The sequence below is a fragment of the Oncorhynchus gorbuscha genome, linkage group LG09 (assembly GCF_021184085.1).
Source record: "Oncorhynchus gorbuscha isolate QuinsamMale2020 ecotype Even-year linkage group LG09, OgorEven_v1.0, whole genome shotgun sequence".
NCBI classification, from domain to species: Eukaryota; Metazoa; Chordata; class Actinopteri; order Salmoniformes; family Salmonidae; genus Oncorhynchus; species Oncorhynchus gorbuscha.
In genome coordinates, this window is record NC_060181.1 from 34,819,624 (window position 1) to 34,891,712 (window position 72,089).

Sequence of the window (72,089 nt, forward strand, 5' to 3'; positions counted from 1 at the left end):
GTTCTTGAAATGAGCAGTTCATTCTTGAAAACCTTCAAATGTCACTAAGCTGCAGCAGCAAAATTCCTCTAAAGCGACGTGATAGACTGATTAACAACTACAGGAAGCGTTTTGTTGGAGTCATTCCAGATGAAGGAGGGGCACAACCAGTTATTGGAGTGTAAGGGGTCAATTACATTTTTACACAGGGGCGTTGGGTGTTGCATAACTTTATTTATGAAATAAATGAATTAAGTATGTAATTGTTGTGTTATTTTTTCCATCGGGTTCCCTTGATCTAATATTAGGTTTTGGTTGAAGATCTGATAACATTCAATATCAAAAATATGCATGGCACTGTACAGACAATCCTGGACAGTGAAAGCTTTGGGATGGCGCTATCCCTTGCATTCACCTGTCTAATCACGTTAGGATCATTGTGTATTATTACTATTCAGAGGGAGGTAAGAAAGGTATGCCGCTCTAAAGCACTCAAACCTAATATTCGAACTGGGCTGCCTGTGTAAACGCAAACATAGTGGCAGGTAATAGATTATTTACTCCAGATGTCACCGTTGATTTTGTGAGAACGTATATTCTGATGGAGAGTAACGTTGTTCCAATTGGTAGAAAGGTGCAGCCAATTGCAAATACTTCCTATATATACCTAGGAGAGACATCAGCTGTCATACCGTTTCAGCATTCGGCGAGGCATTGTATGAAACCATGACTTGGCAAAGGAGCGCACTGCTTTTTTCCCGGTTTGGCTTTGCTTTGCATTGCTTGCAGCGGGATGGGAGCGCGTTTCCGAAGAGGCAACCTTTGCCCACCACGACCTTGACACAGAGGAGAATTATACCAAAGACAAGGCTGTAGTGCAACTTGGAGACCCCGACAATGTCGATCTTAACGCCGACCGTGGATTCCAGGAGCAATTCGAGGAGGTATCAGATGCAAAACAGTGGGTATCCGTTACCGAAGCTGCCCCAGTCAGTTTAGCGGTTCTGTGCGGTGAGGATGAGTTTAAAGTAACACTGCCAGCTGGTCCAATGAGTGAAGTCAAGATTTTGGGTAAGTTATTTATACGTTTGAAGATCATCAAATGCAATTTGGCTACTTTGCTCACTTTTTAAATTTCCCTACAGGACCCAACAGTATGCTCTCTGTTCTTGACGCCCCGGAATCCTGTGGATACTCCTTAAATCGAGGACAATATCAGAACGCCTTAACTGTCCGCTTTTCAGGCTGCCTCATTAGTCGTCAGGTAGGTTTTTTGCCTTTCCAATTTTAAATGATACATTTAATGGTGTAAATGTGTCATTGGAATGATTGTCCATTTCTTGCCACTGACTCTGCAGGCTGGGCGGTACACCTTGATGGTGTTGTATGTCAATGAAGCTGGCATAATGGATGTTTCTACAGTGTCCTGTGCGGCTAGCCCCAAATCCTCGTTGTCCTCGACCGTCCACCTGCCCCTCTCTAATGGTCTTCGCAATGCCCATGGTGGGCCTCCTTCAAAGTGTCTTAATCCCACCCTTCGCAATCCCAGCGCTCAAAATACCACCAAATATCCTGGTGAGTCTCATGAAACGTTTATTCTATTTCTTTGGATAAGCATCAATATTTGCTGTTATTGTGGTCTGAGGCAGTCGGTAAAGGAGCATTTTGTGAAATGTTTAACAATGCTTCTAAGAACGTTCTAAAGATGAACTTGGTCTTGATATGCTTTTTGGAGACCTGGTCATTTTGACCATTTCAGAGGTACCATTGAAACTGGTATCTACTCCAGTGCTCAGATGGACTTCTATCCACTGGTCATTGAGTTTACAGCTATTAGTGAACAAACATAAATGCACCGACTTTACTGAGTTACAGTTCATATGGTGATCAGTCAATTGAAATTGATATACTTTAGGTCCTAGTCTATGGATTGCACGTGACTGGGCAGGGGCACAGCCAATGGGAGGGTATAGGCCCACTGGTTGGGCCTGGCTCTCCAGTGACTCTAAGGAAGGTTTTTCCCCACCAGGGCTTTATTACAAATACTCCTTACTTTCATCAGCTATCTGGGTGGCTGGTCTCATACGGTCCCACAGGTAAAGAAGACGGATGTGGAGGTCCTGGGCTGGCATGGTTAAACCTGGTCTGCGGTTGTGATGCTGGTTTGCACACTGCCTAATTCTTTTAAAATGGAGGTGGCTTATGATAGAGTAATGAACATTTCTGCAGTCAGCATGCCAATTGCATGCTCCCTGAACTTGAGACATCTGTGGCATTGTGTTGTGACAGAGCTGCAAATTTTATTGTACCCAGTACAAGGTGCACCTGTGTATTGATCATGCTATTTAATGAATCAAATGTATTTATATAGCCCTTTGTACATCATCTGAAAGTGCTGTACAGAAACCCAGCCTAAAACCCCAAGCAGCAAGCAATGCAGGTGTAGCAGCACAGTGGTTAGGAAAAACTCCCTAGACAGGCCAAAACCTAGAGGAACCAGGCTATGTGGGGTGGCTAGTCCTCTTCTGGCTGTGCCGGGTGGAGATTATAACAGAACATGGCCAAGATGTTCATAAATGACCAGCATGGTCAAATAATAATCACAGGCAGAACAGTTGCAACTGGAGCAGCAGCACGGCAAGGTGGACTGGGGACCGCAAGGAGTCATGTCAGGACTACCTGAGGCATGGTCCTAGGACTCAGGTCCTGAGAAAGAGAGCATACTTACATTCACACAGGACACCGGATAGGACAGGAGAAGTACTCCAGATATAGCAAACTGACCCTAGCCCCCGACACACACTACTGCAGCATAAATACTGGAGGCTGAGACCGGAGGGGTCAGGAGACGCTGGTCCCATCCGATGACACCCCCGGACAGGGCCAAACTGGAAGGATATAACCCTAGCCACTTTGCCAAAGCACAGTTCCCACACCACGAGGGATATCTTCAACCACCAACTTACCATCCTGAGACAAGGCCGAGTATAGGCCACAAAGATCTCTGCCACGGCACAACCCAATAAGCTTCTTGCTGTGCCTCAGGTGGATGAAATATCTTGGCAAAGGATAAATAATGACTAACAGGGATGTAAACACAATTGTGCACAGAAGTAGCTTTCTTCACAAATGGAACAATTGTGTGTGTGCTTTCAGCTCATGAAACATGGGACTGACACTACATGTAACTTTTTTTTTCTGAAGTATAATTCATTGGCTACTGATCCTCACTTCCAATGTTTTTTGTATTTCAGGCTGCAGTATTCCCCAGAACCAGCACTTGGCTTGTGGTTTCACTGGAATCTCGTCTTCCAAGTGTTTGGTGATGGGTTGCTGTGTGGATTCGGCAACTTCCGCCTGCTTCTACCCAATGGATGGTAAATACTCTTTCACGGGGCAAGATGATGTTTGGCTTTGAATAGTGAGGACTGATGTGTACCGCTCTCCCTCCCCAGAGTGCACTGCAGACCATCAGTTTATCTTTGCCGTTCACCATAACCTCACTACTTTCCCTGTGACTCCCACCAAACCTGTGGTAGCTGGGAAGTCTAGCTGTGGCCCAGTCATTGTCACTGATAAGTTTGTGGTCTTCAAGTTCTCAGTCACTGAATGTGGAACTCGCTCATATGTAAGTGGACAAGAATATTACGGCTTCTGGAATCCTCCTGGTTCTTGTTGATCCACACAATTACTTTATTGTTTTGATCTTAATTAGGAAATTGGCAATACCGTGATCTACACAGCAGAGGTACAGACGGCCGTTCGAACCCTTAACCTGAAGTATGGCATAATATCCAGAGACAACCCCCGCAGGTAATTCAGATGTCACATTTTGTTTGTTGCAAAATGTAACATTGCTTATTGGACAGGTTCTTCAGTTTGGTGTTTAATGAACATCTCAATGTCTACACCTTGTAGATTTCTGTCTTTGCTATATGCCTCTGTCCTAGTGTTCCTATATATTGAGCTGATTCACCAGTTAATTAGCTCTCAGTGTATAACTTCAAACATTGCTGTTGCAAATGCCACGAATACTTGGCACTTTCAGAATGTAATTTTAATCTCACTAATTGAGGAATCATTAAATGCACCTGCTGAGATTGACTAGTACCCCCCCCCCTATGTTCATCTCCAGAGTCATGGTTGAGTGCCGCTACCCTAAAATGCTGGGTACCGTGCCGTCAGTGGCGAGTGTGGGCTACATGGTGAAAAGCCCCAGTGTAACATTCCCTTCAAAGGTGACATCCAAGGGACTGTTTGGTGTCGAACTCAGGATTGCTGAAGGTATCTGGCTGACATGTAAACACGCAATGGCCGGAACATAATGTTTACTGTCCCATTGTTGCGGATACTTTACATTGCTGACAAGCCCAATGCTTAAATTGCTCTTTTACCTCCCCCACCAGACAAAACCTATACCAAGTACCTCAAACGGCACCATCAGCCCCTGCGTCTCTTCCTGGGTAAACTTGTGTATCTAGAAGTTCGTCTGACTTCTCCAAATCCAGAGGCGACACTTTTGGTCAACTACTGTCTGGCTTATCCCCGCTCTGCCAAGAATGTTCTGGTGCTCATTCACGAAGGGTAAGCACTGCAATGACTTGGTGTGACTGATTTGCCTAACGTACTGTAGATGACATATTGGTGGGCCACCTTGTTCTTGAACAGCCATTGGCTTTTATTAGAGGCTGAGATGGATGGACTCCAATGTTCTCTTAATTTTGGCAATGAGTCCCTTTATGTACTTACCCAGAGTCAGGTCAATTTGTGGCTCTGTTTGTCTGTATGCAGTTGAAGGAATTTTCTAACCAGCTTTGGCACAATGAAGACTAGGTATCTGCTAGCTTTGGCTAATGACACTACCAATCACTTCCTTCATATTGGCCATAGGGGCAGACAAATGGTATTTAAGTTCATCTCTATCAAAAGTAGATAAAGTGTCTCATTGCCAAAATCCTAAAGGATCCCTTTTTGTTTTAACTTTGCCCTTTCCGTAGCCAAAACATGACAGCCATTTTGTGACTCAACTCCTTATACCAAGGATATTCAACTCTTACCCTATGAGTTCCAGAGCCTTCTAGTTTGAGGGCCTTGCGCTGCCAAGAGGAAGTTGTCTTTGAGTTCTCTATCAATTTCTCACTTCTAGGTGTGCCAACCCTCAGGACCCCAATGTCTCCATCCTTAAATTCAGCAACCTGCCCCAGAACCGCCACCAGCGTCGCTTCATGGTCCAAGCATTCCAGTTCATGGATCAACAGACCAACAAGTATCTGGATGAGGAGGTGAGGAAGCAGAATATGGACTGGGATTCACACCTTGATTGTTGAATGAGGCTTTCAAAAAGCTCGTTCTATTGTGTGCAACTTTTATATTTTTGAGCTGCACAAAGTCAAACATGTTTAGTTGGTATTGAATCTCACTTCATTCCTCCTCAACAGATCTACTTCATGTGCTCTACTGAAGTGTGTATGCCCACAGAAAAAACTTGTGAAGAGCGCTGTTTTGATGGAATTAGGAGGTGAGGAAGACTGGGGACTTGCATCTTGATTCCCTGGATTGGTTTATTGTCACATGGTGACTGATGTACCAGAAGTGAACTGTAGTTGGCCTTCATTTCTTTACATTTTGTCACATTAATTGTTTAGTTAGTATTTAATCTCACTTAATTTCTCCCCACCAGATCTACTACATGTGCTCTAAATAAAATAACTGAGAAGAGTGCTGCTTTAAATAAAAGGTGAGTCTTGCATATCTTTTTGTTCCCAGATTTGAAAGTAACTTGCTTAAATAGGAGCACTTCTATCTTTCACACCTATTTTGTTTTTCCAGGTCTGACAATCTACAGGGTGACAAATCTGATGCTTGAACATGCTAAAGAAATGTGGTAATTTGACTAATGCATATTAAATATTTTTTTAAAATCTTGCCTATTTAACTGAGTTGTATTTATTGTAATGAGACTTAGGTCTGCTTTTTAACCTATTTTGTGAAATTGTATACTGGTTTGCTCTGCAGCGTACCTGACTTGGGCCACGTAACTAATTACTGTAGCCTCTACACCTTTGTAATTGTCAGCTTTGGTAAAATTGTGCGTATGGCAGGTGTCTTCACAACATCAATTTTTGTGGTGACTTGGCTGTTTGGTGACAGACTCATGTGTGCATTTTGATGCAGCCTAGAGGGATTTGTCTGTTTTCAAGGACATTATACCAAGGCACTGTCAACAATGCTAATCATTCCCGGTCTGGGTTTTCTGTGCTAAGTGACTCTCTAGATACGGTTTCCTAAAAGCGGCTTAAGACTAAATTCACATTAACCATAGGATACTAATACATTTAGCCTTAAGATGTTTTGGGGAAACAAGGACCTGTGCAAGGCAGTGCCTCCCGTCAGCTCATGTTCATTTAACTTCAGTAGCTTTTGACAGCCCTTCCTGGATTGGTGTAGTCATTATACAAAGACCTTAGCAAACAGTTGTTTAGCAACACACCATTTACTCAATGTATAACATTAGCAAATAACCATCTATTGGACATTCAGGGGTGTATTCACTTGGAGGGGCTAAACTTACTGTCGAATTGACAATTCTGGTTCTAACTTTCAGGTTGAGTAAACATTAGTTTTGGGATGCTATTGTCTCAAGGAAGACACCCCTCCCCATTTACCCCTGGTGACATTGCGTCACACCTGCACACAAACAATACTTCATATGGACCAAGAAGCTCACGATGAGTCCCAAACCAGACCCTACTAAATTGCTGTTGTCATGTGTTGCTGACAATTCCGAAGTTGACTTTCAGTTGCGCGGTGATCACTAAACGATGAACTTGGGAATACACTGACTTCAGTGATGCAATTTAACTTGTTTATAGCTTGGAAAACATCTCAAATTGGGAGAATTTGTGTGAAGTCTCAGACACGCATGTGTTGTCATTATGCACACCTTTCAATTATTTTGTATGAATATTGTCAAACTCTAAACATATTGGGATGAGTGTTGGGATAGTGCTTTGCTTGAGCCTGCAGCCTTGCTTGTTAATTGTGTCTAATTAGCCCCCTACATAAGTAATAACTTACACTCCCTCAGCATTGGGACATTTGTGCATATGGCAGAGGTGCTTGTGAACCTGCAAATGGGGTGATTTAGGTTACCTCGGTCACAAACCCTGCCCGTTTCTTCAAGCAACTTGATTTAACCACACTGCTAGCCTTAAATGAAGACTAAAGCACATTTTTATGAAATAGCCCATTTTGCCTGTGGAAATTGATTTTGTGTTTCAGCTTCGCATTTCCAAATCGTATCGACAGCTAAAGATGCCAGGGTGGCGTTTTTGAATTTTAATCAGTTTACAATCTAGTCTTTCCTCTCGTAACTATAACCCCTTAACTACCAACATATTTTAAATGTATACTACCATTCAGAAGTTTGGTCACTTAATTGTCCACGTTTTTAAAGCAACGCACTTGTCCGTTGAAATACAATGTAGACGTTGTAAATGACTGTTGCTGGAAACGGCTTTTTAAATTTATAGAAGAATATCTAGAGGCACGTTAGCGTTTTTATGCTAAACTTGGATCAGCTGCTTGATCATTAAACCCTTTCAGTTGTGCTAACAATTGCAAACTGTTCTGATTTAAAGATGCACTATAATTGCCTTTAGACTAGTTGAGCGTCAGCATTTGTGGGTTTGATTGAGCCTGTAATGTCGACCTTCTGAAACTCGTCAGTCTTCGTGTTCTGAGAAATGAAGGCTACTGCCTTAAAACAAGAGACTGTGTTTGTATGGGGCTTCAAACTCAATGTTTTAAATTTGCAAACTATGTGACATGTATTAATGCCAAAAACCGAAGCCTCGCATATCCTCAACTGGCAGCTTCATTAAATAGTACCTGCAAAACACCGGTCTGAACGTCGGTGGAGAGGTGACTGCGGGATGCTGGCCTTTTAGTCAGAGATGGCTCTCTTTGCAACTATCTAACTGGCCAATAAAGATTAAGATGGGCAAAAGAACACACACCGCACAAAATAACTCTGCCTTGAAGGCCAGCACCCGGAGTCGCCTCACTGTTGGCGTTCAGACTTTTGCAGGTAATATTGAATGAAGCTGCCAGTTGACTTGAGGTGTCTCTCTCAAACTAGACACACTAATGTACTTGTTGACCGGGGCCTCCCACTCTTTCTATTCTGGTTAGACAGTTTGCTGTTCTATGAAGGGAGTAGTACACAGCGTTGTAGGAGCTCTTCAGTTTCTTGGCAATTTCTCAGAACAAGAATAGACTGACGAGTTTCAGAAAAGCTCTTTGTCTCTGGACATTTTGAGGCTGTAATCGAACCCACAAATGCTGATGCTCCAGATCCTCAAAGAAGGCCAGTTTTATTGTTAAAAGAAGCATGTTTGTTTAATGCATGTCTACTAGGGTTGTTAGCCCACCTGTCTATTTGGCTGGGTTTTTTCTCCCTCTTCTCTCCCAAAAGCAACACTGGCCTAATAAGAGATGGTTACCTGTAAAGTAGTGAGTGACCATTTTAGAAAATCATCGGACAGTCTTTGGTTGCATGCTATTTTATGGCAATCATATTGCTGCAAAGCCTATAACTGATGCTTCGTGGTCTTACGCTGCCATCTATTGGAAATATTTAGCAAATAAGTTAATTCACATAAAGACAGTGAAGCAGCTGAGGAACTGATTTTCTTATTAATTCCTGAGATCAGTCTCAAACCTGCCCCACCTATCCCAGCCAATTGCTGGACTTTCACATAGGTTACTTGGTCACACCCAGTTTAAACCACATTTAAAAAATGTAAATGAAGCTTGTTTATCAGGTGTTCTGCCTTGCAATAATACATATAAAATAACTAAACATGGTAACCTATGCAATTATTTTTGATTAACCCCCATCATCAAAATGCTGTTGTAGTAAATACCATTATAGTAACATTACAACAGGTGTTCTAGGCTACCCTACCCACGAATTAGCGTTTGACCCACATCAAATTAACCAGCAGCTATTTACAAACATCAAATTGTCCAAAAAACAAACATCTCCTGGCAGTTTAAATCGGCAACATCTTGCAAAAGTACAGGGACATGCGTCTTGTTTAGGTTTACACCTTTTCTGAAAGTAAATATGGTTAACCTTGACCAGAAAATGTTAATGGCCATGAACCAGCCATCATTAGCACTATTGGTCATAATGTGTACCTAGGTGAATAGTGAGCGTGCTCACCAACTAGCTGTTACTTTGTTAATACGTTACTTGAGTTAAGCAAAAGAGTCTAACGAGGGCATATCTTATTACCAACAATAGCGAAGCGGGCATTGACAGAACAGTGGGCTGGGAATAGAACGTTGCTCAGAAGGCGAGTTGGTGCTCAGATGAACCAATAGGAGCTGGCAGGGTGAAAAATGCACTAAAATAAGGGCTGTTTTTTCACAACTCAAATTACGGCAAACATGAAACTGGGCTCCGCGGCAGATGCAATGAACTTGTTTGTATCAGGAAAAAAGCGTTAAATGTCATGTGTCCAGTTTACTCCTGATGCTGGCTGGAGCTGAGCTTCTAACGTTTGTTAAATTCATCTCCTTGTTTTGAATCCTCTTCGCTATATTCCGGTTGACACGTATGGTTGAATGTCACCATGTTGATAATAGCTGCTCCATCGAATTTGTGTTGATGAGAGAAACCACTTGAAACCATTGTCTGGCCAGTTCTTTCAGGTTTGCCCAAAGAATTGTTCTTCCATGAGGTTTAACAGTGGTTGGCATCCAATATGTTGCAATACAGCCTCCTTCTAGACTGGAGAACAACTAACTCCCTTATACTATGATTGAAAGAATAAATAAACAAATACACTACACTCACAAACTAAAAATAACACTACCCTACTCCACTATTTATTCCTACTTCATGCCAACAACCTGAAAGGATGGGACATCACCACTTAACACACCCTGTAACTCTTCTCCCACACCCAAATGTAGCTGCCACCACAACCTCAATTTTCTGCCACTTTTGTTCCATCTCAGATTCAGAAGGACTTGATCAAATCCTAGCCTGACATGCCTAGGCTAGTGCTTTCACTTCTCCAACCCTTCTAGGTCACAAGAGTAGCAAGAACTGACATGGTAGCTCAACCTAGTCTCAGAGCATTTGATGTTATTCTGTACATAAATCCAAGACTTCATATAGTATGATATGTTACGTTTTGTATGGTATGTATTAATTTGTGGATGTCCATCACCCATTTCGTATATATGTTACAAATTTGCTAAATGTATGTTTTACGAGTTTGCTAAACGTTTGATCTTTAATGAATTCTAGGCAGCTGGCTAATGTTAGTTAGGGTAAAGTTTTGGAGTTAGGTTAAAGGGTTGAGGTAAGGGGAAGGGTTAGCTGACAGGCCAAGTAGTTGCCAGGTTTCTAATTAGATAAAATGCTAAAGTTGTCTGTGATGAGATTTGAACTTGCAACCTTTGGGTTAATAGACGTTTTGCGTTATACATCCTCCCGACCAACCACCCTACTTTAGTTTTTGCCTTAACTATACCAAACGTAAGATATTAATTTGGGTGTCCCGGATATACGTTTTCTATGCTTCATCTGGTCTATTAGACCAGGCTGGGTACAAAAACACCAGCACATAAAATAGGACACCAGGGTATTTGGATTAGATTGAGTGCCTAAGACTTCACTTTCTTGCCACAATAACAGTCATGTGCTTGTGGGTTTTCCTATTAATACACTTGAAGAACAAGTATAGAGCAGGGACCTCACAATATATTATAACTATACTTAGGTGTCAATACGATATGTATTGTGATTCTCACGGTTCTATATGTATTGCTATTCGATACTGTGATTTATATTGGTATTTGACGTTCCAAGCATATTGCTCACCACATTATGTCTGTTGCAGAGGGACGAGCGAGCCATGAGAACTAGTTCTGATCTACTAACAACCATCATTGCACAGGCAAATTTTCTTCTACAAACCCTGCTGAAACATATACCATCATTTCCTCTACTGCTCCAGAAGTAAGAACAACCAAAGTTAGGGCCTCCACAAACTCTCACAACATATGTTCCTACAACATTGACAACAAGGCCAACATCTGGAAGTATAACAGCAGGGGACAACAAATACTCCTTCAACAAGATCAATATTTCAGAGTACAATTGGCAGTTCCACAGCCACACACAATACAGCTACTATCAGCACCACAACTGAAGTGTTGACATTGACATCAAATACTCCTCAAATCTTCACAAAACATGTCTCAACAACTTCATCCAATGCAAAGTTTACACTGGCAACTATAAGGCAAATTGAGAAATCTAATACTCTCTTACACTCCAACAACCTTCTCTCAAACAACTACAACAAACACCTGAGAGTTTATCTAAAACTTACAACAGCAAATGTCCATACCACCCCAACCTCTACAGCTTCAGCAAATCCAAAATTTACAGTTTCCACAACAGCTACACCGAGAGGGACAATTCCTTCCACAAATCTGAAAATTTCCCACACATTTTCCTACAAAAGTGACAACTAGGTCAACATCTGGAAGTACAACAGCAGAAGTAACTCAGCTCACAACAAATACTGCCTCAACTACAGTGAGCACCATAATTCATTGGACAGTGACCATGTTTTTTTGTTATTTTGGTTCTGTACTCTAGCACTTTGAGTTTGAAAGGATACAATGACAATGAGGGTGAAGTGCAGACTGTCAGATTTAATTTGAGGGTATTTTCATACATGTCGGATGAACCGTTTAGAAATTATAGAAGATTTTGTACATGGTCTCTCCCCCTCCATTTTCGGGAATCAAAAAACATTGGACAGTGACTGCTTGAAGTCTGCGATGAATCGACATCACCAGATGCTGGGTATCTTCCCTGGTGATGCTCTGCCAGGCCTGTACTGCAGCCATCTACAGTTCCTGCTTGTAGAACCCTTTGTTGCTCTAGCAGTATGTTTAGGGTTATTGTCTTGTTGCATGCTGAAGTGCTGTTCAATGAGTTTGGAGGCATTTGGTTTTATCTGAGCAGATAAAATATTTCTGTAGTGAGCCTGTTCCACTGGCAGCCATAAAGGCCCAAGTCATAACACCCCCTCCATCATGTTTCACGGATGAGGTGGTATGCTTTGGATCGTGGGTGGTATGCTTTGGATCGTGGGTGGTATGCTTTGGATCGTGGGTGGTATGCTTTGGATCGTGGGCATGTCTTTTTTTCCCACACTTTCCTCTTTCTGGTACATGTTAATCTTTGTCTCATCTGTCCACAATACTTTTTTCCATAGTTCTTGGGGCTCTTTTAGGTGCTTTGTAGGTGCTTTTTAGCAAACTGTAATCTCACCTTTCTGTTCTTCAGGCTTATCAGTGGTTTGTATCTTGTAGTCTACCCTCTGTGGTCCTGCTGGTGTAGTCTTCTACGTATGGTAGACTTTGACACATTTACACCTGCATCCAGCAGAGTGTTTTTGATCTGTTGGGGTGTTGTCAGCGGGGTTTTCTTCACCATAGAGAGTACTCTCCGGTCATCCACTACAGTGGTCTTCCTCAGTCTACTGGGTTCTTTGACATAATTGAGTTCACCGGTTGTTTTTTTTCTTTTTAATGATGAACCAAACTGTTGACTTGGGCATGCCCAGGGTTTTTGCAATGTTCCTGATTGATTGAGTTTCATTTCTGAGCCTTATGACGGACAGTTTATTTGCATCGACACCTGAAGACCTGCTGTCTTCCTCATGTTGTCACACCCCAACAACAACCTCTAAAGGCAATAGCAAAGTCTAGAATCAATACTGTTCATCAACAGCTCTCCTGCATTCACTAACGACACAAATGAATACACCTGCCTAACGACACACATCTGTGAAGCCAATTCAACAAATACTTGTAGTAGCTTAAAATGCGGGGACCATGAACAAAAGGTGCTGTCATTTCTTAACGGTTCCTCTGATATGTATAAAAATACTCTAAAATTAAAGCTGACAGTCTGCACTTCACCATCATTGTTATTGTATCCTTTCAAACTCAAAGTGCTAGAGTACAGAACCGAAATAACAATAAAAATGGTCACTCTTCAATGAATTATGGTGCTCACTGTATATCAACCTTTGAAAGATCAACAACCACATCAAATGCAACTACTTTCAGTACAGGAACTGAAGGGCCGACAACACCAAATGCTGCTTTAGTTCTCATAACTGGTTCAACAACTTCCTCCAGTGTATATAAAGTACTCTGACATCTACATTTTCTTATGTGACAACAGCAGCTCCAACAAAAACAATGTTTCCTATCACCACAACAAATATTACAACTGTTACAACAATAACAAAGTTTGTAACAGTTATCACACCATCACTGAACATGACAACCACAAGAACACATTCACTATCAAGTACTGGAGGTGTAACCTTCCGGACTGAAATTCCAACCTCAACTAAATCAGCTACGATGCCTACAACCATTACAAAATCTCCAACAACACTTTATGACAAAACCACTAACTGCAGAATCGCCTGTAACCACACTAGAGTCTGCAAGACCAGTCACTAGGTAAACAAGATGAAAACAATTATAAGCATGAATTCATATTAATAGGGTAGAGATGGTGAGCTGGTGAAGATGGATGATTTTCCTTGCTGTTCTGGTAGTTAAGGTTCTGGTGTTGGAAGGTTGTCATAAAATCATTGCAAATATATATATATTTTTTAACAATCTCAAATTGACGTCCTCCATTTTTTCGAAGATTTGGGACAGTGGTGGTTTACATTACACTGATGTTCCATCTCAAAACCCATGTCCCCACAGAGGATGTTGTCCTTAACACAATCAAGAGGCAACTCGTCACTCAATTAAGGACCCTAGGGATCATCAAAATGTATATACAGTGCATTCGGGAAATTATTCAGACTTCTTCCCTTTTTCCACATTTTGCTACATTACAGCCTTATTCTAAAATTGATCAAATAAAATTGTTCCTCATCAATCTACATACAATAGCCCATAATGACAAATCAAAAACCGCCAAAATTGAGAATGACACATTTATTTCCACAAAGTTTGCTGCTTCAGTGTCTTTAGATTTTTTTGACAGTGTAACGGTTTTCTTGCGGTGAAGGAGAGGCGGACCATAATGCAGCGTGGTTTCTATTCATGTTTAATTTATAAAGACACATGAACAAACTAACAAAACAAGAAATGTGAAAAACCAAAACAGCCCTATCTGGTGCAAACACAGAGACAGGAACAATCACCCACAAACCCCAACACCAAACAGGCTACCTAAATATGGTTCCCAATCAGAGACAATGACTAACACCTGCCTCTGATTGAGAACCCCCCCCCGCAAAACCTGAACCTATTGAGGAGGGTCTGTGTGGGCATCTGTCCACGGTGGCGGCTCTGGTGCTGGACGTGGCCCCCACTTCACCATAGTCTTAGTCCACCACCTTGTCCGCTTCTGTGGCCTCCTAACCACGGCGACCCTACTAAATGACCCCACTGGACAGAGGGGCGGCAGCTCGGGACAGAGGGGCGGCAGCTCGGGACATAGGGGCGGCAGCTCGGGACAGAGGGGTGGAAGCTCTGGCAGCTCGGTACAGAAGGGTGGGGGCCCTGGCAGCTCGGGACAGAGGGGCGGGGCATCCAGGCTGAGGGGCTCTGGCGGCTCCGGGCTGAGGGTCTCTGGCGCCTCTGCGCTGGCAGAAGACTCCGGCAGCGCTGGACAGGCGGGAGGCTCCGGCAGCGTTGGACAGGCGGGAGCTGGACAGGCGGGAGGCTCCGGCAGCGCTGGACAGGCGGGAGGCTCCGGCAGCGCTGGACAGGCGGGAGGCTCCGGCAGCGCTGGACAGGAGGGAGGCTCCGGCAGCGCTGGACAGGAGGGAGGCTCCGGCAGCGCTGGACAGGAGGGAGGCTCCGGCAGCGCTGGACAGGCGGGAGACTCCGGCTGCGCTGGAGAGGAGGAAGGCTCCGGCAGCACTGGACAGGCGGGGGGCACTGTAGGCCTGATGCGTGGTGCTGGCACTGGTGGTACTGGGCCGAGGACATGAACAGGAAGCCTGGTGCAGGGAGCTGTCACCGGAGGGCTGGTGCGTGGAGGTGGTACTGGATAGACCTGACCGTGCAGGCGCACTGGAGCTCTTGAGCACTGAGCCTGCCCAACCTTACCCGGTTGAATGCTCCCGGTCGCCCTGCCAGTGCGGCGAGGTGGAATAGCCCGCACTGGGCTATGCAGGCAAACCGGGGACACCGTGCGCAAGGCTGGTGCCATGTAAGCTGGCCCAAGGAGACGCACTGGAGACCAGATGCGTAGAGCCGGCTTCATGGCACTTGGCTCGATGCTCACTCTAGCCCGGCCGATACGTGGAGCTCCGCACCGGGCTATGCACCCGCACTGGGGACACCGTGCGCTCCACCGCATAACATGGTGCCTGCCCGGTCTCTCTCGCCCCCCGGTAAGCACAGGAAGTTGGCGCAGGTCTCCTACCTGGCTTCACCACACTTCCTGTGTGCCTCCCCAATACATTTTTGGGGCTGACTCTCGGGCTTCCTACTGCGCCGCCGTGCTTGTCTCTCCAACTCCATTCTCCAATACCCCTCTTCGCACTGCTCCAGCGAATCCCAGGCGGGCTCCGGCCCTCTTCCTGGGTCGACCGCCCACCTGTCTATTTCCTCCCAAGTCGTATAATCCAGGCTTTGTTGCTCCTGCTGCCGCTGCCTGTTACCACGCCGCTTGGTCCTGTTGTGGTGGGTGATTCTGTAACGGGTTTCTTGAGACTCATGAGAAGCCGGAGCAGAAACCTGTCCCTATCCGTCCCTCTCGCCGCCCTACACCTCTCTCTAACCTGGCCCACGTCAATACAAAATCCCCCTTACCAAACCTAACAACACCCGTGCCCTAGCCCATACTACTCCGGCAAAGGCACAGTCCCAAAAGACATGGCACACAGTCTCCTCCCTGCCACAAGAGGATCTTGGACAGGTGGGAGATTGCACCAAACTATACCGGTACATGATGGAACGTGCCGGCAAGCACTTATGGAGGCTCAACCAATTCAGGTCCTTGAGCCTGTTGTCCAGACCCCCGCCTGCACTCCCTCCCAGACCACTTCCGAGATGCCCACTACAGGCGCCGGACTCCCTTCCTTTCTGACCTCCTCGTACAGGTGCCTGTGATCTAAACCTACTCGGGCAACTTCAACCTCAGGGTGCGCACGCAGCCACTTGGCCGCATGACCAAAGTGCCACGGCAGCTGTTCCGCCCGAGGACCCGTGTTAGACCACACCATTACGCTTCTCGCCTGATACGAGAAGAACACCCGCAGGAGGTAACCGGACGGGTGTATCACTGGATGAGCAAGCTCCGTTAACAAGAAAGAAACAAAAATTGTGTCCAGCTTGAGGGGGAAAAGTGGTACCCCCCTACCTCCCTCCACAATGGGACAGATCATGCATGCCCTGGCGACCCAATCGCACCTGCCACTCCACATGAACTGAAACACAAGCCTCACTAGAGGCCTCCTCAGACAAGCCGGCAATGGGTAGATGTACGCCAAATACAAAAGAGACGGCAACACATCCAACTTTAGGACCAGGACTTTGCCCATAAAAGACAAATACCTAGCCTTCCACATTGCTAGCTTCCTCTGTACCACTGCGATATGCATGTTCCAGTTTAGCGTCGCTGAGCCGGAGGTCTCAAAATGGACCCCGAGAATCCTCAGGGAGAGATAACCCCCCCAGGCACATCCGTTCTACCGCGCCACCTTCCGAAAAACTTGACGGAAGACTTTGCATGGTTCAGAACTGCTCCCGACGCTCGGGTGAAATCCCCAAAGATGGCAAGGGACCTTGTCAGGCACGAGTCCTTGCAGAGCAGCAAGGAAGTGTCGTCGGTGTACTGCGTCATCTTAACATGCAGCCCACCACTTCCAGGGATCAACAAGCCTTCCACCCCTGTGTCTGCCCTAATGGCAGCCCCCAGAGGCTCCATGTACAGAACGAAGAGGAGAGCCGAGAGTGGGCACCCCTGCCTGACCCCAGACGAGAGGTCAAAAAGTGACTATTTACACTAACTCGGCACCCCGCTCCGACATATAATGTACGAATCCATCCTATGAACTTCTCCCCAAATCCTAATCGACCTAACACTCTGAATAAAAATGATCTATTCACGCGATCAAAGACTTTCGCCTGATCTAGCGCTGCTACCATTAAAGGCAGTCCTCTATCTTCAACCCAAGCGATTGAGTCCCTGATTAACTGTAGGTTCCATCTAATAGAGCGGCCCTCTACCCCGCACGTCTGATCCTCATGGACGACGTAGGGGAGGGCTGTGCGCAACCGATCTGCTAAAACCTTTGCAAGTCGCTTGTAATCTACACACAGCATGGTCAACGGCCGCCAGTTGCCAAGGTCTGTTACTTCCCCCTTCTTAAATAAAAGTGACAGCACACCAACAACCATTGATCCCCCCCCTGGTCACGGGACCCCGTCTCAAGGATGGCCTTCAAGACTTCGAGGACCACTGGTCCAAGTATACCCCAAAACTTGAGATAAAAACTCAACCGGCAGCCCATCCATCTCAGGCACCCTTCCCTTTTCCCATCCTCCTCATTCCCAAACTCTTCTAGTGAAATTTTTTGGGCCTCCATCACTTCTCTAATGTCCTCCGGCAACCATTTGGACAAGTGTTCTAAAAACACATTTCCCTGCTCTATGTCATCTGGCATGACACAGGACTGATAGTAGCACTCATCTTGTCTTCTGTGGGCAATTGACTTCTTAATTTTTCTTGATGATCCGATAAATGGTTGATTTAGGTGCAATCTTTCTGGCAGCAACATCCTTGCCCGTGAAGAACTTTTGTGCAAAGCAATGATGACGGCACGTGTTTCCTTGCAGGTAACCATGATTAACAGAGGAAGAACATTGATTCCAAGCACCGCCCTCCTTTTGAAGCTTCCGGTCTGTTATTCGAACTCAATAAGCATGACAGAGTGATCTCCAGCCTTGTCCTCGTCAACACTCACACCTGTGTTAACGAGAGAATCGCTGGCATGATGTCAGCTGGTCCTTTGGCGGCAGGGCTGAAATGCATTGGAAATGTTTTTGGGGGACTCAGTTAATTTGCATGGCAAAGAGGGACTTTGCAATTAATTGCAATTCATCTGATCACTCTTCATAACATTCTGGAGTATATGCAAACTGCCATCATACAAACTGCGGCAACAGATTTTGTGAAAATGTATGTTTGTGTCATTCTCAACTTTTGGTCACGACTGTATAAAATAAAAATCACATTTGCATAAGTATTCAGACCCTTTGCTTTGAGACTCAATTGAGTTCAGGTGCATCCTGTTTCCATTGATCATCCTTGAAATGTTTCTACAACTTGATTGGAGACAACCTGTGGGAAATGCAATTGATTGGACAAGATTTGGAAAGGCACACATACCTGTCTATATAAGGTTCCACAGTTTACAATGCAAAAACTAAACCATGAGGTCGAAGGAATTCTCCTTAGCGCTCTTAGACAGGATTGTGTCGGGGGACAGATCTGGGGAAGGGTACTATAACATCTATGCAGCATTGAAGGTCCCCAAGAACACAGTGGCTCTATCATTCTTAAATTGAAGAAGTTTGGAACCACCAAAAATCTCTTCCTAGAGCTGGCCGCTCAGCCAAACAGCAATCGGGGTGAAGGGCCTTGGTCAGGGAGGTGACCAAGAACCCGATGGTCACTCTGACAGAGCTCTAGAGTTCCTCTGTGGAGATGGTAGAACCTTCCAGAAGGACAAGCATCTCTACAGCATTCCACCAATCAGGCCTTTATGTTAGCGAGGCCAGACAGAAGCCACACCGCAGTAAAAGGCACATGACAGCACGCTTGGAGTTTGCCAAAAGGCACCAAAAGACTTTCAGACCATGAGAAACAAGATTCTCTGGCAACATCGTTACAGTGAAGCATGGTGGTGGCAGCATCATTCTGTGGGGATATTCATCAGCAGTAGAGACCGGGAGACTAGTCAGGATTGAGGCAAAGATGAACGGAGCAAAGTGCAGATAGATCCTTGATGAAAACCTGCTTCAGAGCTCTCAGGACCTCAGACTGGGGTCAAGGTTCACAACGACCATAAGCACACAGCTAATACAACTCAGGAGTGGATTTGTGACATGTCTGAATGTCCTTGAGTGGCCCAGCCAGAGACCGGACTTGAACCTGATTGAACATCTCTGGAGAGACCTGAAAATTTGTGCAGCAACGCTTCCCATCCAACCTGACAGCGCTTGAGAGGATCTGCAGAGAAGAATAGGAGAAACTCCCCAATACAGGTGTGCCAAGCTTTTAGCGTCATATCTAAGAAAACGTGACTGTAATTGCTGCCAAAGGTGCTTTGTGAAAGTACTTTGTAAATGGTCTGAATACTTGTGTAAATGTTTCTAAAATTCTGTTTTTGCTTTGTCATTGTGGGGTAATTTGTGTAGAATGATGATAAAAACTGTAACCTAACAGAATGTTGAAAAAGTCAAGGGATCTGAATACTTTCCGAAGGCAGTGTACATTATATGTGGTGAAAACCAAACACTGCATTCTACAGTAAGAACCTCATACCAACAGTCAAGCATGGTGGTGGTATGGTGGTGGTGTGATTGTTTAGGGATGCTTTGCTGCCTTAGGACCGAGACGACTAGCCTTAATAGAAGGAACCATGAATTCTGCTCTGTATCATTCTGCTGGAGAATGTCAGGCCATCTGTCTGTGAGCTGAAACTGAAGCGCAGCTGGGTCATGCAAGGAAGGCCATTCTCCGAAACACACAATCAAATCTAAATGAAAATGGCTAAAAAGCAACAAATTTGAATATTGGAATGGCCGAGTACAAGTTCAGACCTTTTCCCAATTGAAATATTGTGCCAGTTCTTGAAATGAGCAGTTCATTCTTGAAAACCTTCAAATGTCACTAAGCTGCAGCAGCAAAATTCCTCTAAAGCGACGTGATAGACTGATTAACAACTACAGGAAGCGTTTTGTTGGAGTCATTCCAGATGAAGGAGGGGCACAACCAGTTATTGAGTGTAAGGGGTCAATTACATTTTTACACAGGGGCGTTGGGTGTTGCATAACTTTGTTTATGAAATAAATGAATTAAGTATGTAATTGTTGTGTTATTTTTTCCATCGGGTTCCCTTGATCTAATATTAGGTTTTGGTTGAAGATCTGATAACATTCAATATCAAAAATATGCATGGCACTGTACAGACAATCCCGGACAGTGAAAGCTTTGGGATGGCGCTATCCCTTGCATTCACCTGTCTAATCACGTTAGGATCATTGTGTATTATTACTATTCAGAGGGAGGTAAGAAAGGTATGCCGCTCTAAAGCACTCAAACCTAATATTCGAACTGGGCTGCCTGTGTAAACGCAAACATAGTGGCAGGTAATAGATTATTTACTCCAGATGTCACGGTTGATTTTGTGAGAACGTATATTCTGATGGAGAGTAACGTTGTTCCAATTGGTAGAAAGGTGCAGCCAATTGCAAATACTTCCTATATATACCTAGGAGAGACATCAGCTGTCATACCGTTTCAGCATTCGGCGAGGCATTGTATGAAACCATGACTTGGCAAAGGAGCGCACTGCTTTTTTCCCCGGTTTGGCTTTGCTTTGCATTGCTTGCAGCAGGATGGGAGCGCGTTTCCGAAGAGGCAACCTTTGCCCACCACGACCTTGACACAGAGGAGAATTATACCAAAGACAAGGCTGTAGTGCAACTTGGAGACCCCGACAATGTCGATCTTAACGCCGACCGTGGATTCCAGGAGCAATTCGAGGAGGTATCAGATGCAAAACAGTGGGTATCCGTTACCGAAGCTGCCCCAGTCAGTTTAGCGGTTCTGTGCGGTGAGGATGAGTTTAAAGTAACACTGCCAGCTGGTCCAATGAGTGAAGTCAAGATTTTGGGTAAGTTATTTATACGTTTGAAGATCATCAAATGCAATTTGGCTACTTTGCTCACTTTTTAAATTTCCCTACAGGACCCAACAGTATGCTCTCTGTTCTTGACGCCCCAGAATCCTGTGGATACTCCTTAAATCGAGGACAATATCAGAACGCCTTAACTGTCCGCTTTTCAGGCTGCCTCATTAGTCGTCAGGTAGGTTTTTTGCCTTTCCAATTTTAAATGATACATTTAATGGTGTAAATGTGTCATTGGAATGATTGTCCATTTCTTGCCACACTGACTCTGCAGGCTGGGCGGTACACCTTGATGGTGTTGTATGTCAATGAAGCTGGCATAATGGATGTTTCTACAGTGTCCTGTGCGGCTAGCCCCAAATCCTCGTTGTCCTCGACCGTCCACCTGCCCCTCTCTAATGGTCTTCGCAATGCCCATGGTGGGCCTCCTTCAAAGTGTCCTAATCCCACCCCTCGCAATCCCAGCGCTCAAAATCACACCAAATATCCTGGTGAGTCTCATGAAACGTTTATTCTATTTCTTTGGATAAGCATCAATATTTGCTGTTATTGTGGTCTGAGGCAGTCGGTAAAGGAGCATTTTGGGACATTTTTAACAATGCTCCTAAGAACATTCTAACTTGTTCTTGATATGCTTTTTGGTCATTTTGACCAGATCAGAGGTGCTATTGAAACTGGTATCTACTCCAGTGCTCAGATGGACTTCTATCCACTGGTCATTGAGTTTACAGCTATTAGTGAACAAACATAAATGCATTGACTTTACTGAGTTGCAGTTCATATGGAAATCAGTCAATTGAAATTAATTTAATTTAGGTCCTAGTCTATGGCTTACACGTGACTGGGCAGGGGCACAGCCAATGGAGGGTATAGGCCCACTGGCTGGGCCTGGCTCTCAAGTGAATCTGGGGAAGGCTTTCCCCACCAGGGATTTATTTCAAATACTCCTTAGTTTCATCAGCTGTCTGGGTGGCTGGTCTCATACGGTCCCACAGGTAAAGAAGCCGGATGTGGAGGTCCTGGGCTGGCATGGTTAAACCTGGTCTGCGGTTGTGATGCTGGTTTGCACACTCCTCAATTCTTTAAAATGGAGGTGTCTTATGGTAGAGTAATGAACATTTCTGCAGTCAGCATGCCAATTGCATGCTCCCTGAACTTGAGACATCTGTGGCATTGTGTTGTGACAGAACTGCAAATTTTATTGTACCCAGTACAAGGTGCACCTGTGTATTGATCATGCTATTTAATGAATCAAATGTATTTATATAGCCCTTTGTACATCATCTGAAAGTGCTGTACAGAAACTCGGCCTAAAACCCCAAGCAGCAAGCAATGCAGGTGTAGCAGCACAGTGGTTAGGAAAAACTCCCTAGAAAGGCCAAAACCTAGAGGAACCAGGCTATGTGTGGTGGCTAGTCCTCTTCTGGCTGTGCCGGGTGGAGATTATAACAGAACATGGCCAAGATGTTCATAAATGACCAGCATGGTCAAATAATAATCACAGGCAGAACAGTTGCAACTGGAGCAGCAGCACGGCAAGGTGGACTGGGGACAGCAAGGAGTCATGTCAGGACTACCTGAGGCATGGTCCTAGGACTCAGGTCCTGAGAAAGAGAGCATACTTACATTCATACAGGACACCGGATAGGACAGGAGAAGTACTCCAGATATAGCAAACTGACCCTAGCCCCCGACACACACTACTGCAGCATAAATACTGGAGGCTGAGACACGAGGGGTCAGGAGACACTGGTCCCATCCGATGACACCCCCGGACAGGGCCAAACTGGAAGGATATAACCCTACCCACTTTGCCAAAGCACAGTCCCCACACCACGAGGGATATCTTCAACCACCAACTTACCATCCTGAGACAAGGCCCAGTATAGGCCACAAAGATCTCTGCCACGGCACAACCCAATAAGCTTCTTGCTGTGCCTCAGGTGGATGAAATATCTTGGCAAAGGATAAATAATGACTAACAGGGATGTAAACACAATTGTGCACAGAAGTAGCTTTCTTCACAAATGGAACAATTGTGTGTGTGCTTTCAGCTCATGAAACACGGGACTGACACTACATGTAACTTTTTTTCTGAAGTATAATTAATTGGCTACTGATCCTCACTTCCAATGTTTTTTTGTATTTCAGGCTGCAGTATTCCCCAGAACCAGCACTTGGCTTGTGGTTTCACTGGAATCTCGTCTTCCAAGTGTTTGGTGATGGGTTGCTGTGTGGATTCGGCAACTTCCGCCTGCTTCTACCCAATGGATGGTAAATACTCTTTCACGGGGCAAGATGATGTTTGGCTTTGAATAGTGAGGACTGATGTGTACCGCTCTCCCTCCCCAGAGTGCACTGCAGACCATCAGTTTATCTTTGCCGTTCACCATAACCTCACTACTTTCCCTGTGACTCCCACCAAACCTGTGGTTGCTGGGAAGTCTAGCTGTGGCCCAGTCATTGTCACTGATAAGTTTGTGGTCTTCAAGTTCTCAGTCACTGAATGTGGAACTCGCTCATATGTAAGTGGACAAGAATATTACGGCTTCTGGAATCCTCCTGGTGCGGTTCTTGTTGATCCACACAATTACTTTGTTTTGATCTTAATTAGGAAATTGGCAATACCGTGATCTACACAGCAGAGGTACAGACGGCCGTTCGAACCCTTAACCTGAAGTATGGCATAATATCCAGAGACAACCCCCGCAGGTAATTCAGATGTCACATTTTGTTTGTTGCAAAATGTAACATTGCTTATTGGACAGGTTCTTCAGTTTGGTGTTTAATGAACATCTCAATGTCTACACCTTCTAGATTTCTCTCTTTGCTATATGCCTCTGTCCTAGTGTTCCTATATATTGAGCTGATTCACCAGTTAAGTAGCTCTAAGTGTATAACTTCAAACATTGCTGTTGCAAATGCCACGAATACTTGGCACTTTCAGAATGTAATTTTAATCTCACTAATTGAGGAATCATTAAATGCACCTGCTGAGATTGACTAGTACCCCCCCCTATGTTCGTCTCCAGAGTCATGGTTGAGTGCCGCTACCCTAAAACGCTGGGTACCGTGCCGTCAGTGGCGAGTGTGGGCTACATGGTGAAAAGCCCCAGTGTAACATTCCCTTCAAAGGTGACATCCAAGGGACTGTTTGGTGTCGAACTCAGGATTGCTGAAGGTATCTGGCTGACATGTAAACACGCAATGGCCGGAACATAATGGTTACTGTCCCATTGTTGCGGATACTTTACATTGCTGACAAGCCCTATGCTTAAATTGCTCTTTTACCTCCACCACCAGACAAAACCTATACCAAGTACCTCAAACGGCACCATCAGCCCCTGCGTCTCTTCCTGGGTAAACTTGTGTATCTAGAAGTTCGTCTGACTTCTCCAAATCCAGAGGCTACACTTTTGGTCAACTACTGTCTGGCTTATCCCCGCTCTGCCAAGAATGTTCTGGTGCTCATTCACGAAGGGTAAGCACTGCAATGACTTGGTGTGACTGATTTGCCTAACGTACTGTAGATGACATATTGGTGGGCCACCTTGTTCTTGAACAGCCATTGGCTTTTATTAGAGGCTGAGATGGATGGACTCCAATGTTCTCTTAATTTTGGCAATGAGTCCCTTTATGTACTTACCCAGAGTCGGGTCAATTTGTGGCTCTGTTTGTCTGTATGCAGTTGAAGGAATTTTCTAACCAGCTTTGGCACAATGAAGACTAGGTATCTGCTAGCTTTTGCTAATGACACTACCAATCACTTCCTTCATATTGGCCATAGGGGCAGACAAATGGTATTTAAGTTCATCTCTATCAAAAGTAGATAAAGGGCCTCATTGCCAAAATCCTAAAGGATCCCTTTGTGTTTTAACTTTGCCCTTTCCGTAGCCAAAGCATGACAGCCATTTTGTGACAACTCCTTATACCAAGGATATTCAACTCTTACCCTATGAGTTCCAGAGCCTTCTAGTTTGAGGGCCTTGCGCTGCCAAGAGGAAGTTGTCATTGAGTTCTCTATCAATTTCTCACTTCTAGGTGTGCCAACCCTCAGGACCCCAATGTCTCCATCCTTAAATTCAGCAACCTGCCCCAGAACCGCCACCAGCGTCGCTTCATGGTCCAAGCATTCCAGTTCATGGATCAACAGACCAACAAGTATCTGGATGAGGAGGTGAGGAAGCAGAATAGAGACTGGGATTCACACCTTGATTGGTGAAAGAGGCTTTCAAAAAGCTTTCTATTGTGTGCAACTTTTATATTTTTGAGCTGCACAAAGTCAAACATGTTTAGTTGGTATTGAATCTCACTTCATTCCTCCTCAACAGATCTACTTCATGTGCTCTACTGAAGTGTGTATGCCCACAGAAAAAACTTGTGAAGAGCGCTGTTTTGATGGAATTAGGAGGTGAGGAAGACTGGGGACTTTCATCTCGATTCCCTGGATTGGTGTATTGTCACATGGTGACTGATGTACCAGAAAAGTGAACTGTAGTTGGCCTTCATTTCTTTACATTTTGTCACATTAATTGTGTAGTTAGTATTTAATCTCACTTAATTTCTCCCCACCAGATCTACTACATGTGCTCTAAATAAAATAACTGAGAAGAGTGCTGCTTTAAATAAAAGGTGAGTCTTTCATATCTTTTGTTCCCAGATTTGAAAGTAACTTGCTTAAATAGGAGCACTTCTAGCTTTCACGCCTATTTTGTTTTTCCAGGTCTGACAATCTACAGGGTGACACATCTGATGCTTGAACATGCTAAAGAAATGTGGTAATTTGACTAATGCATATTAAATATTTTTTTTTAAATCTTGTCTATTTAACTGAGTTGTATTTATTGTAATGAGACTTAGGTCTGCTTTTTAACTTTTGTGAAATTGTATACTAACAGTTTCTGGTATACTGGTTTGCTCTGCAGCGTACCTGACTTGGGCCACGTAACTAATTACTGTGGCCTCTACACCCTTGTAATTGTCAGCTTTGGTAAAATTGTGCATATGGCAGGTGTCTTCACAACATCAATTTTTGTGGTGACTTGGCTGTTTGGTGACAGACTCCTGTGTGCATTTTGATGCAGCCTAGAGGGATTTGTCTGTTTTCAAGGACATTATACCAAGGCACTGTCAACAATGCTAATCATTCCCGGTCTGGGTTTTCTGTGCTAAGTGACTCTCTAGATACGGTTTCCTAAAAGCGGCTTAAGACTAAATTCACATTAACCATAGGATACTAATACATTTAGCCTTAAGATGTTTTGGGGAAACAAGGACCTGTGCAAGGCAGTGCCTCCCGTCAGCTCATGTTCATTTAACTTCAGTAGCTTTTGACAGCCCTTCCTGGATTGGGGTGTAGTCATTATACAAAGACCTTAGCAAACAGTTGTTTAGCAACAAACCATTTACTCAATGTATAACATTAGCAAATAACCATCTATTGGACATTCAGGGGAGTATTCACTAGGAGGGGCTAAACTGACTGTCGAATTGACAATTCTGGTTCTAACTTTCAGGTTGAGTAAACATTAGTTTTGGGATGCTATTGTCTAAAGGAAGACACCCCTCCCCATTTACCCCTGGTGACATTGCGTCACTCCTGCACACAAACAATACTTCATATGGACCAAGAAGCTCACGATGAGTCCCAAACCAGACCCTACTAAATTGCCCTTGTCATGTGTTGCTGACAATTCCGAAGTTGACTTTCAGTTGCGCGGTGATCACTAAACGATGAACTTGGGAATACACGGACTTCAATGATGCAATTCATGCACCCCAATTTGTAACTTGTTTATAGCTTGGAAAACATCTAAAATTGGGAGAATTTGTTTTGTGTGAAGTCTCAGACACGCATGTGTTGTAATTATGCACATCTTTCAATTATTTTGTATGAATATTGTCAAACTCCAAACATATTGGGATGAGTGTTGGGATAGTGCTTTGCTTGAGCCTGCAGCCTTGCTTGGTCATTGACTAATTAGCCCCCTACATAAGTAATAACTTTCACTCCCTCAGCATTGGGACATTTGTGCATATGGCAGAGGTGCTTGTGAACCTGCAAATGGGGTGATTTAGGTTACCTCGGTCACAAACCCTGCCCGTTTCTTCAAGCGACTTGATTTAACCACACTGCTAGCCTTAAATGAAGACTAAAGCACATTTTTATGAAATAGCCCATTTTGCCTGTGGAAATTGATTTTGTGTTTCAGCTTCACATTTCCAAATCGTATCGACAGAAAAAGATGCCCGGGTGGCAAGTTTGGGGTCACTTAATTGTCCACTTTTTTTTTTGTCCGTTGAAATACAGTGTAGATGTTGTAAATGACTTTTGCTGGAAACGGCTATTTTTAAATTAATAGAATATCTAGAGGCACGTTAGCGTTTAAAAAAAAATGCTAAACTTTGATCAGCTACTTGATCATTAAACCCTTTCAGCTGTGCTAACAATTGCAAACTGTTCTGATTTAAAGATTCACTAAAACTGGCCTTTAGACTAGTTGAGCGTCAGCATTTGTGGGTTTGATTACAGGCTCAATATCAAAGACGTTTCTTCTGAAACTCGTCAGTCTTCGTGTTCTGAGAAATGAAGGCTACTGCCTTAAAACAAGAGACCGTGTTTGTATGGGGCTTTAAACTCAATGTTTTACATTTGCAAACTATGTGACATGTATTAATGCCAAAAACAGAAGCCTCGCATATCCTCAACTGGCAGCTTCATTAAATAGTACCTGCAAAACACCGGTCTGAACGTCGGTGGAGAGGTGACTGCTGGATGCTGGCCTTTTAGGCCGAGATGGCTCTCTTTGCAACTCTCTAACTGGCCAATAAAGATTAAGATGGGCAAAACAACACACACTGCACAAAATAACTCTGCCTTGAAGGCCAGAACCCCGGAGTCGCCTCACTGTTGGCGTTCAGACTTTTGCAGGTAATATTGAATGAAGCTGCCAGTTGACTTGAGGTGTCTCTCTCTCAAACTAGACACACTAATGTACTTGTTGACCGGGGCCTCCCACTCTTTCAATTCTGGTTATTTTGTTCTATGAAGGGAGTAGTACACAGCGTTGTAGGAGCTCTTCAGTTTCTTGGCAATTTCTCAGAACAAGAATAGACTGAAGAGTTTCAGAAGAGTCTGTTTGCCATTTTGAGTCTGTAGTCAAACCCACAAATGCTGATGCTCCAGATCCTCAACTACTCTAAAGAAGGCCCGTTTTATTGTTGAAAGAAGCAAGTTTGTTTAAAGCATGTCTACTAGGGTTGTTAGCCCACCTGTCTATTTGGCTGGGTTTTTTTCTCCCAAAAGCAACACGGGCCTAATAAGAGATGGTTACCTGTGAAGTAGTGAGTGACCATTTTAGAAAATCATGGGACAGTCTTTGGTTGCATGCTATTTTTATGTCAATTATATTGCTGCAAAGCCTGTAACTGATGCTTCGGGGTCTCATGCTGCCATCTATTGGAAATATTTAGCAAATAAGTTAATTCGCATAAAGACAGTGAAGCAGCTGAGAAACTAAAACCCTAAAACCTCTCAAACCTGCCCCACCTATCCCAGCCAATTGCTGGACTTTCACATAGGTTACTTGGTCACATCCAGTTCAAACCACAAATGTAAATGAAGCTTGTTTATCAGGTGTTCTGCCTTGCAATAATACATATAAAATAACTAAACATGTTAACCTATGCAATTATTTTTGATTAACCCCCCCCCCCTCATCAAAATTGGTGCTCAAATGAACCAATAGGAGCTGGCAGGGTGAAAAATGCACTAACTCAATAACTCAAATTACGGCAAACAGGTGGTAATATTATGAAACTGGGCTCCGCGGCAGATGCAATGAACTAGTTTATATCAGGAAAAAAGCGTTAAATGTCATGTGTCCAGTTTACTCCTGATGCTGGCTGGAGCTGAGCTTCTAACGTTCGTTAAATTAATCTCCTCGTTTTGAATCCTCTTCGCTATATTCCAGTTGAAACGTATGGTTGAATGTCACAATGTATATAATAGCTGCTCCATCGAATTTGTGTTGATGAGAGAAACCACTTAACCATTGTCTCGCCAGTTCTTTCAGGTTTACCCAAAGAATTGTTCTTCCATGAGGTTTAACGGTGGTTGGCATCCAATATGTTGCATTACAGCCACCTACTAGACAAGAGAACAACTCTCTTATACTACGCTTGAAAGAATAAATAAACAAATACACTACACTCTCAAACTAAAAATAACACTACCCTACTCCACTATTTAGTCCTACCTCATGCCATCAACCTGAAAGGATGGGACATCACTTAACACACCCTGTAACTCTTCTCCCACACCCAAATACCTCTGCAGCTGCCACCAAAACCTCAATATTTCTGTGACTTACTTTCCAGCTCTGCAGTACAGTTGATAACCATTGCTATAAATGCTAAGAATCCGTTAATGTGTTTCTCAGTCGGATATCATTTATTCACGACTTCCCAGTCGTCTTGAACTCACCGAAGTCGAGTTCTGAGTTGATGTTTTAAGCACAGCACGAATCATGCTTAATTTACAGCATGACTGATGTTGAATGTTTAGCATTGTAAACTTGGAGAAGAGCCCCTTAATCTCAGATTAGGGACCCCATGGCCACTCTACTGAATAGCATGCTTGTGATTGCTTTGCAATGCTTACAGTTAACGTAAGCCACTCACTAATTCCTTCCAAACCACTCATTGTTGAATTTCCAATTTCCAACTTATTTCATGTTTGTCCAATGGCTGATGGGCACATATGTTTTATCTTCATATGACAAGGATTAAAAAGGATTTGCCAGTAAATTGTCAACTTAATTCATGATAGACTGCTAGCTAAGATATTGACATGATCAGTCCAATCAAAGCTACTGTACATATAACGTGACTTGACATCATTTTTTCTGTGACCAATGACCTTGAGCCTTCTTGGGTCAGCACATCTAATGTAACTCTATGGCAGCACCCAAGGGGTTCGAATTATTTTGCTCTCCCCTTAGACTTGGCGGTGTCATAGTGTCCCCATGAGTGACAGAACACTGAGCCAATCACAGCGCAACGCTCCGTAATTCCTGCTGGCTTGCCCACCACATAAAGCACTGAGCTAAACTGAAACACCTGCATTTTGGAGCTGCCTTACTCAAGCTCATGGATTCGATCCAGCAACCTTTCGGTTACTTGCCCAATGTTCTAACCACTAGGCAGCGAGAAGCCTGGAAATAAGAGATAGCTGTAGCTTTATCTCCTGACCTTGAGCATAGCACTTAGCCAACCCAAGGTCCAATGCATGTTTTTATCTCCATATCAAATCATTTCTGGGTAACAATTAAGTACCTTTCTGTAATGGTTTTCAATTAAAATAAACATGGAATATTTAGTAAAGAGCAATTCCTCAAGCAAGAATTTTGCTAAAACTGTCTGGAAGCGGTCTGATTGGGGAGGAGAAACCTGGAAACAAGTTGTTGGCAGAGCGGTTTGGAACCCTCTCATTCTTATTGGTCTATTAAGTAGTGGTGATGTTACCTGGCAGGTCAAATCTCCATCCCACCAGAACGGGCTGAAATTTCAGGCGGTCTTTTCAAACCGCTCTTACACGAAAAGGGCAATATCATAATTTTCACAGTATTATTCCAACCTCATAGTGTGTAAACACATAAAAATCACAGGAAAATAAAGTTGTTGACTGCAGTGGGCCTTATAAGAATTTTTCTTCTTGGTTCTTAAATCAGGAAGGGGTAGATTATATGTTATGGTCGAGGTATGAATTGTGTGCCACAGTCAACATTCTGTGTGGAGAAAAGCCACTACCACTGACTGCATCTTGACACATAACTACAAGCACAGCTTTGAATAGATAGGCTTTAAGCAACATTAAACATGAGCAGAAAGCATGAAGATATGTATTAGTGTTGCACTTTAGGGCTACTTGGTCTTACTTGTATTTTAAATATGTTGCGTTATCATTTGTATCAATCAGTACTTGTTTCCCAGCTACATTGTCTGCATAGATTGTTTCAAACACCGACATGTGTCCCATTATGCCTTTGCGATAACCAAACACTGCATTCCAAAATAAGAACCTTATACCAACAGTCAAGCATGCTGGTGGTAGTGTGATGGTTTGGGGATGCTGTGCTGCCTCAGGACCTGAACAACTTGCCTTAATAGAAGAAACCATGAATTCTTCTCTGTATCAGATAATTCTACAGGAGAATATCAGGCCATCTGTCTGTGAGCTGAAGTGCAGCTGTGTCATGCAGCAAGACAAGACAATCAAGTCTACATTAAAATGGCTAAAATGCAACAAATGTAAGGTTTTGGAATGGCCTAGTCAATGTCCAGACCTAATCTCAATTGAGATGTTGTGGCAGGACTTGAAACGAGCAGTTCATGCTTGAAAACCTACAAATGTCGCTGAGTTAAAGCAGTTCTGCTTGGAAGAGTGGGACAAAATTCCTCCACAACGACGAGAGATTGATCAACAACTACAGGAAGAGTTTTGTTGGCGTCATTCCAGCTGAAGGTGGGGCACAACCAGGTATTGAGTGTAATGGGCCAATTACTTTTTCACACAGGGGCGTGGGTGTTGCATAACTTTGTTTATGAAATAAGTATGTAATTGTTATTTGTTCACTCAGGTTTCCTTTATCCAATATTAGGTTTTGGTTGAAGATCTAACATTCATTATCAAAAATATTAAAAAGTAGAGAATGAATAAAGGGACGAATACTTTATCACAGCACTAACATTTTGAATTAAACTGCAGCCCATCAAATGAAATCCAACTGCTCCCTTGAATTTAATTGATGTAAATCATTTACCCTAGGGTCTTTACTCACTTAGTCCTCTTCACCCCTGTGGAGCATGAGAGGCTTCCAGGAAGGAACACTGCTGCCGATCCTCTGACTGGACTCAGACCCCCTTCATCTCCTTCAACCCTGACGGCGTTGCTGTATCACTGGTTCTTGAACATCTGTCTCCTTCCCTTCTTTTACCTGGTCATTTCTTTTATGTCGGTGCAATGAAGGAGAAGATGAAAATATGGATTTTTACACCTTTGAAAATGAAACCCTTTTTATATTTGTCCCCTTCAGCTTCCCTCTGGAGAGGAGATCCCCTTGCCCCCCATCATCCTTGGCTGCTTGGGCTCTGACCCGGGCAAGAAGACAGTGTGCATCTACGGCCACCTGGACGTCCAGCCAGCCGCAATCGGCGACGTTTGGGACACAGAGCCCTTCACACTGGTGGAGAAAGATGGTGAGAGCAGCTATTTCAAAGCACCTAAAACAGAACAGTGCTGAAACATCAAAATTCATGACAACATTGAGATTTGCACTTTGATGTTTCAGTGTTCTCTTTTTTGGGGGGGAGGAGTATGTTTCTATTTTAAAGCACATTTCCTGCAATTCTACAGACTTGCCATGGCATATGTTATCGGAGTGACTCAAACACTATCAATGGGGGCCCCATGCCATGACAAAAATGTTAGATTCCCTGACTGTCTAGTTTTTATTTTGGTGATTTGTTAATTCTCAAAGGTGATCTTATATGGGCTACAGGACAATAGGCAAGCAGCTTGGTGAGAAGGCAACAACTGTTGGTGCAATTATTAGAAAATGGAAGAAGTTCAAGATGACAATCAATCACCCTGGGGATTATTAGGTGACCGTGATGGTTTGAGGGCCAGATTGGGAATTTAGCCAGGACACCGGGGTCAACACCCCTACTCTTACGATAAGTGCCATGGGATCTTTAATGACCCCAGAGAGTCAGGACACCCGTTTAATGTCCCAGCCGAAAGACTGCACCCTACACAGGCAGTGTCCCCAATCACTGCCCTTGGGCATTTCCAGTGTTTTACTTGCTATATTGTATTTACTTTGCCACCATGGCCTTTTTTTGCCTTTACCTCTCGTATCTCACCTCATTTGCTCACATCGTATATAGACTTGTTTATACTGTATTATTGACTGTATGTTTGTTTTACTCCATGTCGAACTGCTTTGCTTTATCTTGGCCAGGTCGCAATTGTAAATGAGAACTTGTTCTCAACTTGCCTACCTGGTTAAATAAAGGTGAAATGAAATTGGGATACTTTTTTAGACCAGAGGAAAGAGTGCCTCCTACTGGCCCTCCAACACCACTTCCAGCAGCATCTGGTCTCCCATCCAGGAACTGACCAGGACCAAACCTGCTTAGCTTCAGAAGCAAGCCAGCAGTGGTATGTAGGGTGGTATGCTGCTGGCATACCTTTGCTTTCTTGGGTACAGGAACAATGGTGGCCATCTTGAAGCATGTGGGGACAGCAGACTGGGATGGGGAGAGATTGAATATGTCCGTAAACACTCCAGCCAGCTGGCCTGCGCATGCTCTGAGGACGCAGCTAGGGATGCCGTCTGGGCCGGCAGCCTTGCAAGGGTTAACACGCTTAAATGTCTTACTCCCGTCAGCCACGGAGAAGGAGAACCCACAGTCCTTGGTAGCGGGCTGCGTCGTTGGCACTGTGTTATCCTCAAAGCAGGCGAAGAAGGAATTTAGCTTGTCCAGGAAGCAAGACGTTGGTGTCCTGGACATGTCTGGTTTTCCCTTTGTAGTCTGTGGTTGTCTGTAGACCCTGCCACATACGTCTCATGTCTGAGCTGTTGAATTGCGGCTCAACTTTGTTTCTATACTGACGTTTTGCCTGTTTGACTGCCTTGCGGAGGGAATAACTACACTGTGTGTATTCTTCCATATTCCCAGTCACCTTGCCATGGTTAAATGCGGTGGTTCGCGCTTTACGTTTTGCGGGAATGCTGCCATCTATCCACAGTTACTGGTTAGGGTAGGTTTTAATAGTCACAGTGGGTACAACATCATTTCCTGAAACTCAGTCACCGTATCAGTATATTCATCAATATTATTCTCGGAGGCTACCCAGAACATATCCCAGTCCATGTGATCAGAACAAGTGTTGATTTTGTCAGACCAGCGTTGAATAGTCTTTAGCATGGGTACTTCATGTTTGAGTTTCTGCCTATCGGAAGGGAGGAGCAAAATGGAGTCATGCTCAGATTTGCGAAATGGAGGGCGTGGGAGGGCCTAGTCCTGCTTTAAATGTAAATACGAAATAACCTTGTTTTGTCAGATGGCATGCTGTGACAAGGACCTCCATTCTGGGGTGTTTGGAGGCTCGGTCCATGAAGCCATGACCGACCTCATTGCACTGTTGGGTGAGTTGAATCAGGTGTGCTGGAATAGAATTCAGAGATATGTAGGTATGAAATTATTTGATAGGTATAAAAGTAACAAGGTTTGAAGCCCTCTGATAGAATCAAATAAAATGCTTGAATGAAATCTACAAAGTCCCTAGGAGGTTCTATAGGGACTGGGGGTTGAAGGACTGGGGTTTGTTTCAGGACAGGGCATAAGATATCTTTCCGGGGTTCATAATGCACCAAACAAAAGAAAACCGACTGAAACTGGGTGGGATTAGTTTTTTTTCTCGCTGCAAAATGAAATCCAAAAACTGTGGTGGGTCCCCCTTCAGGCTCCCTGGTGGACACGAAGGGGAAGATCCTGGTCCCGGGGATGTACGAGGAAGTGGCCAATGTCACTGACGAGAAGAAACTGTATGAGAAGATCGACTTTGACATGGTGGAGTATGCCAAGGACATTGGAGCCGGGAAGCTCCTACTACATGACACCAAGGTATGGAGAGCATGTCCCTCTTCAAATACTTCAGAAATGCAAAAATCCTCTATTTTCTACCTCCCTTGAATCAATCACTGACCTTAATTGGTTGGTTTGGGGGAAGTAATAGGGTGCTAACCATGCTCTGACTTATCCAATGTGCTTACGTATACATTTCTGAAGAATTCCAACAGGGCCAATGTCTGAAATGACAAATAACTAGATTTAAAAGCAATGCTGGTTTATTCTCAGTCATTTGTAAGTGATTCATTCCTAACATTATCTGGTTCATAATGTCCTTTGACCTTTCCTCTGACCCTTGTCTGCAGGAGGCTATCCTAGATGCACCGCTGGAGGTACCCCTCCCTCTCTCTGCATGGCATTGAGGGGGCCTTCTCCGACGTGGATGCCAAGACCGTCATTCCCCGCAAGGTCATTGGCAAGTTCTCCATCCGCCTGGTCCCTGACATGGACCCCAAAGTGGTGGAGAAACAGGTAGAAACCTCCTAGAATTTAGGTAGAACTCAACTCTGATCAGGATTTTTAGATATTTTCCTGCTTTACTCGTCTTTTAAGTGCAGATCTAGGATCAGTTCCCCCTACTTCAAATCCTAACATCTCTGCAAGTTAGGCTGACATATGAACAGTGGTAAAGGTAGATAAGCAACAAGTTCAATTCTTCTAGGATCAGGTCTTTAGGCCATTTCGTGTTTAATTCAAGGTGTTATAGAATAAGCACATTGCATGTTCTCGACTGTTGGATGAAATGATAGTGGAGAAACATCTCACCCCAGTGGTCAGTTCCTTACATTTCAATTCATTCTCAAGCATTAGATCCATCTATTACTGGTTCTAAATAGAGGGCTGCATTCCTGTCATTTTTCATGCTGCGGTCAGACAGATGATTTTGGGATTAACATATCTTTGTTGTCCCGAAGATTATTTGTATGCGTTAGCCTAACGATTGTATTAAAATGCATTTTTTCACACACTTAGAATTCACTTATTTTACTTCAGTAGCCTACCTCTCTTCTTCTAGGTGGGCTTGCCTACATGGGCGGAGGGAGAATCATGTGGCAGTTAATTTAAATATGAAATCAACTCAACCAACGTGAGTCGAGGTGCAATCAACCCATTTAATCATAAAGGAAAATGCCCTTTTATTTTCAATAAGTATTACCCATTTATTTGATTACCCATTTTAGAAAATAAATCTTGATAATGGAAAGACTTGGAGGGCGCTCAACCAACGTGAGTCGAGGTGCAATCATCAAATTTGATCATTGTAAAGGAAAATTCCTTTTAATTTTCATTAAGTATTGATTACCCATCTATTTGCCTCTGCCTGCAAATCAGCCCCCCTAAAAAGTTACTGTAGGCTATGTCCTATATGCAAAAGTAGCAACAGTCGCTTTCATCATTCATTTTGCTTCAACACCTGATCTCATACATGTGACTTCCTAAATATGATTAGGCGATAGGTTACTACATTGCCTAGAAATAAATATTGATCACCCATATTTCTCCATCTGAGAATCTCCCCAATCCTAAAAGGTAGAAAGTGCAAGTCGCTCCAACTCTACTCTCTTCAAACCGAATCTAGCGTGTTGGCTGATATAGCCCAGTTATACAGATAACCTAATAAATTGGTCATGTAGTAGTCTCTGGTAATTTAACCTATTTCTTAAGTTATTTTTGCGCATTTGATGTTGCTTATAGGGCACGGAATTGCTGGGACTACGGCTGGCAAGTGAGCTGTGTCACTTATGCCTAAAATAACATTGCAGAGTTGATGTTGGGTTTGGGACCAGTTCTTGCGGTAGCAGGTGGGAGTCAGACAGAAAGCCACCTGGTGCATACGGGGTGGGATAACCTTTTTTGGTTACTATACCAACAACAAATGTTTACCCCTGAAGTACCCTCTCGTGCTTTTACCAGTAGGCCTATGGTCTCATGAGTCTTCTCAAGTACCTCCTGTGGATAGGCCAAGTAACCTCAGAGGTCCTAGTACCTCTGGATTGGAACCACTGGTCTATTAGCCTGTAGTGCTGACATTAATTTTTTGTTTTTTAAACAACCAATTGACCCAGTCAGATCAATTGACCAAACTATGCAATGAAGTAGGGAATTGTAAACTCAGCAAAAAAAGAAACGTCCTTTTTTCAGAACCCTGTCTTTCAAAGATAATTTGTAAAAATTCTAACTTCACAGATCTTCATTGTAAATGGTTTAAACACTGTTTCCCATGCTTGTTCAATGAACCGTAAACAATTAATGAACATGCACCTGTGGAACGGTCATTAAGACACTAACAGCTTACAGACGGTAGGTCACACTTATGAAAATTTAGGACACTAAAGAGGCCTTTCTACTGACTCTGAAAAACACCTAAAGAAAGATGCCCAGGGTCCCTGCTCATCTTGGGCATGCTGCAGATGTGGCCAGGGCAATAAATTGCAATGTCCGTACTGTGAGACGCCTAAGACAGCGCTACAGGGAGACAGGATGGACAGCTGATTGTCCTTGCAGTGGCAGACCACGTGCAACAACACATGCACAAGATCGGTACATCCAAACATCACACCTGTGGGACAGGTACAGGATGGCAACAACTCCCTAAGTTAACCCAGGAACGTGCAATCCCTCCATCAGTGCTCAGACTGTCCGTAATAGGCTGAGGGTGGCTGGACTGAGGGCTTGTAGGCCTGTTGTAAGGCAGGTCCTCACCAGACTTCACAGGCAACAACGCCGCCTATGGGCTCAAACCCACCGTCGTTGGACCAGACAGGACTGGCAAAAAGTGCTCTTCACTGTCTCACCAGGGGTGATGGTCGGATTTGCGTTTATCGTCGAAGGAATGAGCCTTACACCGAGGCCTGTACTCTGGAGCGAGATCGATTTGGAGGTGGAGGCTCCGTCATGGTCTGGGGCGGTGTGTCACAGCATCATCGGACTGAGCTTGTTGTCATTGCAGGCAATCTCAACACTGTGCGTTACAGGGAAGACCTCCTCCCTTATGTGGTACCCTTCCTGCAGGCTCATCCTGACATGATCCTCCAGCATGACAAGTCCACCAGCCATACTGCTCGTTCTGTGTGTGATTTCCTGCAAGACAGGAATGTCAGTGTTCTGCCATGGCCAGCGAAGAGCCTGGGTCTCAATCCTATTGAGCACGTCTGGGACCTGTTGGATTGGAGGGTGAGGGCTAGGGAAATTCCCCCCCAGTAATGTCGGAACTTGCAGGTGCCTTGATGGAAGAGTGGGGTAACATCTCAGAGCAAGAACTGGAGAATCTGGTGCAGTCAATGAGGAGGAGATTCACTGCAGTACTTAATGTAGCTGGTGGCCACACCAGATACTGACAGTTACTTTTGATGTTGACCTCTCCCCTTTGTTCAGGGACACATTATTAAATTTCTGTTAGTCACGTGTCTGTGGAACTTGTTCAGTTTATGTCTGTTGTTGAATCTTATGTTCATACAAATATTTACACATGTTAAGTTTGCTGAAAATAAACACAGTTGACAGAGGACATTTATTTTTTTGCCGAGTTTAGTTTCCAACAGGCCAATATTCTACATAATTTCCACAGAAAACTTGGTAAATAACTACAATGGTCATAATCCATTGTGCTCTTGCTTGCTTGGTCTGTGTTTTTTTTATGCATGGTACATAAAAGACACATAAGAATGTGTGATCGAGAGGAATATAACACAGTTGCTTCGCAAGGCATCTACCTGACAATGCATTATCTATGTGATTGATAATTGGTATTCAGCAGTCCTAAAAGTATGCCTTCTTATCTTTGATGAGCTACTAAAATAGTTATTTTGCCAGACAGCATAGCCAGCAGCTCTATCGAGATGATGATTACTTGGAATGAGTCTTCAAATAAAACAAATGCAGTTTACACATTCACTTATATATATATGTGTACTTTTTATATATATATATATATATATATTACACACACACTCTTCAACTGTATATGTTGTGAATGTATTGTAATGTTTTTTGTAGCAGCAGCTAATGGGGATCCATAATAAATATTTTTTTTGTGATTTAGAAAAAAATGTATTTGTATTTATTATGGATTCCCATTAGCTGCTGTTACTCTTCCTAGGGTCCAGCAAAATTACGGCAGTTATAAAACATGTTTTTTTTTCTCCAAACATAACAATGGTCATTATGGCCAAACAGTTCTATTTTTGTTTCATCAGACCAAAGGCCATTTCTCCAAACGGTATGATCTTTGTCCCCATGTGGAGTTGCAAACTGTGATTTTTTTATTTTTTTATAGCGGTTTTGGAGCAGTGGCTTCTTCCTTGCTTGGTGGCCTTTCAGGTTAAGTTGATATAGGACTCGTTTTACTGTGGATATAGATACTTTTGTAACTTTCCTCCAGCATCTTCACAAGGTCCTTTGCTGTTGTTTTGGGATTGATTTGTACTTTTCGCACCAAAGTACGTTCATCTCTAGAAGACCGAACGCATCTCCTACCTGATCTGTATGACGGCTGCATGATCCCATGGTGTTTATACTTGCATACTATTGTTTGTACAGATGCATGTGGTACCTTCAGGCGTTTGGAAATTGCTCCCAAGGATGAACCAGACTTGTGGAGGTCAACAACAAAAGAATTCTGAGGTCTTGGCTGATTTCTTTTGATTTTCCCATGATTTCAAGCAAAGAGGCACTGAGTTTGAAGGTGGCCTTGAAATACATCCACAGGTACACCTCCAATTGACGCAAATTATGTCAATTCGCCGATCAGAAGCTTCTAAAGCCATGACATAATTTTCTGAAATTTTCCAAGCTGTTTAAAGGTACAGTCAACTTAGTGTATGTAAAGTTCTGACCGACTGGAATTGTGATACAGTGAAGTAATCTGTCTGTAAACAATTGTTGGAGAAATTACTTGTCATGGACAAAGTAGATGTTCTAACCGACTTGCCATACTTTGTTAACAAGAAATATATGTGGAGTGGTTGAAAAATGAGTTAATGACTCCAACCTAAGTTTATATAACCTTGACTTAAGGCAGTAACGGGCATTCACTACCATCATGGGACTTTAAAAAACATATATTTTTGTATTATGTTAGCATTCAACCCACAGTTCATTTAATCTTGAAAAAAAATGGTAGCTTTTTGTTTTTTATATAATATAATCGAACCATCTTCAAAAAGCACTGATCGCTCAGCACATTTGCCATACACAGAAATTCCCGATTCCAGTTTTTACATTTTTTATTTAGTAGGCAAGTCAGTTAAGAACAAATTCTTATTTTCAACGATGGCCTAGGAACAGTGTGTTAACTGCCTTGTTCAGGGGCAGAATGACAGATTTTTTTTTTTCTTACCTTGTCAGCTCAGGTATTCGATTCAGCAAACTTTTGGTTACTGGCCCAACACTCTATCCACTAGGCTACCTGCCGCCCCAATCTGAATGTGTATTTTCTTTTCATTACTGTTTATATAATGTTTTATCTCAATGAGACTTTAACATGAAGGTCAAAACATGTTTAATGTATATATATATATATATATATATATATATATATTATAAAATCCTCTCCCATCAAGGTTACTGGCCACCTGGAGAAGAAGTTTGCTGAACTAGAGTCCCAACATGCTCAAGGTGTACACGGGCCACGGGGCCGAAGCCTGGGTGTCCGACTTTAACCATCCCCATTACATGGCTGGTAGAAAGGCCATGAAGACCGGTGTGTGTGGACACACAGGCAAACTCTCTCTCTCTCACACACACACACACACACACACTGGTCTTACTTAAATATTTATAATAACATGTTGAGCAATGATGTCTGTCTTTCCCTCTTTTCCACAGTTTTCGGTGTGGAGCCTGACCTGACGCGGGAAGGCTGCAGCATCCCAGCCACCCTGACCTTCCAGGAAGCCATCGGCCGCAACGTCATGCTGCTGCCCATGGGCTCGTCTGACGACGGAGCACACTCCCAGAACGAGAAATTCAACAGGTAGGCTTCCACAAATGTATTTTTTTCTATGTCTGGAATGTTTACCATGGGACAACGTGCAAGATTTGACACGCATACACCACACGCTGAGGTCCTGGACTTGATTCTGAGCCATAACTAACACTTAACTCAGTTAAATCAGGTGTGTCACTGCTGGGCTTGCAACACAAACTTGCTCACCTGGTGATTCCCCCAGGAACTGTATTTAAGAACACTGCTCTATTGTCAACACATTTCTATAAACCTCAACAACGTATCAGAACTATAAGCACTAGGTAGCCTAGCCATCCTGACCGGTTGCATCACTGCCTGGTATGGCAATAGCTCGGCCTCCGACCGCAAGGCACTTCAGAGGGTAGTGCGTACGGCCCAGTACATCACTGGGGCAAAGCTGCCTGCCATCAAGGACCTCTACCCCAGGCGGTGTCGGAGGAAGGCCCTAAAAATTGCCACAGACCCCAGCAACCCCAGTCATAGACTGTTTTCTCTACTACTGCAAGGCAAGCGGTACCGGAGTGCCAAGAATAGGACAAAAAAAAAACATGTACCCCCCAAGCCATAAGACTCCTGAACAGATAACCAAATGGTTACCCGGACTATTTGCATTGTCCCCACCACCCAACAAACCCTCTTTTTACGCTACTGCTACTCTCTGTTCATCATATGCATAGGCACTTTAACCATACCTACATGTACATACTACCTCAATAAGCCTGACTAACCTGTGTCTGTATATAGCCTTGCTACTGTTATTTTCAAATGTCTTTTTACTGTTTTATTTCTTTACTTACCTTCACACACACATTTTTTCCACACTATTGGTTAGAGCCTGTAAGTAAGCATCTTGCTAAGGTCTACACCTGTTGTATTCGGTGCACGTGACAAATAAACTTTGATTTGATATAGAGCATTGAGCCAGTAACCGAAAGGTTGCTCGTTCAAATCCCAGAGCTAACAAGGTAAAACATCTGCCGACGTGCCCTTGAGCAAGGCACTTAACCCATATTTCTCCTGGCCATGACCCTATTTTCTGAGGGTGTCTCAGGGGGAGTTGGAATATGCAAAAACACATTTCCCATTAAAATACGCACTTGTACATGTGTGAAATATAAGCACCCACCTAAATATTATTGTTATTAGCTTCTCCATGTAATCTACAGTGTTTTCTACTATTGTCGGCTTATTGAGATGATTTACAGACTCGTTTTCAGCCAGATACATTTTCCACTTAAATTAACTAGGCTACTTTTTAATTCGCTAATCAATGTCTGCCGAGCCTTCTCCCTCTACAATGAAAGATATGCATCTTCTTGTGATCTATCGATCAGACCGGTGCTTGTCAAAGTGAAGAATGACAGGGCAACACTGTTGGTTTGAGTCTGCTGTCTGTCCCGCCTCTTGGTACCTGGGTGTGCATGTTGTGTACACTGTGGTTGCAGTCACACTTTTTTATATGGTCATGAATTTGCAAGGCCCGTATAACGTGGTAACGATGAGTCAAAATCCACTTAGTCTATTGTTTTCTGGCACAATCACTTATTTTCTATCGCGTGCAGGGCTCAACATTTTAACTCTGGCTTGGGGCCAGTCAAAACCATGTCCGTCCAGTAGATCTCATCAGTAACTTTTCAGCGCATTTTTGAATTCCAGTTCAACATTTTCCTGCTCTGTCGCAGTCTACCATTAGAAGACTACATGAGTATATGTCATGCTATTTGTATTTGAGCAATATCATAGGCCGATCATTCAAGCACCACCACGCTGCCGCAAGTCACAACTTCTGGAGCAGGACATGAGTTGATGCATTCCCATAGCACACACAAGCTGTCCAGAGCCAAAAGAAGCCCCTATCAACATTCTCGCTGAACTTATTTCTTTCAAGGAAAGTAATTTACAAAAGTAAACCTTCAATAGTGGACATACTAGCAATATGCTGGCCACTGTTGATAGTCTACAAAAAGAAAGCTGCCGTTCCTCTTGGCTAGCCTATTGTAGCCATTTCGATGTCTCGTTTGGAACGTTTGTTTTGAAGGGGCAGTGTCCTTTTTTCAAAGCTTCTCAATGACATACTTTAGAAACAAAAATGTATGCAATTAATACAATGCAATTCTAAAGAATAGAGTAATGACTTGCATTGCTAAATTATATTACACAGCTTTTTAATACATTTTCAATTTGGCTGGCTAGTCCATGTGGTTGTGGAAAACACTGGATCAATGGTATGTCTTGTTGTTTAATTCAGTGATGTACACATCTATGTAAATGTATATGAATATATGTCTATGTTTTACTTTCAGGACAAACTACATCCAGGGCATCAAGATGCTCGGCGCATACTTCCACGAGGTCTCCCTGTTGGAGTAAATGAACTAGCCAGACCTGAGTGAGATGTTGATAGAGGAAAATATAGTTTAGATGATCAATTATGTATACATTAATGATTAGAACCATTCATGCTAATACTATTATGTTATGATTTGAAAAGTATGGGTTATTAATTGTACTGTTACTGAAAATGTAAGCAGAAATAAATTGTGTCTGTGTCTCCTGGGAAAGTTTTAAGAAGGGATAAGATAGTTTTTCAAACAGATAAGAATGTTTTGGTTGGATTCCATTAGTAGAGAGAAGTATATCCTTTAGGCAGGTTGGAATGTAGTTTATGAGGGGAGTGAAACTATCTCCAGGACCGAATACTACGCCATGGTAAGGCTGGGAGAGGGGGTGTAACTGATGACGTCATTTTATGTCTTCTTTAGATTTAAAATGTAATGTTCTTTGTATTTTGGGTCAGTACTCATCAAGAATAAATGCTGAACTTGTTTTTAAGACTGGTCTCTTGCTAATTCATGCAAATGATAAACTTACAACTTATCATGAATTAGAAATGAGTGTGAATTGAATTGATTTTGGCAATAAAACATAAAGGGATTAAAAATTCCTCTATCAGATGTGTCCTTCTACCTCGAACTGTGGACCGAACTGTTTAGTTTTCTATCCAATGCAAGTTGCATAATGTTTTCCATGAACTGCTGCTGCTGTACAGCAAAATGGAGCCTTGAAGATCTTCCTTAGTCATTTGTAATTTTGTCTTCCATCAAGAAGATAAGTAGAGGAAAATAGTATAAAAGTATTGATTATTGTACTGTAGATGCGCCATCGTATAGCGTCATCTACTGAATCGGAGTGTTCTAGACAAGATCTAAACCAAACTTGAAGGAAGCGTGAACAGTATACCCCATTACACGTCCATGTTGTGGTGTATTTATGAATGTGCTAACAGACAACAGTACACCTACAGAATACACACTCATTTCCTCCATTTGGGGGACTTGGAGATGATTTTATGCCTGACTATTTTCTACCTTAAGATGTTAGCTTGTTTGGGAAACCTCCAACTGTAATGGAAAAAAGTACACCATCTTCAACTCCTATTTTATTCCTGTTATATATATTATGGGTAATCATTTATGAAGCAGAACACTGCATGTCTTAACATGAGTAGAACAGAGAAATACACACAGGACATAGCCATAGACATCTGTAGATATTGGATGCATTTGGAAGTGTTTGAAGTGATGACAATAACTCAATACTTTTGCAGTATACAAAATCGCTTCTTGATTTATCCATTCAGGGTTCTCTTAACTGGCACTTGACTTGTATGCATCTAATTTCTCCCTTGTCACAAGCCAATATATTCAATAAATCATAACATGAGTCTGTCTTATCATTCTTCAATATCTTGAATTCCCACATCATTTTTATTTATTTATTTTTATTTTATTTCACCTTTATTTAACCAGGTAGGCTAGTTGAGAACAAGTTCTCATTTGCAACTGCGACCTGGCCAAGATAAAGCATAGCAGTGTGAACAGACAACACAGAGTTACACATGGAATAAACAATTAACAAGTCAATAACACAGTAGAAAAAAATGGGCAGTCTATATACAATGTGTGCAAAAGGCATGAGGAGGTAGGCGAATAATACAATTTTGCAGATTAACACTGGAGTGATAAATGATCAGATGGTCATGTACAGGTAGAGATATTGGTGTGCAAAAGAGCAGAAAAATAAATAAATAAAAACAGTATGGGAATGAGGTAGGTGAAAATGGGTGGGTTATTTTCCTATAGACTATGTACAGCTGCAGCGATCGGTTAGCTGCTCGGATAGCTGATGTTTGAAGTTGGTGAGGGAGATAAAAGTCTCCAACTTCAGCGATTTTTGCAATTCGTTCCAGTCACAGGCAGCAGAGTACTGGAACGAAAGGCGGCCAAATGATGTGTTGGCTTTAGGGATGATCAGTGAGATACACCTGCTGGAGCACGTGCTACGGATGGGTGTTGCCATCGTGACCAGTGAACTGACAGAGGGTGGAGCTTTACCTAGCATGGACTTGTAGATGACCTGGAGCCAGTGGGTCTGGCGACGAATATGTAGTGAGGGCCAGCCGACTAGAGCATACAAGTCGCAGTGGTGGGTGGTATAAGGTGCTTTAGTGACAAAACGGATGGCACTGTGATAGACTGCATCCAGTTTGCTGAGTAGAGTGTTGGAAGCCATTTTGTAGATGACATCGCCGAAGTCGAGGATCGGTAGGATAGTCAGTTTTACTAGGGTAAGCTTGGCAGCGTGAGTGAAGGAGGCTTTGTTGCGGAATAGAAAGCCGACTCTTGATTTGATTTTCGATTGGAGATGTTTGATGTGGGTCTGGAAGGAGAGTTTGCAGTCTAGCCAGACACCTAGGTACTTATAGATGTCCACATATTCAAGGTCGGAACCATCCAGGGTGGTGATGCTAGTCGGGCATGCGGGTGCAGGCAGCGATCGGTTGAAAAGCATGCATTTGGTTTTACTCGCGTTTAAGAGCAGTTGGAGGCCACGGAAGGAGTGCTGTATGACATTGAAGCTCGTTTGGAGGTTAGATAGCACAGTGTCCAATGATGGGCCGAAAGTATATAGAATGGTGTCGTCTGCGAGGAGATGGATCAGGGAATCGCCCGCAGCAAGAGCAACATCATTGATATACACAGAGAAAAGAGTCGGCCCGAGAATTGAACCCTGTGGCACCCCCATAGAGACTGCCAGAGGATCGGACAGCATGCCCTCCGATTTGACACACTGAACTCTGTCTGCAAAGTAATTGGTGAACCAGGCAACGCAGTCATCCGAAAAACCGAGGCTGTTGAGTCTGCCGATAAGAATATGGTGATTGACAGAGTCGAAAGCCTTGGCGAGGTCGATGAAGACGGCTGCACAGTACTGTCTTTTATCGATGGCTTGCCAAAGAGAAACGAATCAATACGTTTCAAATGTGATTTCGCCTTTATTTTCTACGGTTTTACAAGTGTAATGTGACAATGACCCTTCCCACTTGGCACACGGCTTGAATCAACGTTGTTTGTTTGAGTGTGAACCCATTACACCTTTTTGTTTGTCTGAATTTGCAGGTTTTGCGCACTCGCCAAGCTTCAGGGAGAGTGATTCTTTAAAAAAAAAATAACGTTTCCACGTCATATCAATGAAATGTCTCTCCAGTGGGCTGAGGCTCAATCCCAAACCGATCACTCCTCCTTTTGGCCCTTTATTTGACAGTCATCATGACAGGGAGTCAACAGGGGCCTAAGGACAGTGGAGGGATCGGTTAAGGTTTGAACCTAGGAGTGACAATGGGGTTGATGTTCCCACCCAAGCTACAGGATGTGCCCTTGGTTGATTTTGTGTGTGCGTGCAGGGGTGGAAAAAGTACTCAATTATCATACTTGAGTAAAATTAAAAATACGTTAATAGCAAATGACCCAAGTAAAAGTGAGTCACCCAGGAAAATACTACTTGAGTGAAAGTCTAAAAGTATTTGGTTTTAATTATACTTAAGTATCAGAAGTTAAAGTATGGACCATTTCCAATTCCTTATATTATGCAAACATCAGTTTTTTTTGTTGACTGTTAGTCAGGGGTACACTCCAACACTCAGACGTAATTTACAAACGAAGCATTTGTGTTTAGTGAGTCCTCCAGATCAGAGGCAGTAGGGATGACCAGGGATGTTCTCTTGATAAGTGTGTGAATTGGACCCTTTTCCTGTCAAAATGTAACGAGTACTTTTGGGTGTCAGGGAAGATGTATGGAATACAAAAGTACATTATTGTCTTTAACTTCTTATGGCTGCAGGGGCACTATTGAGTAGCTTGGATGAAAGGTGTCCAGAGTAAACGGCCTGCTCCTCAGTCTGTTGCTAATATATGCATATTATTAGTAGTATTTGATAGAAAACACAAGTTTCCAAAACTGTTTGAATGATGTCGGTGAGTATAACAGAACTCATATGGCAGGCAAAAACCTGAAGAAATCCAAACAGGAAGTGAGAAATCTGAGGTTGGTATATTTTCAACCCATTCCCTATTGAAATCCCATTGGGATATGAATGAAGATTCACATCCTAGGGCTTCCACTAGATGTCAACGATCTATAAACATTTGAATGAGGCTTCTACTGTGTTATGGGACTGAATAAGAGGGAAATGAGTCAGACTACTGGCAGAGAGCCATTTCCCGGTCATGCACATACCACATGATATCTTCCTGCGTTCCGTTCCTCAAGACAAAGGAACTCTCCGGTTGGAACTTTATTGAAGATTTTTGATAAAAACATCCTAATGATTGATTCTGTACTTAGTTTGGAATGTTTCTTCAACCTGTAATATAACCTTTTGAAGTTTTTGTCCGAAGATATCAAACGCGCTAACAAAAGTAGCTAATTGGACATAAATAGTGGACATTATGGAACAAATCAAGCATTTATTGTGGACTTGGGATTCCTGGGAGTGCATTCTGATGAAGATAATCAAAGGTAAGGGAATATTTATGTAATTTCTGGTTTCTGTTGACTCCAACATGGCGGCTAATTTGACATGTTCTGAGCGCCGTCTCAGATTGCACCTAACAAAATCGTTTGTGGTGCTTTCACTGAAAAGCATATTTGAAATCGGACACTGTGTTGGGAATAACAACAAGATTACCTTTAAAACAGTATCATATACATGTATGTTTGAGGAATTGTAATTATGTTGTTTTGAATTTGGCGCCTTTTACTGGCTGGTGTCATACCATCCCGTTAACGGGATTGCAGCCCCAAAATTAAGAATGTAGTAAAGTAAAGTTTGCAAAAATATTAACAGTAAAGTACAGATACCCCCCAAAACAACTTAAGTAGTACTTTTTCAAGTATTTTTACTTAAGTACTTTACACCACTGTGTGTGTCTGACCAGTGGAATGACATGTAACCAGTGGGGTTGTCCTGTTGTAGACAGGTGGTCAGATGCATCCCACTGGGCATAGATGTCATTTCAAGGTCTTTGTTTTGATTTGCATTTGGGTGAGAGTTTCGAATAATGTGAAATCATTGGAATTAAGTTCAACGTTGGGTGAAGAAAAATAAACGTAGGTTAATCCAATCAGTTATCCAAGTTGATGCAACATAACACACGTTTTTTTGTGTAGTTGAAATCATGTGGAAACAATGTTGACTCAACCAGTTTTTGCCCAGTAGGATCCTCCACACCCCAGAGGTGCAGAAACCATACTGCGAGAGAAGTTTGGTGCCTAAAGAAAACGACCCTGCTGTAAGGTTGGATCTGGGGACGGGCTAGCACTTGACAATATCAACATAAAACAGACTACCCATTCTGATCTTCCCAATGGAAAAACAACTGAAATGCCGAGGTACAGTCTGCATTTGTCCAACAGTTATTTACCAAACATTTGTGTGTCCTAATGAGCATGACTCATATCTCTGCCAGTGAGTTTTTTTTCTTAAAATAGAAGTTTCTCCTGCAAATCTAGGATCAGATTAACCAGCCCCAAATCCCATCCTTGACCACTAGGAGGTAGAGAGAAATCTGATCCTGGACCAGTGGTTTGGGGCAATTTCTACCAACTAGTGTTTTAGAAGGAGGAAAAATGAAGTACCTGTCATGATATTTGTATAACTAAGAGAACCAAGGTCCTCACTTCCCCAAGGCCTCCTGCGTTTGTGGCATTGCCATAGACATTACTATTCAGATGTGTTCGCTTGCAACGGAGAAGCTGAACGTGCCCGGGAGCATGCGCTTAGCACGCGGTTTTCTTAAAACGCTACTAACGGGAGAGAACATGAATGTTGAACTAAATTAGTCGATTGCAATGTAAAACCCGGAAGACTTAACCAGTGATTTAGCTGATCTCATGTTGATACTAGACCGCTGCAATGTTCTTTATCTAGGTTTATTCCCGCCCCCAATGAAATAACAACCTACCAGGAACATCCATAACTGATGAATGTAAAATACTAGTAGATGTATGCAGCATAAGAATATGAGTAATAGGCCTATACTTCAGTCAAATGTTTAATCTTAAATGGTAAAATAATGTGCCATTTGAAATAACTTTTATTAGACTACATTTGATAAAAAAAAGTACATAACTCATTCACAATTGGGTTGATTTAGTTACACATTTCAAATATCATTGATCAAATGATCAGTGCAGGGATATCCCCCCATGCCTTCTAGGCCAGCTGTAATTCGATTTGGCTACACAAACATGAGTTTTCCAGTAATAACATGCAGCGCCTTCAGAAAGCATTCATACCCCCTTGACCTATTTCACATTTTGTTGTTACAGCCTGATTTCAAAATTGATTAAATATATGATTCTCTTGTCCATCTACACACAATTTCTTTCATTTTACATTTTTTTATTGAACTTTGATTTAACTAGGCAAGTCAGTTAAGAACAAATTCTTATTTACAATGACTGCATACAATACCCCTTAATCACAGAAATGTGAAATTTACATAAGAGTCAATACATTAGAATCACATTTGGCAGCAATTACAGCTGTGAGTCTTTCTGGGTAAGTCTCTAAGGGCTTTGGGAACCTGTGTTGTACAATATTGGCACATTATTATTTTTCAAGCACTGTCAAGTTAGTTGTTGATCATTGCTAGACAGCCATTTTCAAGTCCTGACAAATATTTTGAAGCTAATTTTAAGTCAAAACTTACTAGGCCACTCAGGACAATTCAAGGTTGTCTTCATAAGCATTTGTCCTGCTGAAAAGTGAATGTGTCCCCCAGTGTGTTGGAAAGCAGACTGAACCAGGTTTTCCTCCAGGATTTAGCATGTGCTTAGCTCTATTCTGATTATTTTTGTCCTAAACTCCCTAGTCCTTGCTGATGGCGAGTATACCCATAAAATGATGCAGCCACCACCATGCTTGAAAATATGAAGAGTGGTACTCAATGATGTGTTGTTGGATTTTCCCCAAACATAGCGCTTTGTTTTCAGGACATAAAGTTAATTTATTTGCCACATTTCTTGCAGTTTTCCTTTAGTGCATTATGGCAAACAGGATGTATGTTTTGGAATATTCTGTACAGGCTTTCTTTTTGTCACTCTGTCAGTTAGGTGAGTATTGTGCAGTAACTGCAATGTTGTTGATTCTCCTGTCACAGCCATTACACTCTGACTGTTTTAAACTCACCATTGGCCTCATGGTGAGAGGAAGGACACCTGTATCTCTTTATTGATTGGGTGTATTGATACTGTACACCATCCAAAGTGTAGTTAATAACTTCACCATTCTCAAAGGGATATTCAATGTCTGCTTTTTTCTATATTTACTCATCTACCAATAGGTGTTGTTCTTTGTGAGGCATTGGAAAACCTTCCTGGTCTTTGTGGATGAATCTGTGTTTGAAATTCACTGCTCAACTGAGGGATTTTACAAATAATTGGATGTGTGGGGTACAGAGGTGAGGTAGTAATTCAAACACCATGTTAAACACTGTACAAATGTCTAAAAACACAATTCCACATTGATATTATGGTGTATTGTGTGTAGACCAGTGACAATAGTCAGGCTGTAATACAACAAAATGTGGAAAAAGTCAAGAGGCACATTTGGTTAATTATGTTTGTCCCCCATGGGACACTGTAGCATAATTCACTTCCTCAAAATCTCCAGAATGAATCTAAGAATTTGTAATTCATTTGAACGTTTTGGCCTCGTATGTTTTACTTGCACAATTTAAATCTAACTAATATGTTTGGTGCAGTATTTGTCTACTGCACTAAACAGTCAGTCTCATTGTCTATGCTATTGGATAGAGCACAATCACCGCAGTTCTTCACCCTATGTTACTGGGCAAATGGACATCATCAAATCATAACCCAGCCTTAATTTACCCAATGTGGCGCACAGATGTTCCAAACTCCCTTTTAGACAAGACTGACTTTATGACCAAAATGATCCTATTTACACCTGGTAGTCAATTTAGACTCTAGAATAACTGTTTCTGACTTATATCGTTGCCACTGGCCATTAAATAAAAGGGATTAGTTGCTTTTTAAAGGCAGTAACTCTTTAAATCTACTGTTGGTCTGCTAAAAAAGGTTTACTTTAAACCGATGATAACCACCAGAGGGCGACATTGTATTGGTTGCAATTGATGGTTTAATGAGAGATGACTTTGGGTTAGTACACTGGCCAACGCTGGTTGTAAATTACCCATGTAGGCTAATTATGGTACTATCGTGGATATGCATTTGGAAGATGTAGCAAAAACAGCCCAGCTACTCACCCTGTGGAATGATAACCTTGTTGCATTATGGGCACCAGAGGGTGACACACAACCGTGTATTTTCATTGAGTTTACCAGGGGTTGTGTTGTGGCCCAATCAGTAGCTGAACTATAAACTTCAGGAATATTTTGAGTAGGCCGCTGGTATGAGTATTGAATTGGTATTGCTACACCAATTGGTGTTCAAAACAATTGGCCTACCAGTCTAGGCGATCTTGTCTAGGTCAGTGTTTCCCAACGAGGGTACTCTGGGTAAAGCAAAATGTACTTGGTGGTACAGGAACCGAAAAAGGTTGGGAACCACTGATCTAGATCAATGCTATTTAATTTGTGGAATGTGATGTAAGTTGCCTACATTTTATTTTAAGATTGAACTACTCTGTAGCCAATATTTACAGTTAGTTGACCCCCCCCCCTCCCCATACCCATTAAAATGTTTACAATTCATGTGAGAACTCCTAAAATATGTTTAGAAACCCCACAGTACCATCATCACCCTCCTTTAATGACAATGGTCACCCTTTAACAAAGGCAGCCTGACCCATAGATGTGGAAAATGAATGTGCGGGGTAGTGGTAATCTGTTTAGTCTGTTGTGTCAACACCAGGTTCGTTACAAAATGTCATTCTTACTTGATATGTTTAAAATATCCTTTGTTGATAAGAATTTAGTTATTTGTATATGTTTTTAAGTAAAAGTGGTTTGTTATGAAGGTTAAAGAAAGGAAATGAACTAGATTAATGCTTCCAAACTAATGGTCAGGGATTTAGGATTCCCTAAGTAATGTCTACTCAAGATGTTCAACGTGTAATTGATGTGTCCATTACGTTAAGAATTCGCTGTAATTATAGTCAATAAGTCATGTAAATGGGTTAAAGCTCACTAAAAGCATAGCAAATCCCCAAAAGAGAGTCTAATAATTCTAAATAATCAATGCAGAAGGCTGAGTACAGTTAATTTTGTGTGTGTGTGTGTGTGCGTGTGTGTGTGTGCTTTCCATTAAATATATATTCAGTTGGATCTAAAACAAAATAGCTCTGCGCCAATTAGAGATGCTATTCAAGACACTTGGACAGGTTAAGTGTTCATACACCATTATTCTTCCTCTGATATAGGAAAGGTTACATCTTAAGCCTCATTTGAGAGGGAGCATTGGCTAGCAGACTGTTGCCAAAATGCTTTTAAATTTTAATTAAAAAAAATGCTAACTGAAATTTATGTGGTGAATTATTTACATGCATCTTTGGCTTGAGGGTTGACTGTATATTTTATGTACACATACTGTATGTCATAGCGTGATTTGATTACTTTCCACATTAACCCACAATGCTTAGTTTTAGGCTAACAAACATTTGCAATGTATGGGTCCTACTAGTATCCCCAAACAATCGACCACAAACAACCCCAAACAACCACAAACACCCACAAACAGGTACCCCAAAAACCCACAAACAGGTACCCCAAAAACCCACAAACAGGTACCCCAAACACCCACAAACTACCCAAACACCCACAAACTACCCCAAACAACCCCAAACACCCACAAACTACCCCAAACAACCCCAAACACCCACAAACTACCCCAAACTACCCCAAACACCCACAAACAATGAGAAGCATGCAGCTGCAGATTGTGTGCTAAGGCCACCTGGTCTGCCTAACTCAAAGCGCATGCGCTTGTGTCTCAGACTGTATTTTTATGTCACAGTTGGAATGTGCACATGCAGTGCTCTAATGCCCTGGACCAGAGCTATAATTTGTTACTAGCTCTGGACCAGGGCATAGGTAGCAGCTCTGGCCTGAACTAACTCTGGTCCAGGGCATAGCTAGAAGCTAACTAGCTCTGGTCCCAGTTCTCTGCTGCCTGTGACTGGAACGAATTTCATAAATCGCTGAAGTTGGAGACTTTTATCTCCCTCACCAACTTTAAACATCTGCTATCTGAGCAGCTAACCGATTGCTGCAGCTGTACATAGTCCATTGGTAAATAGCCCACCCATTTTACCTACCTCATACCCATACTGTATTTATTTATTTACTTTTCTGCTTTTTTGCACACCAGTATCTCTATCTGCACATGACCATCTGATCATTTATCACTCCAGTGTTAATCTGCTAAATTGTAATTATTTGCCTACCTCCTCATGCCTTTTGCACACAATGTATATACTCTTTTTCTACTGTGTTATTGACTTGTTTATTGTTTACTCCATGTGTAACTCTGTGTTGTTGTCTGTTCACACTGCTATGCTTTATCTTGGGCAGGTCGCAGTTGTAAATGAGAACTTGTTCTCAACTAGCCTACCTGGTTAAATAAAGGTGAAATAAAAATAAAAATAAAAACTCTGGTCTAGCTCTGGTCGACACTAGCTAGCTCTGGTTCAGGGTGTAGTTGGTAGCTCTGGTCCGCACTAGCACTGGACCAGAGCTAGTTAGTGTGGAGCTAGCTAGTAGCTACACCCTGAACTGGAGCATGTGCACATAACAGATATGCAAAAATACAAATCTGAGATGCATGCGCTTTAAGGCTTGCAGGGGGAGGGGGGGAGGGTGTGTGTATCTATTTGGTTGTTTTTTTTTAATGCCCCGTTTCTTTCTTTTTTTTTCTTTTAGGGGTCACAAAGATATTTTATTTGACATAATCTACTGTTTTGGCTTTCAGTGTGTAACCACCAGATATCTTGAACTGGCTGCTTCTAAACACTCTTAGTATCAATCTGTGTAGGCGAGATGGCACGCAGGGACTTCTATTTAATGGAGATTACATCCGAGGGGAATCGAGGCAATGAATAAGTCATTCTTGGTCTAATTTCAAACCTAAAAGATTCATACCACCAATTTAGATGACAGTATTAATTTAACATGACACTGCATTAATGGTCAATCTCAGTTTCACGGAACTCATTTAAGTGGATTGGAGTCCCTTAATTTGATGAGATGTGATGGCTGAGCTGTAATGTCTCTCTCTACTCTCTTTCTTTTCCTCTCTCTCCCTTTGTCGTGTGTAATGAAAGCAGGCGTCCCAGCATGGGACGTATGCTGGGGGCTAGACCCGCTGTGTGTGTGTGTGCGCGCCTGTGTGCATGTATGTGTCGGAGTATCTGACAATGAAGATAGATCAGTATTCCAGATCCCACCACTCAACTGTGAAACACACACCCGGTTTTCTAGACCCTTCAAATCAAATTCTATTTGTCACGTGCCGAATACGACAGGTGTAGATCTTACCGGGAAATGCTTACTTACAAGCCCTTAACCAACAATGCAGTTGAAGAAATAGAGTTAAGAAAATATTTACAAAATAAACGAAAGTAAAAAAAATACAATTAAATGTAACACAATAAAATAACAATAACGAGGCTATATCCAGGGGGTGCCGATACCGAGTCAATGTGCGGGGGGGTACAGGTTAGTCGAGGTCATTTGTACATGTAGGTAGGGGTAAAGTGACTATGTATAGATAATATACAGCGAGTAGCAGCAGTATTAAAAAAAGGGGGGTGGGAGGGGTTCAATGTAGATAAAATAGTCTGGGTGGCCATTTGATTCATTGTTCAGCAGTCTTATGGCTTAGGGGTAGAAGCTGTTAAGGAGCCTTTTGGTTCTAGACTTGATGCTCTGGTACTGCCTGCCATGCGGCAGCAGAGAAAACAGTCAATGACTTGGATGACTGGAGCCTTCCTCTGACACAGTGTATTATATAGGTCCAAGGTGGCAGGAAGCTTGGCCCCGGTGATCTACTGGGCTGTACGGACTACTCTCTGTAGAGCCTTACGGTCGGATGTCGAGCAGTTGCCATACCAGGCGGTGATGCAGCCATTCAGGATGCTCTTGATGGTGCAGCTATAGGACTATTTGAGGATCTGAGGACCCATGCTAAATCTTTTCAGTCTCCCGAAGGGGGAAAAGTTGTTGTCGTGCCCTCTTCACGACTGTCTTGGTGTGTTTGCACCATGATAGTTTGTTGGTGATGTGGACACCAAGGAACTTGAAACTCGACAGCCCTGTCAATGTTAATGGGGGCCTGTTCGGCCCTCCTTTTCCTGTAGTCCACGATCAGCTCCTTTTTCTTGCTCACACTGAGGGAGAGGTGGTTGTCCTGGCAACAGTTGCCATTCATTCTCGGTTAGAGCTTCAGGATCTGATTTGTCACATTCCATACTTGCAGTAAGTACTCGCAGTACATAAATGTATTAGCAGTCCACTATGCTCGCAGCTCTCCTCAGAAAGAGTTTGTCTTACAGCATGTCTCCTAGCATTGTCTGCGTAGTTGTTAAAACCTTTTTGCTTTTCGTGTAGCACCTTAACTAAACTGGTATTATGCAGGCCCCAATCATGCTTTGCCATATAGCCCGCTAATGCTTGACTAGTCTGGCTTTGCTAACATTGTCAGTTCCGCCTAGCCCTATTAGGTTCTGTAGTCTAATGACAAGAGCTGAGTCTAGTCATGCCAAGCTAGTACAGTCTGAGGATTTGCTGCTAGTAAGCTGCAATGACCCTCTCATCCCTGTGGTTCATCCTTAGCCATGCTACCACCAATAACAAGTAGCTGGGCTACAGGCTAGTTAGCAGCAATGACATCCTCAGGCCTGTGGTTCATCTTTAGCCATACTACCCAAATAGCAAGGAGCTAGGCTAGACTAGTTGGCAGCCATGACACTCTTAGGCCTGTGGTTTATCCTTAGCCATGCTAACCCAGTAGCAGATAGCTGACAGTGGCCTGATAATGAGTCTCTTTGCCCCTGGTGATGGATGGCATGCTCGGACGCACTCCCTCTCATCCTGACAGGCCGCCGGCTATCTGATTTATTAATGACAATAATTAGGCGTAAACCTCTACAACCAAACCAGAGTGATTAGTGTCTTAATTACGGAGGGGAGTGGTGTGGGAAACCTGATTAATGCTCACCATCCTGACCTTTTGCATTCTTCCTTTGCAGAGTTAGAGAGCGAGGCGGAGAAGAGGTGGAGGATGCGAAGAAGAGGAGGAGAACACTGAAGACGTCCGCTACGAGTAAGGGGTGTTCATTGTCACTATCTTCAGTTTTAAACTGAGAGGTTATTGTAAGTCCCTTCCTACTACATCACTCAACTCTGAAGAATTTGTGTGATATTTACTTTTGCTTCATTAGTACTGTATAATGTAGTTTGACAGGTTGATATAGCCATTGATTCTTGGAGAATGTAACTTATAAATGAAAGCAATAGTGTGCCTAGTTCAATCATCTTACCCCATCAGAAGTGAAAATATAGGCTTGTTTTACTCCTTTGATTGTAAACAATATACTTGTAACATACACTATATAGAAAACAAGGTTCAAAACTATCATTTTGATCTCATGGGATGGTCTATCCTTGCATCAACAGCTCTGTCTATGCATTTGAGAGTCATTACATTTCTCCAGCCCCATCCTTCAGCTATTTACCAAATCAGTGTCAGGGTGCTCACTTTCTTAGTGCAGTGCAGATTTAAGTAATGGTAAATCAGATTTGAAAAGCAGCTGACAGATCTCCCAACGAATTGAGGACGACCTGAACAACAACTTAAGTTGAGATACGGTGTCAGTAGGTGAAGAGACACAATTACATTCCACAAGTCAATCACAATGTTCACAAGTTAGAAAAGACAAAGCAACGCCACCAGTTTCAATAAAACAGAAGCTTGGTAGAACCATATCACTTGTGCAATAACTGGGCATATGCTCCCCCTTCTCATAAAAGGCAGCATCCAGTGACTGACTAACTGCGAAGAAGACAAAAGGTCGGAGTCTTTATTTGGGTCAGGCTTGAGTTGGAGAAGCTGGCAACTAATGAACTGCAGAAAATGGAGATCAAAGTGAGGAGGACTATGGGTGGCCATTGTATGGTGCTGATGTGCTTCAGATTATACTAGTACTGACTTTATCAGTGTACTCCATCTGTGGGACAAAGCTGTTCCCTAATCACAACACAGTCTATGGTGGTTGGATTGGACAACAGCCAAAAATGTAACTGGTGTGGGTTATCAAGAGAATATGACAGATTTCTCACAGTTTAGAAACTGAAATACGAAAACAGTGATGTTGTGCTTGTGTAAAATCAGGTCAATGTAGACAAATACTTGTCATGACAAGCTTTGGTTCAAATGAAACTGATGTACTTCCTACAAACATGAGATTTTCCCCCTGGTTATAACATTTAATATCCACTCAAATATACCCAATTCATGTTTGATTTTTTTTCTGAGCTTCTTGATTTCTGTGGCAGAAAATCAAGAGTGGTGCAATCATTCCCCATGTGGTGTGGCGATTCAAAAAGGTGACAAGTCTTTCAATCAAATATACCTGTTCATATCCCTTCACTCTTTTACATTTTCATTTCCTCATCTGATGTAGCCTATCACAAGTAACCTCTTAGGCATGCTTCGGATCCCACGTTAGTATACCATTTCACCAATGTTGCAAAGTTTTTACTGTCCCACGTCTGACATGAACATACTATAGAAACATCTCTGGTATTCCAATTCTAACAATACTGCAGGAAATAAGGCTAAATACACAACCGGTCAAAAGTTTTAGGACACCTACTCATTCAATCATTTTATTTGTACTATTTTCTACATTGTAGAATAATAGTGAAGACATCAAAACTATGAAATAACACACATGGAATCATGTAATAGCCAAAAAAGTGTTAAACAAATCAAAATATATTTACATTTGAGATTCTTCCCCCTTTGCATTGATGATAGCTTTGCACACTCTTGGCATTCTCTCAACCATCTTCACCTGGAATGCTTTCCCAACAGTCTGAGCACTTATGCTGAGCACCTGGTGGCTGCTTTTCCTTCACTCTGCGGTCCGACTCATCCCAAACCATCTCAATTGGGTTGAGTTTGGGGGATTGTGGATGCCAGGTCATCTGATGCATTACTCCATCACTCTCCTTCTTGGTCAAATAGCCCTTACACAGCCTGGACGTGTGTTGGGTTATTGTCCTGTTGAAAAACAAATGATAGTCTCACTAAGCCCAAACCAGATGGAATGGTGCATCGCTGCAGAATGCATCACAGACAGTGTCCCCAAAAAAGCACCCCCACATCACTCCTCCTCCTCATCCATGCTTCACGGTGGGAAATACACGCGGAGATCATCCGTTTACCCACACCACGTCTCACAAAGACACAGTGGTTAGAACCAAAAATCGCAAATTTGGACTCCAGACCAAAAGACACATTTTCACCGGTCTATTTTTTATTTTTTAACTAGGCAAGTCAGTTTAAGAACAAATTCTTACTTACAATGACGGCCTAGGAACAGTGGGCTAACTGCCTTGTTAAGGGGCAGAATGACAGATTTTTACCTTGTCAGCTCGGGGATGCGATCTAACAATCTTTCGGTTACTGGCCCAACGCTCTAACCACTAACCGCTCTAACCGCCCTTGAGTCTAATGTCCATTGCTCGTGTTTCTTGGCCCAAGCAGGTCTCTTCTTTTTATTGGGGTCATTTAGTAGTGGTTTCTTTGCAGCAATTCAACCATGAAGGCCTGATTCACACAGTTTCCTCTGAACAGTTGATGTTGAGATGTTTCTGTTACTTGAACTCTGTGAAGCATTTATTTGGGCTGAAATTCATGAGGCTGGTAACTCTAATGAACTTATCCTCTGCAGCAGAGGTAACTCTGGGTCTTCCATTCCTGTGGCGGTCCTCATGAGAGCCAGTTTCATCATAGGCTTGATGGTTTTTGCGACTGCACTTGAAGAAACTCCTCAAAATTCTCTCTATTAACTGACCTTCATGTCTTAAAGTAATGATGTATTGTCGTTTCTCTTTGCTTATTTGAGCTGTTCTTGCTGTAATATGGACTTGGTATTTTATCAAATAGGGCTATCTTCTCTATACCCCCAACCTAGTCACAACACAACTGATTGGCTCAAATGCATTAAGAAGGAAAGAGATTCCACAAATTAACTTTTCCCAAGGCACACCTGTTAACTGAAATGCAACCTCATGAAGCTGGTTGAGAGAATGCCAAGCGTGTGGAAAGCTGTCATCAAGGCAAAGGGTGGTTATTTGAAGAATATCAAATATATCAAATATATTTATAAAAATACACTTTTTTGGTTACTTCATGGTTCCAAAAATAAAGAAATATCCTTGAATGAGTAGATGTCCTGAAACTTTTGACCGGTAGTCTATATTCCACTTCTGACACCAATGCAGTAAATGTATTTTTTATTTTACCTTTATTTAACTAGACAATTCAGTTGTAAGAACAAATTCGTATTTACAATGACGGCCAAGGAACAGTGGGTTAACTGCCTTGTTCAGGGGCAGAACAACAGATTTTTACCTTGTCAGCTCTGGGATTCGATCTAGCAACATTGGCCCAACACTCTAACCACTAGGCTACCTGCCGCCCCAGGTAGCTTGAATCAAACCAGCACAGATCGAAGCCCAGCACACTACAGCTATGCCAGGACAGTTAATACAGTAACAGTGTTAGCTGTGGTTGCCACGGCTAAGTCGACCAGTGAATTTTGTGTCACTGAATTGAATGACTCTCCCTTTCATTAAATCTCTCCAAAATATGAGTCTGATCAAAGGCCCATAAAGTTGCTCAAAACAACATGACCTGCAGAAGTAGCAGAACAGTTGGCGGGACGACCTACAGCAAACTGCCAGCAGGCAAATATTAAACCTATCCTTCATCTTTAATGGGGGAAAACACAAGGCTGCATGTGGATTTTTGCACGGCTCTTCCAACGGTGCACGGCCACTCACACTGGACCAAAGCCACTTAATGAGAACATTTCTTTTCTCTTCCATCATGAGTACTCAGCAGCCCAAATGATCCTCGCCCACTCGCTGTGTTTCTCTGCACTCGTTAAATTATGTATCAGGTCTTGAAATTCTGTGAAACATTGGTTTAATATGGACACACCACACGTAAACAGCCTCGTAGAGTCATTGAAGTTCTCATTTGCATTTGGCTCTCTCTCTCTCTCTCTCTCTCTCTCTCTCTCTCTCTCTCTCTCTCTCTCTCTCTCTCTCTCTCTCTCTCTCTCTCTCTCTCTCTCTCTCTCTCTCTCTCTCTCTCTCTCTCTCTCTCTCTCTCTCTCTCTCTCTCTCTCTCTCTCTCTCTCTCTCTCTCTCTCCAACATGGGAGTTGTTGGATGTAGTGGGCGCCTTAACGACCTCATGCAACTCTTAAACTTTCTCTAAACGTATGAATTTTTAGTCTTTTTTTTCTCTCTCTTAATCTCAAATGTATTGTGATATCCCTGCATCTCTAAAGCCTAAAGGATGTACGTCTCAACTCAAGCCTGCATTTGATATCTCCCTTCTTCTTTGCCCTGTTCAGATTAAACCGTCAATTCTGCATTGTCTGTAATGTGTGTGTGTGTCTGTGTGAGAATCGTAGTCCTGACAGCAAAGGGCCACATCTCACTAGCTTCTTCTCCCAGAGCAGTCTCCACTTAACTCAGCCTATATTGTTTGGACCTTCCACTGTACCATTTTATAATCCTCAAATGAAATCTAGTTTAAAGTACAGCAGAAACTATTTTTACTTTCGGGCTATTTTTACATTATAATCTCCCCGTTAGACGATTATAAATGTCATTCCCATGATCCTCGGCGCCCATTTAATTGTAAATTATGGCCTCATGGTGTGTCAAAGGATGTCGGTAGCATGCAATTAAATGGCAAAATATAATAGATGAAATGATTGGCTGTTAGATTTTGAACAACACATTCGGTATTGGAATTACACTTAATCATTATGTGCATTAGCGGTATCATTGGAATCCTGCTTAAGGATGAACATGAAACAGACGTCATTATTAATACCTCTTATTGCCGTTTATTTCTGGGTTACAGTACAACAAGCAAGGTTTTTGTCGAACACAGAATTTTTGAAAGCCAACAACATCCAAAGTCAATCAAGCACATAAACCAAATTGTTAAAAATAGCAAAATTCCTTGGCTTGGGAAATACTTAAAAATGCTACATTTTGCAGAATATTTTAAAGGAGATATTAAATATTTACTTTTATCCAGCAAGGAGATGAGACCCTTTTTTACATAATTAATTTATCCATACAAACGAGGTTACATTCTGACTAGTAAACCTACTCATCTGTTTTTAATAACGCTTTAACTTTTGGCTTTGGAAGGGATCGTTTCATTTTTGCTCATTAGGACCGAAACAGACGACACTTGCTCGTCTTTTAAAAAGAGAGGTGAGACACATGCTATTGATAATGAAAAAGTGCCCCTGCGTGCACCAAACATGGTGTTATTTCAGGACAGGGCAAATATTTTGTCAGCTTGTGATATTGTATCATATGTTACATTTTGTGAAGAGTTGTTAGACACTTGGGTAAGTGGTTAATGTTTGAGAAACATTATATGATAAAGGCAAAATACTAATTTGAATGCCTTACCATACACTCATTTGATTGAAGATCGCATAAATAAGTCATTATTATGATAAGCTTTGTGGCATGCATTATCTAAGATAGGTCCTCTACAAAAGACCCCTCCTGGCTGCAATACAAATAAGTCCTTCCATTTGTCTTATTCAGTTTCTTTATTATCCAATTGGAGGAAATACGATTGAGCTATAAGATTTGTTAGAATTCAAATTATCTCACAATCACTGAACTTTTCCCTTGGCCTAATTCAGCATTATGCCCTGGAGCAGTACATTGAACATTTCTCTTATATCGTGTGAACAATTTGATGTAGCTTTGATATTCATCGCAGTTCTTGGGAGAAAAGTGTATCTCGTAATAATTTATGCCCTCGTAACTGCTCCAATGATAACTCACCATATGGGTTTTCCTGCTTGCATCCATTATATTCAACTGTTTGACATCCCAATAAGTCACAGCCCCTGGTGCTCTTGTCTGTGTCCCCCCTGGGACGACATGTAAAGTAGGTTAACTTACACAGTGATAAAACAGTTTCTGTTACAGTCTTTAACAGACAATGTTTAATTGTATCTCGCTGTATGATTCCTCAAGAGCCAAATGTTGCAAGCTTGGAATAGAATGCAGATTTAGTTTGGAGAGAGAGAGAGAGAATTTTCACTCTCATATCATCTAACTCTGTTACCAAACTTTCATCTAACTCTAAACTGAGCAGGGGACATTTTTCCAAACTTACTGTATTTTCCCTTTCCTGAAATCCTGCATGGGCACCCTAGAAGACTTTCCTTTAGAATTAGAACACCTTTCGTTTACCCCCTGCTGCACTTACAGTACAGGTAGCCGCCAATCACCATCACTCCATTAGCCACAAAAGCGTCTCTCACATGGGACACATACTGTACTTGGCACATGCTAACTACTGTTGTCTCAGCGAATCAGCTAAGCTCACTGATTGTAATTGAACGTTTGTGGTAGGGCGTGACGACTGTGTGATGTGAAAAGGGAAGTTAAGGTTGATTTATTTTAAAGATCTTTTGTTAGTCATGGAATGACAGAAAGAAAACTCTTGCCAAACTTTAACCCCTGAATGTGTGGTACACCATCTGTAATGATGGTCTAAATCAAATTCTAATCAGTAAAGATCAAGTCAATAATATGTGTTTCTGTACTTGTTTGACTTTAGCTCATAGGGTTATTTAGTCTCATGGTAATGTCATAGCTATGCCAGCTCTGTCACGCCCTGACTTTAGAGAGCCTTTTTATTTCTCTATTTGGTTAGGTCAGGGTGTGATGTGGGGTGGGCATTCTATTTTTTGTTTTCTAGGTTTCTTTATTTCTATGTTTTGGCCGGGTATGGTTCTCAATCAGGGACAGCTGTCTATCGTTGTCTCTGATTGGGAATCATATTTAGGTAGCCCTTTTTCCCTCCTTTCAGTGTGGGTAGTTAACTTTGTTTGTGGCACTATAGCCCTGTAAGCTTCACGGCTGTTTCTTTCGTTTGTTGTTTTCAAATAAAATAAAATGTATGCTCACCACGCTGCACTTTGGTCTACTTCCAACGACACCCGTGACAAGCTCTAAGGAATAAGTCAGGGATTCCCAAACTCTATTATGTCGGGGCTCCTTTCGTGATACAAAATTAATCAGGGCCCCTCTCATAATATTAGAACACATCTCATTTAGAGTGCGATTAAAAATAGCATAGAAACCGTTTTACTTCTAATAAAGTCTCGGCCCCTGGGAAAGAACATTAAGTCTTCCCTCCTGGCATCAGAGAGAACATTTTTGCAGTTTTAAAGCACATTTTTGCTTTAGTAATTCTACACATTTTGCCAAGGGGCAGAGAGAGAATTTTTCAGTTTTAAAGCTGAAATTACATTGCATTTCTTTTCAAAACAACTGTTTAGTGAATATAAGGACAGTTTAGTTGGATAAGAAGTATAATTGATGGAGTACTGTGGATACCGAATATCCCCATGAGCCTCCCAAATCCATGTGCATCTAAGGGAACATAAACCATGGATGCATATTACATTGTTTTGTATTGCACCCTCTAAACTTTTCCCACAGATCCCTGGTCAAAAATATGTTTAAACTGTTGCTAGCAATATTAATAAAACATAATAAAAATAAATGTTATTTTATAAATAAAAAATTTAATTAATTGTGTGATCTGGCTGCAGACCCCCTGCAGTACCTCCATGGACCTCACTTTGGGAACCATTGTAATAGGTTATGAAGCTTTCTACATTAAGCACATTGGCCCCACACGTTATGGCACATTGCTTCAAACCTCTCTGTAACACTACAGTATGTGTTCTGAAAGATGGGGCACTGTGACAATGCCGTGTTTTTCGCTCATCCCATTACAATATGCATAATGCATTTAAAGTAATGGAGTGTGAGACTCTTCGAGATGTCTGGATGACTTCGCTCTTAACACACCAGTGACTCACTCTCAGTCAGACCTAATAGTTCAACTGCCTGCCTCCTGTTACCTGGATTTCACATCCTAAGTTACTCTGAACTTTAACCTGGTACAGCCAGAAGAGGATGGGTCTTCCCTCTGAGCCTGGTTCCCCTCAAAGTTTTTTCCTTGAAGAGTTATTACATTGTCCATATAGCACATGGACAACAAAGTTCTATTCTAGTGTTCCTAGCTAATCTTTGACGTCTGGGATTGGGCCGCAGGGTTAAATTTAAGTCTAAATATCTTTGTGTGTTTCATAACGTTTTTAATCTGTATCCTTTAACTGAGTTAATGCATTTCAAAGAATGTGGAACTAAAGCAAAGCAAGAAGGAAGTTGATATTTTCATTGATTTATCTTCAAGTAACTCTTGGATCACAGTGGCGAGACTAATACACGCTTCAACTTACCCTTACTTTAAACGTAGCAAAAATAACATTTTGGTTTATTGGCTGTAGTTTGCCAACTCACTCTTGTAGACTTTGAAGTTCAAGTTTCCTCTCTCCATCTGTAGCACCACCACTCCATGACTAATGTCCTCTCTCCATCTGTAGCACCACCACTCCATGACTAATGTCCTCTCTCCATCTGTAGCACCACCACTCCATGACTAATGTCCTCTCTCCATCTGTAGCACCACCACTCCATGACTAATGTCCTCTCTCCATCTGTAGCACCACCACTCCATGACTAATGTCCTCTCTCCATCTGTAGCACCACCACTCCATGACTAATGTCCTCTCTCCATCTGTAGCACCACCACTCCATGACTAATGTCCTCTCTCCATCTGTAGCACCACCACTCCATGACTAATGTCCTCTCTCCATCTGTAGCACCACCACTCCATGACTAATGTCCTCTCTCCATCTGTAGCACCACCACTCCATGACTAATGTCCTCTCTCCATCTGTAGCACCACCACTCCATGACTAATGTCCTCTTTCCATCTGTAGCACCACCACTCCATGACTAATGTCCTCTCTCCATCTGTAGCACCACCACTCCATGACTAATGTCCTCTCTCCATCTGTAGCACCACCACTCCATGACTAATGTCCTCTCTCCATCTGTAGCACCACCACTCCATGACTAATGTCCTCTCTCCATCTGTAGCACCACCACTCCATGACTAATGTCCTCTCTCCATCTGTAGCACCACCACTCCATGACTAATGTCCTCTCTCCATCTGTAGCACCACCACTCCATGACTAATGTCCTCTCTCTCTAAGTCTGTGTTGTTTAGTAATACTTGTGATTTGCATAACAGGATGTCAGGATGTTCAAGTAGTTATATTGGTTATATATATATATATATATATATATATATATATATATATATATATATCACTGACTTTACAAAACATTAGGAACACCTTCCAAATATTGAGTTTCACTCCCCCTTAAGCCCTCAGAACAGCCTCAATTCATCGGGGCATGGACTCTACAAGGTGTTAAAAGCTTTCCATAGAGATGCTGGCCCATGTCGACTCCAATGCTTCCCACAGTTGTGTCAAATTGGCTGGATGTCCTTTGGGTTGTGGACCATTCTTGATACACACGGGAAACTGTTGAGTGTGAAAACCCCAGCAGTGTTGCAGTTCTTGACACACTCAAACTGGTGCACTTGGCACCAACTACCATATGCCGTTCAAAGACATCTTTTGTCTTGACCATTCACCCTCTGAATGGTACACATACACAATCCATGTCTCAATTGTCTCAAGGCTTAAAAATCATTCTTTAACCTGTCTCCTCCCCTTCATCTACATGGATTAAAGTGGATTTAACAAGCGACATCAATAAGGGATCATGACTTTCACCTGGTCAGTCTATGTCATGGAAAGAGCAGGTGTTTCTAATGTTTTGTACACTCAGTGTACTTTTGAGTTGAGTTACTCATGTCAGCATTAACTCATGTTAATTTAGTGTTATCTGTGTAAAAAGTATTAAACGCTTGTTACAAGTGTTAAGTGTTACCTAGCAGTACCTTTTTCTTGAGCACTACCTGGAGGCAGTGTAGTACCTTTGCCACAAAAAGCAGGGGCCTCAGTCAGTAGAAGAGGCAGTTGAACAATCATATACGCTGTTACGCTAGATCGTTACAGCCACATTGATCATATAGTGTGAAGAATCCCCTGAATAATGTAAGTAGTGGTTTGCCTTGCTTGGAGACAGCTCCCAAAGAACATCTGTTTCTTTTCAACGGGGGGGGGTGTTAGTGGTGGGGGGATTTTTTGAGAAACAAATAAACTGTCTGTCGGGGGGGCATCCTTGCTCATATCGAGTTTCCTTGCGTGCGGGACAGGTTGGAATTATGGAGAGAAGAGTGGGAAGGGTGGGGAGAAGACCACCCCTATAGCTCTATCACCATTGTGCGGAATCATTCAGCACTTATGTTAGCCAATCACCCGGGCACAATGACTCCCATCCTGCGCCCTTATCGCGCCTTCTTGAATTACTTTCCGTCTTGATAGAACCGAGATGGATCGTTTAAATGCAAGTTATGATTAAAAGCCTGTTACTGTCAACCCCTCAGAGAACAAATAACAAAAGTCCCTTGTTTGGGGGGTGAAAAAAGAAAAGATGACAGCTTTAAAAAATATATGAAATGATGCAGTGGGGCTGGGGAAGAGCAATGAAATGTATTGCACTGAAATGTGTGGTGGGGAGATTGAGGAAGTGAACCCCGAAGGGGGAGGAAGAAGTTAATGACTGATTAACAACAGCAATTATAAGATGAGGGGAAGGTATGTAATTAAAATTGCACTGCTTGCCTGTCAGGTGCGCATGTCAGCCCATTGTTCAGTCTTGTTAAAAAAGCACAGGAAAAAGAAACCTCCACTTAATTCCAGGCCTTGGTTGAGAGGATGGGATGGGAGTGTGGGTGAACGCTCGCCCATAGACCCGGAGCTCTTGAAGGCTGTAACTCAACGTTTTAAGAGAAGCCCCGCTTCGTTAGAAGTTCACAGCCATGCATTTTGTGTTGACAGTTATCGGCACAGAATGTTCTGCAGTCAGGGAGTAATTTAACTTAGTTAATGGGATGCATATTTGATGGCGGAATAAAAGCTCACCAAAGTGGAAAAAGGGAATGATTTAGTGGGAGAGAAATGCAAGGTACGTAATGTGTGCATTCAATTCTCCAATGTAGATCGAGAGAGACTTCCACAGAGTGCCAGAAAGGGACAAAAGATCTCAAGACAGAGTCAGACAGACTTACATAAGGACAAAGACAATGGGGAGAGAGGTTATGACGTGTCTAGCCAGGTGACAAATAGCCAATCGGAAACCATACTGTCCGTCTTAACACAGAGAGGCATCCATTCAGCAAGCTGCCATGAGGGGCAATCTTATACCAGTGCACGGCAAGTGCGGAAGACCTCTTTAGAATTCACAGGGGCCATTTAAAAAGGCTCGCTACACCGAGGCCAGGAAAGCAGCCAGCACACAGAGTTGCAGACATACAGGCAAAGGAGCTGTCAAGAATGGCCTAGTATCTTTTGGCAGTTTTTAATAGACTTCCTTGTCGCTCGACAGGATTTTCTGGTGGCTTTGCAGGGATGATCATGGGGTATCATGAAGGAAAGTGGGTGGCCAGGTTTCTGCGAGCATGTAGTGTAATAAAGCAATAATCCTGGATGTTTACTGTTCAAAAGTGTGACGTGTCTAGGAGATATGAAAAAGCTCAGGAAATATGTTTTTTTTTTTACAAATATTTAACCCCTTTTATTTGTTGGCACAAAACTACTTCCATACTTTGTTTCTTTTTACCGGTACCGTGTAACCTTCAGATGAGTCCCATGACAATTGTGGGGGTCTGTAGTTTAAAACAGAGATCCTGCTCCCAAGAATCAAATCGCTCCATAGAGTGCTCATATTATACTGAACTAAAAAATAAATGCAACAAGCAAAAGTTTGGACACCTACTGATTCCAGTTTATTTTTTTACTATTCTATATTGTAGAATGAAAGTGAAGAAATCAAAACTATGAAATAACACACACAGAATCATGTAGTAACCAAAAAAAGTGTTCAAATGAAAATATATTTTATATTTGAGATTCTTCAAAGTAGCCACCTGTTGCCTTGACAGTTTTGCACACTCTTGGCATTCTATTAAACAGTGTCACGCTGTATAATGATAGGAGACTGGTGCACGAATACGTAATAGTTTTAAATTTCTCCATCCTTAAATAAAGTACGTCATGAAAACGATGGAGACGAAGCCCAAAACAATATATAGATATACAGTGGGGCAAAAAAAGTATTTAGTCAGCCACCAATTGTGCAAGTTCTCCCACTTAAAAAGATGAGGCCTGTAAGTAATCATAGGTACACTTCAAAAATGACAGACAAAATGAGAAAAAAAATCCAGAAAATCACGTTCATTTATTTGCAAATTATGGTGGAAAATAAGTATTTGGTCACCTACAAACAAGCAATATTTCTGGCTCTCACAGACCTGTAACTTCTTTAAGAGGCTCCTCTGTCCTCCACTCGTTACCTGTATTAATGGCACCTGTTTGAACTTGTTATCAGTATAAAAGACACCTGTCCACAACCTCAAAAAGTCACACTCCAAACTCCACTATGGCCAAGACCAAAGAGCTGTCAAAGGACATCAGAAACAAAATTGTAGACCTGCACCAGGCTGGGAAGACTGAATCTGCAATAGGTAAGTAGCTTGGTTTGAAGAAATCAACTGTGGGAGCAATTATTAGGAAATGGAAGACATACAAGACCACTGTTAATCTCCCTTCGATCTGGGGCTCCACGCAAGGTACGGGTCACATTTCAGAAAGAATCCCTTGCATCTCACTTGAGCTCTGCCAAAGCCCTCTGGGAGGGACAGGGGTATTTCATGGACCAGCTCAGATGGGACGGAGGCAGGTAGTGGTAGTGTGGGGGTTGGTGCCGGAACCGGTGATGGAGACTGGAGGGACTGCACATTACCCTCCAAACGCAGGATGGTTGTCAGCACGCTGTCCAAGGCACTGCCGGGTTTGGAGAGACAGTCCTCGTGATGCTGGACTGTCTCTACGATGGTCGCCAGCTCAGCCTTTCCCGCTGTCTCCACTTAGATGGGTTGATTATTCTGTCACGCTGTATAATAATAAGAGACCGGCGCAGGAATAACCAATAGGGGTTTTTCTTTCTCCACCCAAAAATAAAATATGCCATGAAAACGACGGGGACGAAGCCCGATGTAAACGTGTGTGTGTGTGTGTATATATATATATATATATATATATATATATATATATATATATATATATATATATATATATATACACACACACACACGTTTACGTCGGGCTTCGTCCCACACACATAAGCCCGACGTAAACGTGTGTGTATATATATACACAAACAAAACAGCGAGGTGTAAACCTCTAAATAATACACAGCATGAAAGCTGATACAACAGAGCACAGGTACTCACAAGATCAACGGACATGGGACAATAATCGGCAAGGACAATGGGGAACAGAGGGCACATATACACATACTAATCAAGGGGAATGGGAGCCAGGTGTGCGTAATGAGACAAGACAGTCCGGGGTCGGTGGTAATGAATCCAATTCAGTGACTCCTAGAAGGCCGGTGACCTAGACCTCCGGAGCTGGTGAACGGAATGAGCAGCAGTACAGGGTGATCCCTGACATCATGAGTTAGTCACCTGAAATGCATTTCAATTAACAGGTGTGCCTTGTTAAAAGTTCATTTATGCTCGACAACATTCCGCTGAAAAGGCAGCGTGCAAAATTCAAAAATATTTTTTTGAAATATGTAACATTCATACATTAACAAGTGCAATACAACAAATTAAAGATGCACTTCATGTTAATCTACCCATCGTGTCCGATTTCAAAAAGGCTTTACAGTGAAAGCAAGAGCCAAGTCACAAAAACACACACAGCCATTTTTTCCAGCCAAAGAGACAAAAAAGCAGAAATAGAGATCAAATGAATCACTAACCTTTGATGATCTTCATCATATGACACTCATAGGACTACATGTTACACCATACATGTGTGTTTCAATAAAGTGCATATTTATATCCAAAAATCTCAATATTTGCAGAGAGCCACATTGATGTACAGAAATAGTCATCATAAACTTTAATATAAGATACAATTCACAGAATTACAGATATACTTCTCCTTAACTTCTTGCGTCGAGCCATCCCGGATCCGGGATCGTGACTACAGCCTCAATTCCAATACCATAACGCAACGTTAACTATTCATGAAAATCGCAAATGAAATTAAATAAATATGCTAGCTCTCAAGCTTAGCCTTTTGTTAACAACACTGTCATCTCAGATTTTCAAAATATGCTTCTCAACCATAGCAAAACAAGCATTTGTGTAACAGTATTGATAGCTAGCGTAGCATTTAGCATTAGCATTCAGCAGGCAACATTTTCACAAAAACCAGAAAAGCATTCAAATAAAATAATTTACCTTTTGAAGCACTTCGGATGTTTTCAATGAGGAGACTCTCAGTTAGATAGCAAATGTTCAGATTTTCCTGAAAGATGATGTGTTTAGGAGAAATTGCTCCGTTTTGTTCATCACGTTTAGCTACGAGAAAAACCTGTATCCAGGAGTGTAATTCTATTCGCAAGCTCATTAGCATAACACAATGTTAACTATTCATGAAAATCTCAAATGAAATGAAATAAATATGCTAGCTCTCAAGCTTAGCCTTTTGTTAACAACACTGTCATCTCAGATTTTCAAAAATATGCTTCTCAACCATAGCAAAACAAGCATTTGTGTAACAGTATTGATAACTAGCGTAGCATTTAGCATTAGCATTCAGCAGGCAACATTTTCACAAAAACCAGAAAAAGCATTCGAATAAAATCATTTACCTTTGAAGCACTTCAGATGTTTTCAATGAGGAGACTCAGTTAGATAGCAAATGTTCAGTTTTTCCTGAAAGATGATTTGTTTAGGAGAAATCGCTCCATTTTGTGCGTCACGTTTGGTTACCAAAAAAAAAATTTTTTTCCAAATTAACTCCATAATATCGACTGAAACATGGAAAACGTTGTTTAGAATCAATCCTCAAGGTGTTTTTCACATATCTCTTCGATGATATATCCTTCGTGGAAGTCTCCTCTCTCCCCTGAATCACATGGATGAATGCGTGCAGCTTGGAGATTACGCAGCAATTTCGACAAAGGACACCGGGCGGACACCTGGTAAATGTAGTCTCTTATGGCCAATCTTCCAATGATATGCCTACAAATACGTCACAATGCTGCAGACACCTTGGGCAAACGGCACAAAGCGTAGGTTCGTTCAGGGCACATTCACAGCCTTATAAGGAGACAATGGAAAACAGAGCCTCAAAAATTCTGCTCATTTCCTGTTTGAAGTTTCATCTTGGTTTTGCCTGTAGCATGAGTTCTGTGGCACTCACAGATAATATCTTTGTAGTATTGGAAACGTCAGAGTGTTTTCTTTCCAAAGCTGTCAATTATATGCATTGTCGAGCATCTTTTTGTGACAAAATATTGCGCTTAGAACGGGCACGTTTTTAAAAATCCAATAATGAAATAGCACCCCCATAGCTTCAAGAGGTTAATACAACTGCTGTGTCAGATTTAAAAAAAAACTTTAGTGAAGAAGCAAACCATGCAATAATCTGAATACGGCTCTCAGACAACAAATCAAGCCATACAGATATCCGCCATGTTGGAGTCAACAGAAATCAGAAATAGCATAAAAAATATTCACTTTGATGATCTTCATCAGAATGCACTCCCAGGAATCCCAGTTCCACAATAAATGTTTGATTTGTTCGATCAATATGACCCCATAGGACTGTATATTCGATAGGCCAATAGTTGAAAAACGACAAACCTCAGATTTCCCACTTCCTGGTTGTATTTTTCTCAGGTTTTCATCT

At 42.3% G+C, this 72,089-nt stretch overlaps 2 protein-coding genes and 1 pseudogene across 2 annotated transcripts; all 3 read left to right on the plus strand.

The window, feature by feature from the left end:
* Nucleotides 1-704: 704 nt before the first annotated feature.
* Nucleotides 705-5,896, plus strand: LOC124042790 (zona pellucida sperm-binding protein 4-like). Its single transcript, XM_046360905.1, has 12 exons — nt 705-1,050; nt 1,125-1,243; nt 1,338-1,554; nt 3,234-3,356; nt 3,435-3,607; nt 3,695-3,792; nt 4,115-4,263; nt 4,386-4,563; nt 5,126-5,261; nt 5,418-5,497; nt 5,660-5,716; nt 5,809-5,896. Exons 1-12 carry the CDS (start codon nt 1,029-1,031, stop codon nt 5,843-5,845), a joined length of 1,389 nt encoding a protein of 462 aa, XP_046216861.1. The 5' UTR covers nt 705-1,028; the 3' UTR covers nt 5,846-5,896.
* Nucleotides 5,897-20,573: 14,677 nt separating this feature from the next.
* LOC124042791 (zona pellucida sperm-binding protein 4-like) lies at nt 20,574-25,809 on the plus strand. The gene is made up of 12 exons (XM_046360906.1): nt 20,574-20,969; nt 21,044-21,162; nt 21,259-21,475; nt 23,136-23,258; nt 23,337-23,509; nt 23,599-23,696; nt 24,017-24,165; nt 24,288-24,465; nt 25,026-25,161; nt 25,316-25,395; nt 25,560-25,616; nt 25,708-25,809. The coding sequence occupies exons 1-12, from the start codon at nt 20,624-20,626 to the stop codon at nt 25,742-25,744; spliced, it is 1,713 nt and encodes a 570-aa protein (XP_046216862.1). The 5' UTR covers nt 20,574-20,623; the 3' UTR covers nt 25,745-25,809.
* An 8,304-nt stretch (nt 25,810-34,113) lies between these two features.
* Nucleotides 34,114-43,020, plus strand: LOC124042792 (annotated as a pseudogene).
* Nucleotides 43,021-72,089: the final 29,069 nt, after the last annotated feature.

What these genes read in the sequence shown, in the direction of transcription:
- LOC124042790 (XM_046360905.1), top strand. Translation starts at nt 1,029, where the DNA reads ATGAGTGAAGTCAAGATTTTGG. An exon ending in CTGGTGCTCATTCACGAAGG is followed by an intron (nt 4,564 to 5,125) that starts GTAAGCACTGCA and finishes TCTCACTTCTAG; the next exon opens with GTGTGCCAACCCTCAGGACC. An exon ending in TGTTTTGATGGAATTAGGAG is followed by an intron (nt 5,498 to 5,659) that starts GTGAGGAAGACT and finishes TCTCCCCACCAG; the next exon opens with ATCTACTACATGTGCTCTAA.
- LOC124042791 (XM_046360906.1), top strand. Translation starts at nt 20,624, where the DNA reads ATGACTTGGCAAAGGAGCGCACTGCTTTTTTCCCCGGTTTGGCTTTGC. An exon ending in TGTTTTGATGGAATTAGGAG is followed by an intron (nt 25,396 to 25,559) that starts GTGAGGAAGACT and finishes TCTCCCCACCAG; the next exon opens with ATCTACTACATGTGCTCTAA. An exon ending in AGTGCTGCTTTAAATAAAAG is followed by an intron (nt 25,617 to 25,707) that starts GTGAGTCTTTCA and finishes TTGTTTTTCCAG; the next exon opens with GTCTGACAATCTACAGGGTG.